The sequence below is a fragment of the Drosophila miranda genome, chromosome XL (genome assembly GCF_003369915.1).
Source record: "Drosophila miranda strain MSH22 chromosome XL, D.miranda_PacBio2.1, whole genome shotgun sequence".
Taxonomy (NCBI): domain Eukaryota; kingdom Metazoa; phylum Arthropoda; class Insecta; order Diptera; family Drosophilidae; genus Drosophila; species Drosophila miranda.
This window is the reverse complement of record NC_046673.1, coordinates 242137-314225: the sequence shown is the minus strand read 5'-3', so window position 1 is coordinate 314225 and position 72089 is coordinate 242137.

Genomic DNA, 72089 nt, shown 5'->3' with positions numbered 1-72089 from the left:
CACTATCTGGCTGGTAGGCAATATGGGATGTGATTCCAAACTGGAGAGTGAGCTGATAGCCGGAAGTACGTGACTTAATAGAGGTAGTCGTATGAGCCTTCAAACTAGTAAGGGAGTCTCCTATACTGCGAATTCCAATGTGGTGTTTTTCACGACGAAGGCGAAGTTTTTGTGCAAAGGTTTCGGTTACAAAATTAACCTGAGAACATGAATCAAGCAACGCTCTACCGAGTTTGTATTCACCTGTGGCATCCTTTACCAAAACCATAGCTGTTGCCAACCAAATTTGATCATCTGCTGCGATCTCCATGTGAGAGTGTGAAGCAGCTTGATGAGCCGTTTGCCAGGAGGGTTGCGCTGGTTGGAGTACCGGTTCAGTAGTTGAAGATTGTCCTGCTGATGATTGGGGTGGCTGTTGCGGCTGAGAGTGATGCAAAGATGAATGATGATTCCGATTACAGGATCGGCAACGATGAGTCGATGAACATTGCGCCACTCTATGACCGTTTCCAAGACAATTGATGCAGAGACCGAGGCGTTTTGCATTGTCGTACCGTTGGTTGCTGTTCATAGCCTTGAACTGAGCGCAATTAGAGATTTTATGGCCAGAACTAGAACAAAGTGTACAAGACGGATAGCAAACGACGAGTTTATTTGGTGATTAGAATGACGATTTGACTTATTGGATTCAGCCTTTCGTTGTGACGAAGTACCAGCCGAGTTTCCAGACGAATGGAGAAACTGACAGTGGCGTTCCAAAAGCTGTGTGCATGCTAGCCAGGTTGGCAGAGTTTTATAGTCCTGCGATTCCTTCCACTTGTTCCGAGTTTGCTGATCACACTTTTCCATAATAATATATATAACCATAGCGTGAACAATGTTCTCAGGTTTGCCGATGGACTCCAGCGAGCTTAATATAGCGGATGCCTTATCCACTAGGCTGTGAAGCTGCTGACTGTTTGACCTTTCCACAGGTTGTAGTGCAAACAATGCCTCAATACCTTCTAAAAATATAAGAGTAGGATTATCAAAACGGCTTTTGAGTTTTGCTAGGGCCTTCGGATAGTTTTCGCTTGTAACCTGGAATGCCTGAATTGTATCTAATGCCGGCCCCGTGAGGCAGGTCAGCAAATAATTAAACTTTTCTATATTAGACAATCCAGACTCACGCACAACAATTTGCTCGAAGGAGTGAATGAAATTCTTATAGTTTGCATATGTTCCGTCGAAAGTGGGCAGCGACAACCTTGGTAACGATGACTTCACTGGCGGTGGGTGGTAGTCCGGCGCAACAATGCTGGCGTTCAGATCTCGTCCCATTTTTTCCTTTATGGATAGCTTGATTGCTATGTATGTATCCTCCAAATCTGCCCGTCCTTCATCATTTGGACTAAGGTCTTCAATATTAGCTTGGACATTTAAAACATTCTTGAAATACGTTTCTAAGATGTTCAACCGATAGCGAAGCTCATCATTGCATATCGGGGTTTCCGATTTAGCATCTACCACAGATTTGATCCGAGTTATATTTCGTTTTATATTGCTCCGTTGGCGTTTTAAATCTTCCAGCGTCGTCATTTTGTTGCGTAGTGTAATTACGCTGATACAGAACTAGAGCTTCCAAAAATAACAACAACAAAAAAACGCAGCAAGCAGCAGCAGCTAGAGCACAAATCCAACGGTGAGAGCGAGGGCAGCAAAGATGAGCGCAGTTCCAAAGCGGAGAGTCTGCGAACGTTCTAGCAGTGGCAACGAAAGCAAAACGAAAGTGAAGCGGTGGAATTCCAATAGAAAGAATGCGTTGATCGATGGACCAAAGCAGGTAGCTGCAAAGCGAACGAACCGAGAATGCAAACGCCGTTGAATGCGTTGTGGGTGACAAGCGAATGATAAAATTAAGCGAGAACGGCGAGAGCAAGGCGCGGACAATGAACCCGCGATCGAGACGAACAATTCTGATACGGTTTTCGGAACTTTCGATTGCAGCTGCGAGACGAGCGAATGTTGTAATTGTTGCCTTTGTAGATTGCGATTAGTTTAATTGTTCACAGAAGAATTAACACACATGCCCCACGTTGGGCGCCAAAATGTTTATACACGGAGAGTTTTCCGCATTAATGTTAATTCACGGATTGGGGTGTGTTAGTTTTTTCTGCAAACGAATTAAAGTCTATATATGAAAGAGAAAAGTCGATCGATCCAGTTGAGCATTTGGAAATAACTATTTATTACAAATCTTAGTGCTTGAGCACTAAAATACAGTGAAAAAATACAGTGGTGAATTTAGTACAATAATGGTGAGAGTAAATACAAAAAGTGAGCGTAGGCTCTCTATTTTACGAGGGTCATTTGAGTACTTGTTCCTTAAAGGCGTGTGACCGCACAGATACCCCGATATGAGGTAGGATCGGTCCGGTCCTTATCGGGTCCCTTCAGGAGTGGAACCACCCTAGGATGCTTCCATTCCGTTGGGAAGTACTCTATGTCCAGGCAGCGGGAATATATCGCTGTCCTGTGCTGAGGGATGGCGCGCCACAATGCCTTGCATATGGCACCTGTGATGCCGTCCATGTCGGGAGAGCGTCTGCTTTTCAACTTGGCGACGCATGCATCAACAGCTTCGAGGGCCGGTGGAGCCTGTAGACGTGCCCCCATGAATCATCCCTGCTCTCTCCCACGAAGCGTCGCCAGTTGTCTTCATTCGTTCTCAGGATGAGCTTCTTGTACTGCGCTGAGGAGATCCTCAACGCGACCACAAGTTCCTCTGCTGCGTCGGTCTCGTGCCGACGAGCGTCCTGGAGCCTTCGCCTCAGTCTCCTGACCTCTCGGCGTTCGGAGTGTAGTTCGGCAGTCTACCAAACTACTTTTCTCGCAGCTCTCGGTGTGCTGCGTCCCAGCACTCTGTCGCACACACTGTGCACTACAGAGTGCAGTGCATACACTTGGTTGTCCAACAGCGATTCGGCGATGTCCTCCGGCAATTCGGCTGTCTCCCTTACCACTTCCTCTTCGAACAATCGCGGCCGTTGGACGTTGTGGCCGTTTTGTCCTCACCGGTGGCACACGTTCTCCTTTAGGCGACATTGCGACACCTTGTGGTCGAAGCCTGCACACCTGAGGCAAGCGTATGTTCGGATCAAGGAGCGGCAGCGGCATCTTAACCATTTGATGTAGACGCATTCGGGCAGCGCCTCCTGTGCCTTTGCGTCGACCTCTAGCGTCACGTTGATCGTGGCGCCGTTGGTGACCGACCAGGGTTTACTGCCCAGGTGAACCGACTTTTTAAACTCCGCGGCAGTCATGGTCTCCTCCAGGTTCTTCGTGAAGAGCTCCTCCATGAACCCTTCAGGTGTAATGGACGTGCCCACGTCATACACCACGAGCTGAGGCTTGGTCTCCGGCCTTTTCTTAACCTCCAGTCCCACTTCGGTAAATTTTCTGCTGGCCACTACCGTCCTCAGTTCGCTCACTGAAGGGGTGCGAATAATCGCCCCTCCGCTCTTCAGCTCGCGAACTTCGTGGACGCGGACTCCCAGTGTCGGCACCACGGTCTTCTTAACCCGCTCCACTAGCTCCTTGCTGGTCTCCTCCGGGGTCTTGCTCTTTATTAGAGCAGACCAGGTATCTCTAGGCTTTGGGATCGGTGCAGCGACGACGCTCGGTGGCAGCAGCAGCGGGTCTTGGTGGAGGCGGCATCCTTTCCCTCTCCTCCAGGCGCACCTTCGCCCCAGCCAGAGCCATGACCAGCTCGTCGTACCGGTTGGTAGCGATGAGGATTGCCATGGAGGCTTCTGGCGGCATCAGCCCCTTGAGCCCTGCTTCGTTTAGTGCCATCCTTATTGCAGATATTTCCGCAATGACGGCCGAGTAGCCTGCCGCGACAATGCCAGTTGCCGGGCATGTGGCAGCGGCAGCGGTGGTGACAGCGTTGGTGGCAGCAGTGGTGGCAGCGGCGGTGACAGCGGCAGAGGTAGTGGCAGCTTCGAACCGAAGCTTCGAACTCGAACTTGTTGACGAACTATTCGCACTTGTTGTCGAGCTAAAGTTCTAGACGTGGCTGTTTTTCGGCGTTTGTTTTGCAAAAATTAATTTGCCAATAGCTGCACTGTTTTTGCACCAAATTATCATCTCGCGGCAATTTCTGGACACTTTCCGCACGGGAAAATTACACTCTTTACTAAAGAAAAAGACGGCGAAGCGGAACGCTATAAAAACACGTCTGCTTTTGTTAGCAGTCAGAGAGCAACGAGAGTAGATAGGGACAGAATGAATCTGATCTCTCAGTTGTATTTTACGTGGCGGTTCCACAGGGAGGGATTTCAACCACGGCGTCTAATGTGTACGGCTTAGCCTCGATAAGTGCGATATATATACATATGTATATCACGCCATCACGCACCACCGCCACATACGCAGGAACCTGGTACGATGCGCCAGTTAACGCCCCGAAAAAGAAGCTATAGCTATGTACATAGCGACTTTTCCGGTACTAATCCTGGTCGGGCATACAATCCCCCTTGATGAGGGGCGAGGTGTATCTAACACGTCTTCCGATCTATGGGTCTCGGCACCCGGTTGAGAGCACAACTCCACGAGGAGGCTCTCCCCGCGTAATGTTTGGGTATCAACCACAGCCACCACGAAACTCCCACTAGGGGGCCGTCCTCCATGTGCAGCCTTGGAACTGCACAACCCGTGGTACCAATCTTAAGGACTCAGCTCGATCCTCCCTTTTAGCCCCGACTGGCCTGGATAGGGAATCCACCCAGCCCGTGCTGCGCTTGCACGTTCAGCAGCTGCTGTCGCCTGGAGAACGCTGCGCCGCATAAACATGCTGGCGTGTCGCTAAGGCATCTTCCATGCAGAAATGCATTGAGCGATCCGTGGCCCGTCAGCAGGAAGCAGCACGCAGCGTGAAGCCAAACCTTCTCTCGCTGTTGACGAAGCCTGCGCTCGGGATGAAGCGGTGCGTCCCCGACCTGGGGAGTCACCATCATCCCATCTGCGTTGCCACTCGCACAACAGGGATTCGTCTAGTCGCGCCATCTTCTGCTTCCAGCTCAGATTTGCCAAATCCTCGCCGTGTAGCCAAACGCTCTCCTCCAGCGGGTAGTCACGCTTTATCTTGAAGCTGATTGCCAGGCGTCTGGCAACCAGATCAAACGCGGGGGCTCCAGCTGGTACTTGCAGTGCCATGGTGGACACTGTTCGGCATACCGGTAGGCATCCAATCAAGATGATCCTTTGGCACGCAAGCAGAGGCACCTTTGGCAGGCACCAAATAGTGCACAGGGCACCATGAGTCCGGCATATATTGTCCGCTTTGCGCGGGGACTGAGTCCCCAGTCGACCCGCAGTACGCGCGACAATGCCCCTACGACTCCGGTCAGCTTATCACGCAAGCCCGTGATGTGCGGGAGAAAACTCAACCGCTCGCCGACCGTGATGCCTAGGTACCGATTCTTGTGCTTATATGGCAGGCTTGTTCCAGCGAATCGTACCACTGGCGGCCGTCTAAGTATGCCTTTGAGCAGCCGACTTCAACTCCCCAAGCGCCTACGATGGACATTAACTCACCTCCTTTTTATACCCGATACTCAAAATGAGTATTGGGGTATATTAGATTTGTGGTAAAAGTGGATGTGTGTAACGTCCAGAAGGAATCGTTTCCGACCCCATAAAGTATATATATGCTTGATCAGCATCAATAGCCGAGTCGATTGAGCCCTGTCTGTCTGTCCGTCCGTCCGTCTGTCCGTCTGTCCGTCTGTCCGTCCCCTTCAGCGCCTAGTGCTCAAAGACTATAAGAGCTAGAGCAACGATGTTTTGGATCCAGACTTCTGTGATATGTCACTGCTACAAAAATATTTCAAAACTTCGCCCCGCCCACTTCCGCCCCCACAAAGGACGAAAATCTGTGGCATCCACAATTTTAAAGATATGAGAAAACCAAAAACGTAGAATTGTAGAGAATGACCATATCTTTAAGACTGCGGAATCTGAATTGGATCGTATTATTATTAGAGTCAGCATCAAGAAAACAATTTCATTTTTTTTTGCCATGTCTCTCTCTAACACACACGTAGCATAGGCGGCCTTGCTTAGAGTAAAACATTAGCGCCTAGATCTCAGAGACTACAAAAGCTAGAGCAACCAAATTTGGTATCCACACTCCTAATATATCGGACCGAGACGAGTTTGTTTCAAAATTTCGCCACACCCCCTTCCGCCCCGCAAAGGATGAAAAACTGGGGATATTCAAAAATCTCAGAGACTATTAAGGCTAGAGTAACCAAATTTGGTATCCGCACTCCTGTTAGATCTCACTTTAAAACGTATATCTCAAAATTTTGCCCACCTCCTTCCGCCCCACAAAGGACGAAAATCTGTTGCATCCACAATATTGAGGATACGAGAAAACTAAAAACGCAGAATCATAGATAATGATCATATATATCAGATTGCTGAATCTGAATCAGATCAGATCATTTTTATAGCCAAAAGGAACAATTCAATTTGCATTGGCTACGCAGCCCCCGACGTCACGCTCAGACTGATTTTCTGTCTCTCTCGCACGCACTCTTTGTCGTGTCGTTCAATATTAGCGGCGTCTGCCGGAGGAGAGCCATACTGACTTAGTATCGGGTATAACCGTAGAGTTGCGGTGTCCGCAGCAACTCACAACGTTCCCCCTCGTTATTTATTTATTTATTTATTTATTATTCGCCAACGGAATCAAAAAATCCTTAACCGGCTAGTCTAACTTATTTCTATCTTAACAAATAACAAAAAATAACATTAATAAATTAATTATGTAGCAGGAAGAAATCCACAAGCAACCGTCTGACGGCTCCCTTCCGCTGGCAAAAGTCAAAGCGCATCCCAGCTGGCAGCGCATTGTGCTGCCGAAGCGCCCTACTGATGGGCTCATGAAAGCCATAATTGGTCCGGTGGAGATCAACTGCAAAGGGTGCATGGGTTCTGAGGCTCCTGGCGGGCGTAGTGAAGCTAATCCTACTAAGTAGGTCAGGGCAATCGATATTACCCACTAAAAGGTCAAAAATAAATATTTGAGCCGCAATGGTCCTACGATCCTCGAGAGAGGAGAGATGCACGAGGCGACATCTGCACTCATAGGACGGCATCGGAATGTAAAATGGCAGAGGCTGGAGTGCAAATTTCAGAAACTTTCTTTGGAGTCGTTCGATGCGCGAAATTTGGACGACCCCGGTGGGATTCCAGACCATGGAAGCGTACTCAAGGAGCGAGCGCACAAGGAATGCGTACAGACTGAGCCTTGTATATGGGTCCTTGAATTGGGATGAATTGCGCTTAACAAAGCCGAACATTGCATAGGCTTTTGGCAATATTAAATTCATATGCCCTGCAAACAGAAATCTAGAGCGTACTCAAGGAGCGAGCGCACAAGGAATGCGTACAGACTGAGCCTTGTATATGGGTCCTTGAATTGGGATGAATTGCGCTTAACAAAGCCGAACATTGCATAGGCTTTTGGCAATATTAAATTCATATGCCCTGCAAACAGAAATCTAGAGTCAAATAAGACCCCGAGGTCAAGTATCTCCGTCTGCTTTAAGAGAGGATGGCCATCTATTGAATATGAGGCCAGCACATTAAAGACACGCTTGCTAAAAGAAACATAGTAACATTTACTAATGTTGAGTGGGAGCGAATTAAGTCTGCACCAACGAGCAACTCTATCCAGGTCGCGCTGCAGCTTGCTCAGGTTGCAGGTTGCTCGAGCTCTGATCGGGCATTCCCTTCGATGAGGAGGAGCAAGTCGTCAGCATACGCGCTAAGCGCACCAACGGGCTCTAAGCGCTGGAGCAACACGTCCATCAAGATGTTCCATATAAATGGACCACTTATGGACCCCTGCGGGCAACCTCTTGTCACCTGAACAGTGGCTACTCCATGCCTACTGACGATGCTCGCACTCCGGCCGGAGAAGAAACTTCGCCACAAGCTTGCTTCTCGGCATCCTAGCTCAAGGAGGCGGCGTAGTGCAGCATTCCATTCGACGTTGTCGACGGCTCCCTTAAAGTCCACGAAGACTCCGAGCACGTATTTCGACCGGCTGGCCGAAACAGTGCTCATGGCGTGTTTCCAAGCATCGTCCACACAAAGTCCTTGGCAAAAGCCAAATCAAGCACTTTGCCCAGCACTGGCAACAGACAGATACCCCGATATGAGGTAGGATCGGTCCGGTCCTTATCGGGTCCCTTCAGGAGTGGAATCACCCTAGGATGCTTCCATTCCGTTGGGAAGTACCTTGTCTCCAGGCAGCGGGAAGACATCGCTGTCTTGTGCTGAGGGATGGCGCGCCACAATGCCTTGCAAATGACACCTGTGATGCCGTCCATGTCGGGAGAGCGTCTGCTCTTCAACCTGGCGACGCATGCATCAACCTCGAAAGCTTCGAGGGCCGGTGGAGCGTGTAGACGTGCCCCCATGGATCATCTCTGTTCTCTCCCACGAAGCGTCGCCAGTTGTCTTCCTTTGTTCTCAAGATGAGCTTCTTGTACTGCGCTGAGGAGATCCTCAACGCGACCACAAGTTCCTCTGTTGCGTCGGTCTCGTGCCGACGAGCGTCCTGGAGCCTTCGCCTCAGTCTCCTGACCTCTCGGCGTTTGGAGTGTAGTTCGGCAGTCTACCAAACTACTTTTCTTGCGGCTCTCGGTGTGCTGCGTCCCAGCACTCTGTCGCACACACTGTGCACTACAGAGCGCAGTGCAGACACTAGGATGTCCAACGGCGATTCGGCGATGTCCTCCTGCAATTCGGCTGTCTCCCTTACCACTTCCTCCTCGTACAATCGCCAGCGCGCATCGGAAAGCTTCCAGGACGGAACAGGAGCAATGGGCTCAACTGAGTCGTTCGGGCCAGTCGTCACCACAACATCGATCATGCTGTGATCGTGGTGTCCCATTCCTTCACTTCCCAATCGTATGTGGCCCACATAGTCGCAGCTTGGTTGACGATTGTCACATCGATATCGCTTTGGCGTCTACGGGTATCGAATGTAAACACCCGACTGACTTCATTGAGCACGCCGGCTCTCATCTCGGCTATCCACTCAGACAGCAGCTCACCCCGTGCATAGCTAGCTTGCCCCCGATTGTCTCCGGAGAGCTTGCTGAACCACGCTGGGGATGCTGCGTTCGCGTCGAGCCCAAGGATGACAGGAGTGCGGCTGCCCGGCAGAAGCACCGCATCTAAGTACCTGAGGTACGGCGCCAAGTCGGTGTCGAATTGGCAGTACACGGAGCATAGGAAGATTGAGCCGAATCTTCCCGTAACTCTGACGCATACTCCAAAATCCGTGGTAAGGGTCTCCATTGGCATGCAGATGGCATCCGGTTCGTCGAGGATAACAGCAGCTTTCCCTCGGCGGTCCTGGAATACTCGCATTCCAGAAGGAAGGCCGGTAATCCGCCCGGCTTCATCGACGTACGGCTCCTGGACCAGTGCGTACTGACGGCCAGAGCTGCGCATGATGGCTCCGAGCTCCGTCACAGCCGCTCGGCCACGGCCACAATTAGCTTGGATGAAGCTAAACAGCATGGAGTGTGCTGCAGGGTACCCCTTGAAGCGGCAGTTGCGGCAGTCCACGGGGTTGGGACACCGTGCAACGTTGTGGCCGTTCTGTCCACACCGGTGGCACACGTTCTCCTTTAGGCGACCTTGCGACACCTTGTGGTCGAAGCCTGCACACCTGTGGCAGGCGTATGTTCGGACCACGGAGCGGCAGCGGCATCTAAACCACTTGATGTAGACGGATTCGTGCAGCGCCTCCTGTGCCTTCGCGTCGACCTCTAGCGTCACGTTGATCGTGGCGCCGTCGGTGACTAACCAGGGTTTTTCTGCCCAGGTGAACCGACTTTTTAAACTCCGCGGCAGTCATGGTCTCCTCCAGGTTCTTCGTGAAGAGCTCCTCCATTAACTCTTCAGGTGTAATGGACGTGTCCACGTCATACACCACGACCTGAGGCTTGGTCTCCGGCCTCTTCTTAACCTCCAGTCCTGCTTCGGTAAATTTGCTGCTGGCCACTACCTTCCTCAGTTCGCTTACTGAAGGGGTGCGAATAATCGCTCCTCCGCTCTTCAGCTCGCGAACCTCGTGGACGCGGACTCCAAGTGTCGGCACCACGGTCTTCTTGACTCGCTCCACAAGCTCCTTGCTGGTCTCCTCCGGGTTCTTGCTCTTTTTTAGAGCAGACCAGGTATCCCTAGGTTTTGGGATCGGTGCAGCGACGGCGCTCGGTGCGGGCAGGCCTGGGAAGGCTGTCGCATACGCAGCGGTGGTGACGGCGGTGGTGCCCGTGTGGGCAGCAGCAGCGGGTCTTGGTGGAGGCGGCATACTTGCCCTCTCCTCCAGGCGCACCTTCTCCCCAGCCAGAGCCATGACCAGCTCGTCGTACAGGTTGGTAGCGACGAGGATTGCCATGGAGCCCATCAGCCCCTTGAGCACTGCTTCGTTTAGTGCAATCCTTATTACAGATAAGAGTTGGAAGAGTACGGCTACCCCATATGGTGAGGCGTCTTACTGTGAGGTGAGTGGCTCGTTTTGCCTTTTCCGTCAATCTAAATTTCCTTTTTCCCGACTTTTTCAGGGCGTCTGTAAGCGGAACGGCTATCTCAGCATAGTTCTTCATAAAGTGCTGATACCAGCCCGCAGTTCCTAGGAAGTTCTGCAATTATCGGACAGATAGCGGCTCGGGAATGCGTAAGATGGCCGACACACGATCCGGATCCATCTTCACCGGAGATTAACACAAGTGAGATTTACTCAGCCCTATCGTTAGGTTCGCTTTTCGTAGACGCTCGGAAACCTGTCGCAGAATCTTCACGTGCGTTTCGAAGTCCTCGGCTATAATCAACTAGTCTAGATACGCATAGACGTTTGAACGCATCTCTACCGGAATGACCTTGCCGACCAGTCCACATAGGCGTTGTGCAGCGTTGCAGAGGCCAAACGGCATCATACGGAACTGGTAAAGAGGCCGTCCCGGCACCGTGAATGCCGTATATGCTCGACTCTGCTCGTCTAGCTTGATTTGCCAAAAAGCGAATTTTAAATCGACGCTGGAGATGTATATCGTCTGATCGGGTTTCTAAATTATTTCTTAACCGCTCTTCATATGATAAGTTCCTTAATCTAGCATGCAAATTACGTCTATCTAATTCATTTTTCTTCTCTTCTACTCCTACACAGGCCTCCTCTGTGAGCGTGACTCGCCTGCTTGGATCGCACTCCTCTTCGCGCTTACCGCGCAATTCGGGTAGGTCGGGCAATTTGCATCGGGCTTTCCACAACGGTAGCAAAAAATTCACCTCTCCGATGCCATACAGTCTCTAAAGCCATGATTGGTCTGCCCGCAGTTCCAGCAAATCAACTTTTGCGGAACACGCCGTGTCAATTGCGCTTTCTTAGTGACCTTGCCTCTTCATCGCTAATCGACCGATCCTGCACGACCTCGCTGACGTTCGTATTCGCCCCGCGGCCATAGCTGGTGGCTTTGGGTGCTCCTCGACACGAAGATCTAGCCTTCCTCTTCAGGTGTGCCTCTATTTCCACGCATTCATCCCGTAGTTGGTCTAAGGAATAAACCCGTAAGCCGTAAACGAAACTCGCTATCTCATCTTTGAGCGCCTTTTTGACTATTTTTACCATCTCCCTTTCAGGTGGTGGCGTCTCCAACCGTCTTCCACACTCTCGATTGACCGCTGCATTCTTTCACGCAGTTCTCTCATATGGTCGAACTCGGACGCCGTGCTTCGGAAACGTGCAATTAGGTCGTCCCTAAGATCCTGCCAAACACCACCGCCATGATCGCGAATGTACTGCCAGTACCATTCCCGCGCGTTTCCTGTAACCAGGTGATAGAATCCCTTGAGAACCTCATCCCACGGGCAGCGACATTGGGATTGTAGGAATTCAATTCGGATCACAAAATCCTCGACCGTCATTTTGTTGCTGTCCCCGTCGAACGTCACATCCCATTTTTTGACTCGGCCCCACCGTGGCCAAGGTCTATAACCTGGCGGGTTTAAATGCGGATCTTCTCGAGGAATTTCACCAGCTCTCCTCTCGCCACGACCCTGACCTGAGTGTCTACGTGCTATCGGGTATCGCCAATCTCGCGCTTGATTCTCAGCTCGTTTATGCTGCTCACTGGATGCGGTCGCCCCTACTCCTAAAGACGGTTCCGGACCAATACCACCTCACCCCGAGCGAGCCAAAAATGGCCATTCTTCCTGGCCTGGACAGCTCCAAGTTCCTCCCGATCTTGATCGAATATCGCCCCGGACGCTTCTCCTATCGGGTCCACTGTTTCGTTTACGCGTGATTGCGTATGATACGGTCGACTACCTCCCTTCTTGTGGCATCTGCACTGAGCAACACCAATACTACAACAAAAAATTAACTCCTAAAAATCGCTCCTCAACTACGATTAATATATATATAAATAAATAGACACCAAAATAAATAACTAGCAATAAATAAACAGCAATACGCTTTGGACCAATAAATACTCAGATAAATAAATACTTAAATACCGATATAAATATTGCGCCAACTAGCGCCGTTAACGAGATATATACAATTAGATATTTGAATAAATAATAACATATATGTATATTCGGTCGACACCTAAGACGCAAAACCTAAGAACAAAATTTCCTAACAATACTTCTTCTTACAAGATTCATTAAGAGGGGGACACGTGACTAGCCGGGACCAGCAACCGCTCCAGTTTCTGCGCTCCACTTGACAGTCGCCCTACGGATATCTACAATTACGTACACCACTTGTGTGACCTGTCACCTACTCTAGTCATCGCTCTAAGCGATGGCCGATAAACGAGAAGCCTCACGGTGCATGAGCTCACTTCGCTTGGGATTTACTCCTGTCATCCATCATACCGAACTGTCAAGACAACAAATGCATCGCGGGTTGTCTTTACGACTCCCGTGCCACCTATTCCTCACCACATGTCGGCAGACCGACCACAGGTTCAAAACACGAAACCAAGGAACAACGGTATACAATTTCTAGTCAGTCTAATAGGAATCGTGAAGTTTATGCGGCTCAAGAGATCAGGGCTGTCTATGTCACCCCTGATCAAGTTGTGCATAAATATCACACCAAGCATTTTTCAACGGTTAACTAAGGATGGGAGGTTTACTAATAGTAGTCTACTAGAGTAAGATGGGAGTCTTACACCCGCATCCCAGTTAAGGCCCCGCAGAGCAAAGAGTAAAAAGTTTTTCTGTACTGATTCTATACGGTCCTGGTGTACTTTGTACTGAGGGCACCATACACAGGAGCCGTATTCTAAAATCGGACGAACATGCGAGGTATAGAGAGTCTTTGTTATATAGGGGTCGTCAAATTCCTTTGACCACCTCTTTATAAACCCAAGCACGCCCATGGCCTTATTTACCATGGTAGAAATGTGTTCGGAAAACTTTAACTTGGGGTCTAACATAACACCCAGATCATCCACCAGGGTAATTCTCTCAAGAGAACCACCAAATAGGGTGTAGGGAGCCAACAAAGGGCTAGAACGATGAAATGTCATAACTTTGCATTTCGAGGCATTAAGGTGTAACAAGTTTGCACAACACCATGACTGAAAGTTATTGAGATCGAATTGCAAGCGAGAATGAAATGAAATGTCCTTGTACTGGACACAGAGTTTAACATCATCCGCATACATAAGTACTCGAGAGTATGTTAATACTGAAGGTAAGTCATTAATAAAGAGTGTGAAGAGTAAGGGGCCTAGATGGCTGCCTTGTGGTACTCCCGAAGAAACCTTTACTGGTAAAGAGAGGGAGTTTTTGAAGAGGACTCTTTGAGACCTAGAACAAAGATAGCTAGAAATCCATCTCAGGAGGTTGGGCGGAAACCCTAAAAGGTCAAGTTTATGCGCTAAAAGGGAATGGTTTACAGAGTCGAATGCTTTACTAAAGTCGGTGTAAATAACATCCGTCTGTAAGTTACATTGAAAGCCTTTAATAATGAAAGAGGTAAACTCTAACAAGTTCGTGGTGGTCTATCGCCGCCTTATAAATCCATGCTGAGTTGGAGATATAAGTGACTTGCAGAGATGTTGCAAGTGCGGAGTTAAAACCTTCTCAAACATTTTAGGAATAGCGGATAAATGCTATACCTCTATAATTTTTTGCATCAGACTTGCTACCTTTTTTATGGAGAGGAATTATAAACGATTCCTTCCAGATCGGGGGGAAGCAAGAAGAATCAATGGACAGGTTGAATAGTTTAAGCAAAGGTCCACACAAAGCCTCGGCGCAGTACCTGAGTACACAACCTGGAACCCCGTCTGGACCCGGTGAAAACACCGGCTTAACTAGTCGAAGATCATGAAGTAGGGAACATTCATTTAACAAGGGACTGCAAATGCCGTTCGACCTCGGTAAACCGTATGGGTACGGATGACCAGAGTAGCTTTCCTCAGAATAGGTGGTTTGGAAGAATTGGGCAAAAAGATCGGCAATTGCCTGATCATTATTTGCCGACGTATTAAAAAATGATAGCGAGGATGGGTGTGCGGACGTTCTACGCTTACTGTTTACGAAGCTGTAAAACTGTTTAGGGTCCTGAGAAAAACGTATCCTGCATCGAGATAGGTAGTTCTTATAGCATTGAGCATTAAGAACTGAAAAGTTTGACCGAGCTAATACATAGCGAGAGTGAGAAGTAGGAGAACCCACTTCTTGAAATTTTTTATAAAGTCTTGATTTTAAGTTTTTTAGACCGGATAACTCTTTGGTAAACCAAGGGGGTTTTCCAGATCTAGTCGGACAAGAAAGCGGGACACAAGAATCGAAAAATGTGCCAAGAGCATTGTAAAAAATGTTTGGGCCTTTTATGATATCAGTGCACAAGTACAAAGCGGACCAATCAAAATCCCTAATGAGGTTATTAAGCTTCGCAAACTCGGCTTTACGAAAGCAGCGGACACGTTCGGGCAGCCTACTCGACCGATCCAATACAGTTGGTCCTATATCTAGCGACACCTCGAAAGTAGGGTGGTAGGCGTCTTCAGGTATAGTGAGCGGAAGGGCTCGGGTTAACAACACTATGGTCGGATCCAATTCAAAGCACAGATCAAGCAATCGACCCAAGGAATTTTTCACATGGTTGACTTGAGACAGGGATAGGTCAAGCAAGCCGTCAACAAAGTCATGTCGTGACATGGGCACTAGGATACTAGACTCGTTTACCGAAGACCAAACAGTTCCTGGCAAGTTGAAGTCACCAAGAACTATCATACGATCTTTATCAGATAGCGAGGAAGAAACAGCGGTTAAAGCGGACAAGTGCTGCTCATAAATTGAAATATCCGAAGAAGGTGGGATATACGAGCAAGTAATGAATATAGCGAAAGCGGGAAGAATCAGTTTTACACACAGGAATTCCAGTTCCTGTTGAACTTGGACTGTGAAGTGTTCCGACGTGAAGTAAGAGTCCACTGCAATTAGAACCCCCCTGCACGTCGAGACGAACGGTCCTTTCTAAAAGTTGTGTACCGACCTGCCAAAACCTCGGAACTAAGAATGTTCGGCTTTAAACAGGTTTCAGTAAACACAATAACGTGGGAAGCAAATGCAACACTATCCCGGAAAAGAATGCTGAGCTTACTACGCAAGCCTCTTACATTCTGATAGGTTACTAAAAGAGAAGTTAGTTTTTTGGAAAGGTGGAAGCAAGACGGGAAGTTGAGGAAGAGGAAGTTGAGGTTGAGGGTGGCACACTGAAAAGATTTGTAAGGGATATGGGGGGCCTATTCTTCTTCATAGCCTTAAACTCCTTCACCACCAAATTCTCCGGCCAAAATTTGGCGGAGCAAATGGTGTCAAATTGAGTTGGGGAGATGCTTATCTTAAACGAAACTATCTCCCTGGCATAAGAGAAGTTGAATTTCTCCACCGTTAAACCCACGGCTTTTATTTTGCTTTGAATAAAAGCAATTACATCATTAGATGTGAGGTCAGGGGCCAGCCGTGAAACAAAAACTTGTCGTTTTGGTGGGACTTTCACCAGTGGTTTGGGCACCACAGGCCTAGTACCTGTGGTGGCAATATCCGAAGGTCCGGAACGTCTATTTACTGGTGGGACCGGGATGGACGGGACAACTAGTGAGCTTGCGGACACTACGGACACGGACGCTGCAGACGTACTTGGCTGCACATTTTTCGAAGCGATGAATTCGGCAACCAAATCTGCATCGCCAGCAGCTGTCGTTGCCCTTGGGGTGGCAAACGAAATCAGCTGCTGTACACTTTGAGTAGTCGGAGTCCGACAACGAGCGGCTGAGCGACTATTGGCACTTGCAGATACCACGGAGTGACCTTTTTGCGCCTTGGAGACTCATTCAGCAGTTTTAAACCGCTAAACTGAGCCTCCATGGCTAGGAGCCGATCGTATTGGTTTTTAAAACCAACGGTCAGCTCCTTAAAGCCACTCCGCGTCTGCCTCATAAAACCACCATGGCTTTCTCCACCGCACGGCATGCCTCGCAACTGTAGTGCAAACCATTACGCTTTGAAATGTCATCACTCACAAGGCCAGAAAATCCAGCGCATTTTGCGTGCACTACGCTGTCGCAGAGCCAGCAGGGGATAATCGGCTGATCGTGGGTGATCTGCTTATTGCATAATTTTTTGGCACATACAACAGAAAACTTCATAATAAAAAATTTGAACAAAATTAAAATCGAATAATATTTCAAAACAAATGGCTATCAAATTAGTGTGCCAGACAAACGCTAATAGGAGGAGAGGAGAACAGTTGCAGCAGCAGCTAATGAGAGAGAGAGAGCTACTGAACAGAAAGTTACGAGAGCGAAAGGCATGCACTCGCGTAATAGAATAGGTTTCCAGATTGTTGGCTAGTTAGGAAGTTAATTAAAGTTTATTTAGGAAAACACCGGCTGTTTATTCAAAACAAAAGGAAACGAGGGGGAACGTTGTGAGTTGCTGCGGACACCGCAACTCTACGGTTATACCCGATACTAAGTCAGTATGGCTCTCCTCCGGCAGACGCCGCTAATATTAAACGACACGACAAAGAGTGCGTGCGAGAGAGACAGAAAATCAGTCTGAGCGTGACGTCGGGCGCTGCGTAGCCACTGCAAATTGATTTGTTCCTATTGGCTATAAAAATGATCTGATCTGATTCAGATTCAGCAATCTGATAGATATGGTTATTATCTATGATTGTGCGTTTTTAGTTTTCTCGAATGTGCAATATTGTGGATGCAACAGATTTTCGTCCTTTGTGTGGGCGGAAGGGGGTGGGGCGAAGTTTTGAAATATTTTTGTAGCAGTGACATATCACAGAAGTCTGGATCCAAAACATCGTTGCTCTAGCTCTTATAGTCTTTGAGCACTAGGCGCTGAAGGGGACGGACAGACGGACAGACGGACGGACGGACAGACGGACAGACAGACATGGCTTAATCGACTCGGCTATTGATGCTGATCAAGAATATATATACTTTATGGGGTCGGAAACGATTCCTTCTGGACGTTACACACATCCACTTTTACCACAAATCTAATATACCCCAATACTCATTTTGAGTATCGGGTATAAAAATACCACAGAATTAGAAGTAATCTTTATATATTATGTAAAAGAACATTTTAATATAACTAAAAATGTTTAAGAAAAATTATTAATGGCTGCATAAAATTTAAATATTAATATATCAGTAAAATCATTTTATTTTAAAATTTTAAAACCCACGGGCCTGTTAAGGGTTAATCAACATCAACATATACCGTCTCACTCACACTCACTATACTATGTGCCCTTCACTCGCACTTATTGCTAGCATACGTTAAGGGACTAACTTTTGCCGACGAGACCACCTTGTATAATTGCATCATGGTTGGACAGATGTCAAGGTTTCACATAACACAGCGCCGTTAACGGATAATCCTGAACCAGCACGTTCGTGGTTCACACTTAAATACATATGTAGATGGAAGAATGGTAGACTCGTTTAATATAGATAAAAGGGTTAAGCAATAAGAAGAATGTTCCATTAAAGAAATGTGCCAAGAAAAGTAGCTGCACAATTTCAATGGACAATTACGCGCAATGTGATTATTCCATCATGTGTTGCGAGGCACCGTACCAAATCTTGTAAAATTCTGCACATCGGCAAGTTCAGTATATTTAGTATTAAGTATTAGTATTAGTATTCAGTATTTATTTTTGTTTTCTATGATCGCATATTGTTGAGTTCGCATAGCTTTAGTTCAATATTAATGTATATTCTAACTTTCCCTATTTATATGCTCATCATTGCATTTTCCCGCTTAAGCAAAAGATAACAAACAAGATGCTTGTTTCCAAAAGATAACTGTAACGTTCTCACTCGTATAGCCAAAACCCGCAGCTGCACACGCATACATAGATGTGTACCGTTTTTCATTGGACCGTCGCATCGCATGATCTTTCAATTCCCTTTTGCTTGACTTCTTCTCGTGGAGTCGATTTTAGTAGAAAATTTGAGTCACAACCAACCGCCCGCATATCGCTGCACCGCCGCATATCGACCCCCGCTATTCATATTCAACCTACTATTACATAATTACTAGATACATATATCAAATAAAACATTTTAAAAATCATACTGTCCACTAATTCATAGCCATATATCGTTTTTTTTTTAGTTCTTTGACACTTTCTACACCCCACACTCAAAATGAGTATAGGGATGTATTAGATTTGTGGTGAACATGGAACGAAAATTAAAATGTATAACGTCCAGAAGGAAGCGTTTCCGACCCCATAAACTGTATATATTCTTGATCAGCATCAACAGCCAATTTTATGTTTTTTTAGATCGATAAAGTACTTTTAAAAGTCAATTTTATTATAAACTGTTATTTTTTTATTTAATTTTCAACTTCGCCTAATTACAAAAAAAAAAATTATTTTTATTCTGAGAGTTTGTTGAATTGTATTGTTGCTGTAAAATAATCCTCCACTTCCTGTTTAGTGGGAGGAATATCTAATAAACTTATCATTTCTGAAGAATAACTGCTTGCCGATTTATTTTGTGATCTGACATATCTAATGGATGAAATATATGGATATGAAGGGGGTGCCAACATGTTAAAATTATCTTGGTTTTGCTTAATTGATGATGATGTCTTGCACGTATTCATATTCCTGTAATTTTTGTTTCTCGTTTCCTGGGCTTCCTTTGACATCTCTTCAATTGGTAGGCTCTGATGTCAATAAAATTCTGGCACATGGTCAAGTTTTAATTTAAGCGTGGGAGTTAGCTTCTTCTCAGGATATTTTGCCAGTAACAGCTCTGCAGTCTTCGGGGCATATTCACAAAACTTGCGGGTATCTATTTGTTCTTTGCAGTTTAAAATATTCAAAATGACACCCAATCTTCTGTTAATGACAATATCCACCCCAGTTATTTCTGCAGTAATTTCGTTTTTCTTAAAGAATTTCCGTGATGAGTTTTCATCGTTTGTGTTTCCCAATTCTTGTTTGGGTAGTCCAGTTTCAGTGATTTATCTAAGAATTTTTCTTGAATAATTTTTTATCCTAGTCTGTTGTATTTCCTTGACTGGCGTGCTGTTGTCAAAATATTCTCCCCCTCGCGGAATGGTATATGCCAGTTTTAAAATGAACTCCATACATGCTTCATGCAAAACCTGGTCAAAAAGACAGGTAAAGGTAGAAATAAATATAATTGAGGTAGCGCGAAATGGAAAATTATTCTAATATTGTGTGTACCTGAGCATATGGACCAACTTGTCAAGGTCCGATAGTAACGATAGGATACGAAATTTGGTTGCTCTAGCTTTTATTCTCTCTGAGATCCTTGAACTCATATTTCGCAATAGGCAAAACCGACCATGAAACCTGTGTGTTAGAGAGAGACAGAGCGAGAAAGATTGAAATTGTTTTCTTGATTCTGGCTATAATCATTATACGATCTAATTCAGATTTTCCACTCTAGAAGACATAGTCATCTTCTACGATTCTGCGTTTTTGGTTTTATTGTATCTATAAAAATGTGGATGCCACAGATTTTCGTCATTTGTGGGGGCGGAAGTGGGCGGGGCGAAGTTTTGAAATATTTTTGTAGCAGTGACATATCACAGAAGTCTGGATCCAAAACATCGTTGCTCTAGCTCTTATAGTCTTTGAGCACTAGGCGCTGAAGGGGACGGACAGACGGACAGAAGGACGGACGGACAGACGGACAGACGGACAGACAGACATGGCTATATCGACTCGGCTATTGATGCTGATCAAGAAAATATATACTTTATGGGGTCGGAAACTCTTCCTTCTGGATGTTACACATATCCATTTTCACCACAAATCTAATATACCCCAATACTCATTTTGAGTATCGGGTATAAAAAGAAGCAAAAAGGTTTCCTATACCACTATATCCGCCCGGTACCACGTTTTTGAAGGCCCCCTAAATTTCGAGGAAGGCTTTTCGTGAGTACAGAGATTTCTCTACCGCTGAGATTACTTCATGAAGTGCAGTTTCCGTGGATTTTCCCTCGGTGCTTAGAAATGTGATCTTCTGGTAAGGCCGAATGCTTGCCCTGCGGACAGATGTCAAGGTTTCACATCACACAGCGCCGTTAACGGATAATCCTAAACCAGCACGTTCGTGGTTCACACTTAAATATGTAGATGGAAGAATGGTAGACTCGTTTAATATAGATAAAAGGGTTTAGCAATAAGAAGAATGTTCCATTAAAGAAATGTGCCAAGAAAAGTAGCTGCACAATTTCAATGGAGAATTACGCGCAATGTGATTATTCCATCATGTGTTGCGAGGCACCGTACCAAATCTTGTAAAATTCTGCACATCGGCAAGTTCAGTATATTTAGTATTCAGTATTTATTTTTGTTTTCTATAATCGCATATTGTTGAGAAATTAGCCGTTTAGCTTTAGTTCAATATTAATTTATATTCTAACTTTCCCTATTCATATGCTTATCATTGCATTTTCCCGCTTAAGCAACTATTTTTACGCGCATAGGTGTATTGTTATTGCTTGTTTCCAAAGATAACTGTAACGTTCTCACTTGTAAAGCCAAAACCCGCAGCTGAACACGCATACATAGATGTGTACCGTTTTTCATTGGACCGTCGCATCGCATGATCTTTCAATTCCCTTTTGCTTGACTTCTTCTCGTGGAGTCGATTTTAGTAGAAAATTTGAGTCACAACCAACCGCCCGCATATCGCTGCACCGCCGCATATCGACCCCCGCTATTCATATTCAACCTACTATTACATAATCACTAGATACATACATATATCAAATAAAACATTTTAAAAATCATACTGTCCACTAATTCATAGCCATATTTCTTTTTATACCCGATACTCAAAATGAATATATGTATGGGGTATACTAGATTTGTGGTAAAAGTGGATGTGTGTAACGTCCAGAAGGAATCGTTTCCGACCCCATAAAGTATATATATTCTTGATCAGCATCAATAGCCGAGTCGATTGAGCCATGTCTGTCTGTCCGTCTGTCCGTCTGTCTGTCCGTCCTTCTGTCCGTCTGTCCGTCCACTTCAGCGCCTAGTGCTCAAAGACTATAAGAGCTAGAGCAACGATGTTTTGGATCCAGACTTCTGTGATATGTCACTGCTACAAAAATATTTCAAAACTTCGCCCCGACCACTTCCGCCCCCACAAAGGACGAAAATCTGTGGCATCCACATTTTTATAGATACGATAAAACCAAAAACGCAGAATCGTAGAAGATGACTATGTCTTCTAGAGTGAAAAATCTGAACCAGATCGTATAATTATTATAGCCAGAATCAAGAAAACAATTTCATTCTTTCTCGCTCTGTCTCTCTCTAACACACAGGTTTCATGGTCGGTTTTGCCAATTGCAAAATATGAGTTCAAGGATCTCAGAACCTATAAGAGCCAGAGCAACCAAATTTGGTATCCACACTCCTGTGATATCGGACCTAGACCGTTTCGTGTCCAAATTTCGCCACACCCCCTTCCGCCCCCGCAAAGGACGAAAATCTGGGGCATCCACAAATCTCAGAGACTATTAAGGCTAGAGTAACCAAATTTGGTATCCGCACTTCCGTTAGATCTCACTATAAAACGTATATCTCAGAATTTCGCCCCACCCCCTTCCGCCCACACAAAGGACGAAAATCTGTTGCATCCACAATATTGCACATTCGAGAAAACTAAGAACGCAGAATCATAGATATCGACCATATCTATCAGGTTGCTGAATCTGGTTTAGATCAGATAATTTTTATAGCCAAATGGAACAAATCAATTTGAAGTGGCTACGCAGCGCCCGACGTCACGCTCAGACTGATTTTCTGTCTCTCTCGCACGCACTCTTTGTCGTGTCGCTTAATATTAGCGGCGTCTGCCGGAGGAGAGCCATACTGACTTAGTATCGGGTATAACTGTAGAGTTGCGGTGTCCGCAGCAACTCACAACGTTCCCCCTCGTTTTTTTTAGTACTATGACACTTTTTACACCCCACACTCAAAATTAGTATAGGGATGTATTAGATTTGTGGTGAACATGGACCGAAAACTGAAATGTATAACGTCCAGATGGAAGCGTTACCGACCCCATAAATTCTATGTATTCTTGATCAGCATCAGCCAATTTTATTTTTTTTTAGATTGATAAAGTACTTTTAATGGTCAATTTTATTATAAACTGTTATTTTTTTATTTAATTTTCAACTTCGCCTTATTAAACAAAATTTAAATTAAAAAAAAAAAAAATATTTTTATTCTGAGAGTTGGTTGAATTGTATTGTTTTTGTAAAATAGGGGGTGCCAACATGTTGAAATGATCTTGGTTTTGCTTAATTGATGATGATGTCTTGCACGTATTCATATTCCTGTTATTTTTATACCCGATACTCAAAATGAGTATTGGGGTATATTAGATTTGTGGTAAAAGTGGATGTGTGTAACGTCCAGAAGGAATCGTTTCCGTCCCCATAAAGTATATATATTCTTGATCAGCATCAATAGCCGAGTCGATTGAGCCATGTCTGTCTGTCCGTCTGTCCGTCCGTCCGTCTGTCCGTCTGTCCGTCTGTCCGTCCTGTGGGTTGCTGCTGCGACTGCAACTCTACATTTATACCCGATACATAGTCAGTATGGCTACATTGAGCGACAATGTGTGCGTGCGGGAGAGACAAGGAACGTGTCTGAACATGTCGTCGTGCGCCATTGCGTAGCCATTGAAAATAAATTTGCTCCTTTTGACTATAAAAATGATCCGATCTGATCCAGATTGAGCAATCTCACAGATACGGACATTCTCTATGATTGTGCGTTATCGGTCCTTATCGGGTCCCTTCAGAAACGGAACCACCCTAGGGATGCTTCCATTCCGTTGGGAAGTACCCTGTCTGCAGGCAGCGGGAATACATCGCTGTCATAATGCCTTGCAAATAGCACCTGTGATGCCGTCCATGCCGGGAGAGCGTCTGCTCTTCAACCTGGCGACGCATGCATCAACCTCGAAAGCTTCGAGGGCCGGTGGAGCCTCGATCGGGATGGCAATATGTGCATTCGACTCCGCAACAGGAAATAAGTTGCGAAGGGGCACACCCGCAAAGTCGCGCCATGTTGCGACCAGCCTACCATCTGTTCGAAGGCATCCAATCTCCGTGCTCTTTTTGCGGCCTCGGCAAATCCTGTAGACGTGCCCCCATGGATCATCTCTGTTCTCTCCCACGAAGCGTCGCCAGTTGTCTTCCTTCGTTCTCAGGATGAGCTTCTTGTACTGCGCTGAGGAGATCCTCAACGCGACCACAAGTTCCTCTGCTGCGTCGGTCTCGTGCCGACGAGCGTCCTGGAGCCTTCGCCTCAGTCTCCTGACCTCTCGGCGTTTGGAGTGTAGTTCGGCAGTCCTCCAAACTACTTTTCTCGCGGCTCTCGGTGTGCTGCGTCCCAGCACTCTGTCGCACACACTGTGCACTACAGAGCGCAGTGCATACACTTGGTTGTCCAACAGCGATTCGGCGATGTCCTCCGGCAATTCGGCTGTCTCCCTTACCACTTCCTCCTCGAACAGGAGCAATGGGCTCAACTGCGTCGTTCGGGTCAGTCGTCACCACAACATGAATCATGTTGTGATCGCTGGTGTCCCATTACTTCACTTCCCAATCGTATGTGGCCCACATAGTCGCAGCTTGGTTGACGATTGTCACATCGATTTCGCTTTGGCCTCTACGGTTATCGAATGTAAACACTTGACTGGCTTCATTGAGCACGCCGACTCTCATCTCGGTTATCCACTCAGACAGCAGCTCACCCCGTGCATAGCTAGCTTTCCCCCGATTGTCTCCGGAGAGCTTGCTGAACCACGCTGGGGATGCTGCGTTCGCGTCGAGCCCAAAGATGACAGGAGTGCGGCTGCCCGGCAGCAGCACCGCATCTAAGTACCTGAGGTACGGCGCCAGTACGAATTGAGGTACGAATTGGCAGTACACGGAGCATACGAAGATTGAGCCGGATCTTCCCGTAACTCTGACGCATACTCCCAAATCCGTGGTAAGGGTCTCCATTGGCATGCAGATGGCATCCGGTTCGTCGAGGATGACAGCAGCTTTCCCTGGGCGGTCCTGGAATACTCGCATTCCAGAAGGAAGTCCGGTAATCCGCCCTGCTCCATCGACGTACGGCTCCTGGACCAGTGCGAACTGACGGCCAGAGCTGCGCATGATGGCTCCGAGCTCCGTCACAGCCGCTCGGCCACGGCCACAATTAGCTTGGATGAAGCTAAACAGCATGGAGTGTGCTGCAGGGTACCCCTTGAAGCGGCAGTTGCGGCAGTCCACGGGGTTGGGACACCGTGCAACGTTGTGGCCGTTCTGTCCACACCGGTGGCACACGTTCTCCTTTAGGCGACCTTGCGGCACCTTGTGGTCGAAGCCTGCACACCTGTGGCAGGCGTATGTTCGGACCAAGGAGCGGCAGCGGCATCTAAACCACTTGATGTAGACGGATTCGTGCAGCGCCTCCTGTGCCTTCGCGTCGACCTCTAGCGTCACGTTGATCGTGGCGCCGTCGGTGACTGACCAGGGTTTTTCTGCCCAGGTGAACCGACTTTTTAAACTCCGCGGCAGTCATGGTCTCCTCCAGGTTCTTCGTGAAGAGCTCCTCCATGAACTCTTCAGGTATAATGGACGTGTCCACGTCATACACCACGACCTGAGGCTTTGTCTCCGGCCTCTTCTTAACCTCCAGTCCTGCTTCGGTAAATTTGCTGCTGGCCACTACCTTCCTCAGTTCGCTCACTGAAGGGGTGCGAATAATCGCTCCTCCGCTCTTCAGCTCGCGAACCTCGTGGACGCGGACTCCAAGTGTCGGCACCACGGTCTTGACTCGCTCCACAAGCTCCTTGCTGGTCTCCTCCGGGTTCTTGCTTTTTATTAGAGCAGACCAGATATCCCTAGGCTTTGGGATCGGTGCAGCGAAGGCGCTCGGTGCGGGCAGGCCTGGGAAGGCTGTCGCATACGGAGCGGTGGTGACGGCGGTGGTGCCCGTGTGGGCAGCAGCAGCGGGTCTTGGTGGAGGCGACATCCTTGCCCTCTCCTCCAGGCACACCTTCTCCCCAGCCAGAGCCATGACCAGCTCGTCGTACCGGATGGTAGCGACGAGGATTGCCATGGAGGCCTCTGGCGGCATCAGCCCCTTGAGCACTAGGTTAGGTTAGGTGGTTAGGTTGACCCGGACGGGGAGATTGAACCGTCGCGGCAGTGTTTAGGGGGTTTTGAAGTCCTCGAGGATCGAGGTATTTTTCGCATAGGCCAGAAGTTGCTGTGGCGTCCTCTTGGAGGCATCTTCCAGTGATGCCAGCACTGGCGCGCCCAGGTACTTCCTCCTTGCCCTTAAGAGAGCAGGACAGTTGCAGATGAGATGTTCTAGGGTTTCGGTTGGCCCAGGCTCGTCACATTTCCTACAACTGTCTTTGTTTGTGATGCCTAGCTTTGTTGCATGCGCCGCAGCCAGGCAATGGCCCGTTAATATTCCCACTAATAATCTGCAGTCCTTCCGTGGTAGGTGCAGCAGGTAGTGGCTGAGTGTGTCATTGCGGTCCTTGCACATGATTTTCGAGGTTCTGCAGGCGGTGGTACTCCTCCACCTACTTTCGGTTTGTGATCCGGCCTGCTTTTCTAGATCGCTTTGCAGCGTTCTAAGGGAGACAGGCACGTTCTCGGTTCTCGTATTCGCCAGCCCGACGCCTTCCTTAGCTAGTACGTCCGCCGTCTCGTTTCCTTCGATGCCCTGGTGGCTGGGAATCCAGTAGATCCGCACTGACTTTGTCGTGCTTAGGGTATCTAGTGCCTCCCTGCTTGCCAAGACATTTCTGGAACTGACTGCGGACGACTGCATGGATCTTATCGCCGCTTGGCTGTCGACGAATAGGTTGACCGCATCGTGTGCTCTTTCAGTGAGAAGAGCGACCTCTGCTGCTTTCCTGATGGCAAAAACCTCTGCCTGGAATATGCTACAATGGTCCGGTAGCTTATATGACAGCCTTATCTCAGGGTCTGTACAGTATAGGCACGCTCCTACTCTTCCGTCCATCTTGGAGCCGTCCGTATATATATTGAGGTGCTCCGTTTGGTCTCTTCCGATTTTCCAGTCTTCAGGTCCCAAAGATGCAGTTGTTTTTACGTCGAGGCATGTTTGGGGTCATGTAATCAGTTGATCTGGTCATTTCCATTCCAATTGAACTATGCCCGTATTCTTGTGGCGACATATTTCCTGAAGCGATGAGGCGTTGTGCTGCCTTTCCTGCAGTCAGACGGGCGTGGATGTCTAGGGGTTCGATTCCAAGTAGGGTTTCGAGTGCTTTTGTTGGGGTTGACCTCAGCGCCCCTGTAATACAGAGCAGAGCCTGTCGCTGAGTCCTTTCCATAAGCTTATGATACGTTTTCTTTCCAGTAGCTTGCCACCACACTAAGACTCCATACAGCAGAGTTGGTCGCACCACCGAGATGTAAATCCAATGCATCAGAGCCGGAGACAAACCCCATGTGCGTCTGAGCATCTTCTTGGATGCATAATGCGCAATGGTGGCCTTCTTCACCCTTTCCAATACATTGGGTTTCCATGCCAGTTTGCTATCCAGTACTGTGCCCAGGTATTTGACTTGTGTTTTTGGGGTTAGCCTAGTTTGATTGATCTTCGGGGGGGTCCATATCGGTACCTTGTACCTCTTGGTCCGTCTTGTCCGCGTTGATACTGAGTCCTACTTCTTCCGCCCACTCACGTATCTCCCTGAGTGTTCGTTCCATTAGTGAGCTGAGGGTCGATGGGCAAACACCCGTAATAAGTATGCTTATGTCGTCCGCATAAGCTGTTATTATTGGGGCCTTCCTTTCGTATCTCTTGATGAGGTCGTCGACCACCAGATTCCACAGGAGGGGCGACAGGACTCCACCCTGGGGTGTGCCTCTGTGTGCCTCTTTCACCATGGAAGCGGTGCCCCACTCTGATTGCAGCCGTCTGCAACCTAGGAGGTTCCTTATCCACCGGTTGATTGCTGGGTGTGTATTAGTCGCTACCAGGCAATTTGTTATTGCTTCCGTAGCCACGTTGTTGAATGCTCCGGAGATGTCCACGAATACTCCCAGTGCATACTTTTTATTGTGAAGGGCTTTCTCAATGGTAACTACTACCGAGTGTAGTGCGGTCTCCACCGATTTCCCTTTAGTATAGGCATGCTGGTTGGTTGACATCAGTCCCCCTACCTCATTCCTGATGTGTAAGTCCAGCAGCTTTTCTAGTGTTTTTAATATAAAGGAGGTAAGGCTTGTCGGTCTATAGTCCTTGGGACTCGCATGGCTGCACTTTCCTGCCTTTGGGAGGAAGACAACTCTCGAGGTTCTCCATTGGATAGGGATATAGCCAGTACTTATACAAGCTGTGAATATTGCGGAGAGCCATGGGGTAATCGCCTCTTTGGTCACCTGCATCATGGCTGGGAATACCCCGTCAAGTCCTGGTGCTTTTGTGCTCGCAAAGGAGTCTATTGCCCAGTGGATTCGCTTGGTGGTTAACAGATCTGTGTTGTTCCTCGGTTGCTAGGTCCTGGTGCTCTTTGGCATCAGCGACATCGGTGCGACCAGGGAAATGTTCCTCCATTAGTGCTGTTAGGGCTTCGTCACTGCCCTCTGTCCACTGTCCGTCATCTAGCTTTAATTGGCTTTGTATGGTAGGCTGCTTAGAGAGCAGCTTCCGTAGCCGTGCGGTTTCTGGTACTTTCTCGATGTTGGAGCAGAAGGTCCTCCACGAGTTCCGTTGTGCTTTACGTATTTCCTTCTTGTAGCTCCTGAGTTGGAGTCTGTAATCCTCATAGACGATCCCTTCGTTCGCTTGTTTGGCGATCTTAAAGAATTCCTTGAGGTTGTCCCTTTGAAGAGAGTGATCCCGGCTCCACCAGAGTGGCTTAACCCTCTTCTTCGTCCTCGAGGGCTTGCAAGATGTGTGGTAGGCGTCCAGTAACGCGTTGGATAGGGTCTCTAGAAACTTTGCTATGTCCTCCGCGGATTTCACTGTGCCCGGACTCGCGAGCTTCGAAGTAACTGTCTTTTTAAACTTTTCTCAGTTTGTATTCCGGGGGTTTCTATAGACTATGACCTTCGAAGAATGTTTGAAGTCGCACTTAAACTGAATGTACCTGTGATCTGAGAAGGAGGGTCTTTCAAGGACCCTCCAGCTAGATACCGTAGTACTGTTTCCCGTTGCAAGTGTTAGGTCTAGCACGTTGGATGAGGTCGGACCTACGAAGGTGTGCTCCTCCCCGACGTTTGCTATATATAGATTAGTTGCTAGTATAAAGTCTAAGAGAGACTCACCTCTATTATTGATGTCGGTGCTTCCCCACACATTGTGGTGGGCATTGGCATCCGTCCCGATGACGAGTTGATAGTTTTTGGTGCCGGCTTCTGTCACCAGGCTCCTGAGTTCGTCGGGTGGTGCGGGTCTGTCGTGAGCCATGTAGCAGGAAGCCACCAGAAGGCGCTTTTCCTCACTTTCCAGCATCACAACCGTCAGGTCATCCGTGCTGTAATGAGACATAAGGTAAGCATGGATTCCCTTTCGTACGAGTACGACGGTTCTGTTCCTGCTTACCGTTGTTGTGTAGAACAGGTTGTGATTTAAGGACTTTAGTCCCCCCACTGAATTGCCTGTCGCAATCCAGGGCTCCTGGACTAGAGCTATGGGGGGGGGGGGGGGATTGAACCGTCGCGGCAGTGTTTAGGGGGTTTTGAAGTCCTCGAGGATCGAGGTATTTTTCGCATAGGCCAGTAGCTGCTGTGGCGTCCTCTTGGAGGCATCTTCCAGTGATGCCAGCACTGGCGCGCCCAGGTACTTCCTCCTTGCCCTTAAGAGAGCAGGACAGTTGCAGATGAGATGTTCCAGGGCTTCGGTTGCCCCAGGTTCGTCACATTTCCTACAACTGTCTCTGTTTGTGATGCCTAGCTTTGTTGCATGCGCCGCAGCCAGGCAATGGCCCGTTAATATTCCCACTAATAATCTGCAGTCCTTCCGTGGTAGGTGCAGCAGGTAGTGGCTGAGTTTGTCATTGCGGTCCTTGCACATGATTTTCGAGGTTCTGCAGGCGGTGGTACTCCTCCACCTACTTTCGGTTTGTGATCCGGCCTGCTTTTCTAGATCGCTTTGCAGCGTTCTAAGGGAGACAGGCACGTTCTCGGTTCTCGTATTCGCCAGCCCGACGCCTTCCTTAGCTAGTACGTCCGCCGTCTCGTTTCCTTCGATGCCCTGGTGGCTGGGAATCCAGTAGATCCGCACTGACTTTGTCGTGCTTAGGGTATCTAGTGCCTCCCTGCTTGCCAAGACATTTCTAGAACTGACTGCGGACGACTGCATGGATCTTATCGCCGCTTGGCTGTCGACGAATAGGTTGACCGCATCGTGTGCTCTTTCAGTGAGAAGAGCGACCTTTGCTGCTTTCCTGATGGCAAAAACCTCTGCCTGGAATATGCTACAATGGTCCGGTAGCTTATATGACAGCCTTATCTCAGGGTCTGTACAGTATAGGCCCGCTCCTACTCCTCCGTCCATCTTGGAGCCGTCCGTATATATATTGAGGTGCTCCGTTTGGTCTCTTCCGATTTTCCAGTCTTCAGGTCCCAAAGATGCAGTTGTTTTTACGTCGAGGCATGTTTGGGGGGTCATGTAATCAGTTGATCTTTCCTGCAGTCAGACGGGCGTGGATGTCTAGGGGTTCGATTCCAAGTAGGGTTTCGAGTGCTTTTGTTGGGGTTGACCTCAGCGCCCCTGTAATACAGAGCAGAGCCTGTCGCTGAGTCCTTTCCATAAGCTTATGATACGTTTTCTTTCCATGAGCTTGCCACCACACTAAGACTCCATACAGCAGAGTTGGTCGCACCACCGAGATGTAAATCCAATGCATCAGAGCCGGAGACAAACCCCATGTGCGTCTGAGCATCTTCTTGGATGCATAATGCGCAATGGTGGCCTTCTTCACCCTTTCCAATACATTGGGTTTCCATGCCAGTTTGCTATCCAGTACTGTGCCCAGGTATTTGGCTTGTGTTTTTGGGGTTAGCCTAGTTTGATTGATCTTCGGGGGGGTCCATATCGGTACCTTGTACCTCTTGGTCCGTCTTGTCCGCGTTGATACTGAGTCCTACTTCTTCCGCCCACTCACGTATCTCCCTGAGTGTTCGTTCCATTAGTGAGCTGAGGGTCGATGGGCAAACACCCGTAATAAGTATGCTTATGTCGTCCGCATAAGCTGTTATTATTGGGGCCTTCCTTTCGTATCTCTTGATGAGGTCGTCGACCACCAGATTCCACAGGAGGGGCGACAGGACTCCACCCTGGGGTGTGCCTCTGTGTGCCTCTTTCACCATGGAAGCGGTGCCCCACTCTGATTGCAGCCGTCTGCAACCTAGGAGGTTCCTTATCCACCGGTTGATTGCTGGGTGTGTATTAGTCGCTACCAGGCAATTTGTTATTGCTTCCGTAGCCACGTTGTTGAATGCTCCGGAGATGTCCACGAATACTCCCAGTGCATACTTTTTATTGTGAAGGGCTTTCTCAATGGTAACTACTACCGAGTGTAGTGCGGTCTCCACCGATTTCCCTTTAGTATAGGCATGCTGGTTGGTTGACATCAGTCCCCCTACCTCATTCCTGATGTGTAAGTCCAGCAGCTTTTCTAGCGTTTTTAATATAAAGGAGGTAAGGCTTATCGGTCTATAGTCCTTGGGACTCGCATGGCTGCACTTTCCTGCCTTTGGGAGGAAGACAACTCTCGAGGTTCTCCATTGGATAGGGATATAGCCAGTACTTATACAAGCTGTGAATATTGCGGAGAGCCATGGGGTAATCGCCTCTTTGGTCACCTGCATCATGGCTGGGAATACCCCGTCAAGTCCTGGTGCTTTTGTGCCCGCAAAGGAGTCTATTGCCCAGTGGATTCGCTTGGTGGTTAACAGATCTGTGTTGTTCCTCGGTTGCTAGGTCCTGGTGCTCTTTGGCATCAGCGATATCGGTGCGACCAGGGAAATGTTCCTCCATTAGTGCTGTTAGGGCTTCGTCACTGCCCTCTGTCCACTGTCCGTCATCTAGCTTTAATTGGCTTTGTATGGTAGGCTGGTTAGAGAGCAGCTTCCGTAGCCGTGCGGTTTCTGGTACTTTCTCGATGTTGGAGCAGAAGGTCCTCCACGAGTTCCGTTGTGCTTTACGTATTTCCTTCTTGTAGCTCCTGAGTAGGAGTCTGTATTCCTCATAGACGATCCCTTCGTTCGCTTGTTTGGCGATCTTAAAGAATTCCTTGAGGTTGTCCCTTTGAAGAGAGAGATCCCGGCTCCACCAGAGTGGCTTGGACCTCTTCTTCGTCCTCGAGGGTTTGCAAGATGTGTGGTAGGCGTCCAGTAACGCGTTGGATAGGGTCTCTAGAGACTTCTCTATGTCCTCCGCGGATTTCACTGTGCCCGGACTCACGAGCTTCGAAGTAACTGTCTTTTTAAACTTTTCTCAGTTTGTATTCCGGGGGTTTCTATAGACTATGACCTTCGAAGAATGTTTGAAGTCGCACTTAAACTGAATGTACCTGTGATCTGAGAAGGAGGGTCTTTCAAGGACCCTCCAGCTAGATACCGTAGTACTGTTTCCCGTTGCAAGTGTTAGGTCTAGCACGTTGGATGAGGTCGGACCTACGAAGGTGTGCTCCTCCCCGACGTTTGCTATATATAGATTAGTTGCTAGTATAAAGTCTAAGAGAGACTCACCTCTATTATTGATGTCGGTGCTTCCCCACACATTGTGGTGGGCATTGGCATCCGTCCCGATGACGAGTTGATAGCTTTTGGTGCCGGCTTCTGTCACCAGGCTCCTGAGTTCGTCGGGTGGTGCGGGTCTGTCGTGAGCCATGTAGCAGGAAGCCACCAGAAGGCGCTTTTCCTCACTTTCCAGCATCACAACCGTCAGGTCATCCGTGCTGTAATGAGACATAAGGTAAGCATGGATTCCCTTTCGTACGAGTACGACGGTTCTGTTCCTGCTTACCGTTGTTGTGTAGAACAGGTTGTGATTTGAGGACTTTAGTCCCCCCACTGAATTGCCTGTCGCAATCCAGGGCTCCTGGACTAGAGCTATGTCGGCGAGCCCTTGCTCCATGGCAATGAGGAGCTCCACCGACGCAACCTTGCTTTTATGCAAGTTGAACTGCAGCACACTCAGCATGGGTGGCTGGCTCACTTGCATCCGACGGGTTGACTACTAACGTCAGGTCACCGTCTTCCTCGTCTTCGTCCTCAAGCGCAAGACCCTGGGCGGCCTCCACGATGGACTCCAGACCTAAGTCCTTTTCCATCTCGCCTACCTGCAGGGTATGCGCGTCCTTGTCCTCAGGGTGGCGCTTTTTGAGGCGCAGGTAGACGCTACCCATGCCCCACGCCATCTTCCCGAACGTGGGATACAGCAGATCCTCTGCCTCCTTGTTTATTTGGAGGATCACACATTGGCCCCCCTCGTTGGGTAATGGGCTACCAATGTGTAGGATCCTCCAATCGGTCGTTGGCACGTCCGCGTTTTGCCGCTGAAGGAGCTTCAGCGCTCGGTCCCCCTGGATTGTGATGGGGAAGAGTACCTTCGCCTTAGGCTTGGACGGGATAAGCTCCCAGTCCACAAGCTCCAGCTTGGCCCCCTCACACATCGCCTCCAGTTGGCACACCGTACGCGTCAGCCGCCTTAGGGTTGGATCGTCGTTGCACTTTAGGATCTTAACCCCATTTAGCCACCCAGCACCATCGAACGTGGGCATTGGGGCCGCGGGGTCTTCCTCCATGTGTGCAAACAGTGCGTCGACGAGACGCGCGTGCACCAGCTTCCACTGTGCCGCTGACATCTTGCCGTTTTCCTCGCTCCGGTCGATGAGTGCCACGATCAAATGTCGTTTGGTCACATCGCTGACCTTCGATGGCTTCTTGGCCATTTTCGGTGGAGGGGCTGCACTCTTGGGCCCGCGTTGCCGCTTGCTCGCCGGAGTGTCTTTAATGGCACTCTCAGTCGAGCGTTGCCTCTTGGTGGCCATCATCTCCTCCACCTTATTGGCATATTCGCCATTCGACGCCCTCATCTGTGGCATCTGAGCGTAATGTAGTCTGCCCTCCTCTACTCGCTGCTCGGCCCAGGCTAGCTTGACCTTCTCCTCCTGGGAGATGTCTGCTTTACCTTGCAGCCGGCTTTTGATATTGAGGGCCGCTTTGTATTGTGCCTTGGCCTTCATCCCCTCCTTGGAACGCTTCGGCCCTTCCCTACGCAGGGAGCTGGTGCCTTGTTCCGGCGAGCGGAGAAGGCTCTCTTCCTCCGTCCTGCTCAGAGAGAGCACGCTCTCCAGATCCGTGGCTGTGTCGACTGCGGCATCTGCGCGGTTGAACTTGCAGGCTGCGGAGTGAGTTGTTTTGGTTGTTGTTGTTGTGGCAGTAGCTTTACAACTGACTTGGCCTGCTCCCGCCAAGTCTGAGGTGTGACCGCTGGCGACACGCAAAGAGGATTGCTCCTCCCCGTGCCCGCCGGTGGTAGCAGTCACGCTTCCCACCGACGTTTGGGTTGACATCCCAACCCGTGCTTTATCCGTCTTCGCCTCCATATTTGGCCCGATGGTCCATACTGGTTAATATTTTTCGGGGGGACCACCCCCTAGCGTTTTAGGCCTGACCGCCAGGCACCTCTAGCCATGGCCCTGGTTCGGTTCCCCCGACTTTGAATCGGGAAGACGCCGGTCTAGCCTTAGCTAGACACTGCATTACCCCGAACAGAGCAAGCGACAGTGCATTACCCTTGTCCGGGGTAATGCAGTGTCCATTGCCCAGCCGGCAGCCTCGTGGAGGGTTCAGCTAGAGGATTTTCGCCAGCCCCTTGAGCACTGCTTTGCAAAAACTAATTTGCCAATAGCTGCACTGTTTTTGCACCAAATTATCATCTCGCGGCCGTTTCTGGACACTTTCCGCACGGGAAAATTACACTCTTTACTAAAGAAAAAGACGGCGAAGCGGAACGCTATAAAAAACACGTCTGCTTTCGTTAGCAGTCAGAGAGCAACGAGAGTAAATAGGGACAGAATGAATCTGATCTCTAAGTTTTATTTTACGTGGCGGTTCCACAGGGAGGGATTTCAACCACGGCGTCTAATATGTACGGCTTAGCCTCGACTAGAGCGATATATATACATAGATCACGCCATCACGCACCACCGCCACATACGCAGGAACCTGGTACGATGCGAAAGTTAACGTCCCGAAAAAGAAGCTATAGCTATGTACATAGCGACTCTCCGGTACCAGTTGAAAGTATCCTGGTCGGGCATACAATCCCCCTTGGTGAGGGGCGAGGTGTATCTAACACGTCTTCCGATCTATGGGTCTTGGCACCCGGTTGAGAGCGCAACTCCACGAGGAGGCTCTCCCCGCGTAGCGTTTGGGTATCAACCACAGCCACCACGATACTCCCACTAGGGGGCGGACCTCAATGTGCAGTCTTGGCACTGCACAACCCGTGGTACCGATCTTAAGGACTCAGCTCGATCCTCCCTTTTAGCCCCGAGCGGCCTGGATAGGGAATCCACCCAGCCCGTGCGCCGCTTGCACGTTCAACAGCTGCTGTCGCCTGGAGAACGCTAGTTCGGCGAACCTGTCGAGTATCCGCATTCTCTCCTGAGAAGCCATCATTTCGGAGAAGGTCCAGTCGCCATCCGTGTGCTGCACTCCAAGTCCATCGAGGTATCGCAAGTCTGCATAGAAGAGACAAGCACATAGGAAGTGCTGCCAATCCTCGCGTTCTGCGCCGTAAACATGCTGGCGTTTCGCTAAGGCCTCTTCCATGCAGAAATGCATTGAGCGATCCGTGGCCCGTCAGCAGGAACCCAGCACGCAGAGTGAAGCCAAACCTTCTCTCGCTGTTGACGAAGCCTGCGTTCGGGATGAAGCGGTGCGTCCCCGACCTGGGGAGTCACCATCATCCCATCTGCGTTGCCACTCGCACAACAGGCCTTCGTCTAGTCGCGCCATCTTCTGCTTCCAGCTCAGATTTGCCAAATCTTCGCCGTGTAGCCAATCGATCTCGTCCAGCGGGTAGTCACGCTTTATCTTGAAGCTGATTGCCAGGCGTCTGGCTACCAGATCAAACGGTGGGGCTCCAGCTAGTACTTGCAGTGCCATGGTGGACACTGTTTGGCATACCGGTAGGCATTCAATCAGGATGATCCTTTGGCACGCAAGCAGATGCACCTGTGGCAGGCACCAAATAGTGCACAGGGCACCATGAGTCCGGCATATATTGTCCGCTTTGCGCGGAGTGAGTCCCCAGTCGACCCGCAGTACGCGCGACAATACCCCTACGACTCCGGTCAGCTTATCACGCAAGCCCGTGATGTGCGGGAGAAAACTCAACCGCTCGCCGACCGTGATGCCTAGGTACCGATTCTTGTGCTTATATGGCAGGCTTGTTCCAGCAAACCGTACCACTGGCGGCCGGCGGTAGTGGAGATATGTCGCCGCTGCAGGGATGACTCAGCAACCAGCTCTGAACCGGCAGTGGACAGAAAGTTGGCCCAGACGCAGCGGAACGACCATCTAAACACAAATGTAGAGGGAGGTAGGAGGCAAGGTTGGAGCCCCGACCTGGCAGTGCTGCCAGAAAGCAGGAAACACCCCGCGACCCAAGCCGCTGAGGGCCGTGCCAGGGTCGCAAGACGCAACCCCCCAAAACTCGTAGGAGAACCCACAGTGGAGGATGTACAGCTGTCGGCGGTGGTGAGGACCACGGGCAGTGACTGGAAAGCCACGGTCGATACCGGGGCGACCAGCAGTTTTATCAGCTGCGTCGGCAAGTAGGCTGGGGGGGAGAGGGAGACAAAAGGGTCCCAATCACGCTTCTCGTGTTGCCAGGAGTGATTGATGCGCAGAGGAGACCTGTGCGGGGCACAGGGTTGTGGTCCCTGCGGGAGGCCACCGCAAAGGGCGGTTGGAGGAGAAATTGTCAGTGGCGGTCTTAACGTCCCCTGAAGGAGCCTCCGAGCCAGAGTCCGGCAGAGCGCGAGCGGAAGGATCGGTCGAGGAATTCTTGGCAAAAGAGTTGGAGGATTTCCGAAAACTGAATGGAGTGTCGAACATAGCCACACACACCATCACTATGAGCGATGCCCAGCCAATCAAACAACGCTACTACCCCAAGAATCCCAAGATGCAAGCCGAAATCAACCAACAAGTGGACGAACTGCTGGAAAGAGGGTGTATTGAACCATCAAGGAGCCCGTACAGTTCGCTTATCGTGATGGTCAAAAAGAAGACGGGAAAGTGGAGATTATGCGTGGACTTCCGACAGATAAACGCAAAATCCATCAAGGATGCATACCGCATGCCAAGAATTGATTACATTTTGGACCAGCTCAGGGAGGCGCGGTTCATCAGTAGCTTGCACTTGAAGGACGGGTATTGGCAGATACCATTGGAGGAAAGCAGTAGCAGTAGTTCACCGCGTTCACGGTGCCCGGCAAAGGGCTGCTCCAATGGAAAGTGATGCCGTTTGGACTCCACTCAGCGTCGGCTACGTTCCAGAGGGCGTTGGACCAGTTGATAGGCCCCGAAATGATGCCACACGCGTTCGCGAGGAGGAGAACCATGACACACCCGAGGCCGGCCACGCGGGGAGCAGGAGAACGATGGCAAGGGAACGATAGCCGCACGATACTACTGGACAGGAATGCACCGTGATGTAAGAGCATATGTGAGGAAGTGCGAAAGTTGCATACGATTCAAACCGAGCCAGCTGCAGGCGGCGGGGAAAATGCTGACACAAGTGCCAGAAGAACCATGGGCGACAGTGTGTGCCGACTTTGGGGGACCGATGCCAAGGTCCAAGCACGGGAACGCTATGCTACTGGTCCTAGTGGACAGGTTTTCAAAATGGACCGAATTGGTGCCTCTGAGGAAGGCCACTGCGGAAGCACTTACAAAAGCGTTCCGAGAACGCATCGTGTCTCGGTTCGGAGTGCCGAAGGTGGTGATCACGGATAATGGAGTCGAATTTACCAGTCGAGTTTGTAAGAAGTTTTTGGAGCATATGGGCGTACGGCATCAGTTCACGGCCCCGTACACGCCGGAAGAGAGCCCGGAACAGTAAAAATATGATAGCTCAGTTCACCGAAGGGGACCAGAGGAACTGGGATGGGAAATGGCCAGGATTAACGTTGGCAGTAAATTCGGGGGTGACCGAGTACACCGGGTACTCGCCGGCTTTTATTGTCCAAGGGAGAAAGCCGAGGCTACCAAAGGCCCTATACGATGAAGAAGTGTTCGGTACAGGGCAGGGCACGCTCACACCGGATGAGAACGTGGCTAAGTTGAGAGAATTATTTCAACTGGTGAGGCGGAATCTCGAAAGAGCGGCGCAGGACCAGGCGAGGTATTATAACCTGAGAAGGAGAGCGTGGAGACCCAGGATTGGAGACAAGGTATGGGCCAAGCAACACCATCTGTCCAACGCAGCCGAAGGGTTTGCCGCAAAACTGGCCCCAAAGTATGACGGTCCCTACACAATAATGGATTTCGTGTCCTCAGTCATCTGTAAATTGAGGAAAGACAGCGAGAAACGGACACGGACTGTATATATATGCGACCTGAAGCCACAGCCCGGTGAGGGAACCCCTAGGACAAGCCCTGGAACCGAAGTCGCGGCCAAAACACAAGGCGGGGTAACAGGCGAGGCAGACAAAGAAAGGTGGACGTGTCACGCAGGACAGAGCCCATCGACAGGGGCAGAAATGAGCGACTCAAGATGATGCCACGCATGACAAGGCCGTACAGGATACTCTTACAACTAAGGTTCAGTAAAACTAGGAACCACGCGTGTCACGCAGGACAGGAATCGTCGACAGGGGCAGGAACGAGTGTCCCAACTTAATGCCATGCAGAACAAGGCCACCCGGAATCCTCTTACAACAAAAATCGTTAAGTCTAAGAAGCTGTTAAAACTAAAGCAGCAGGTTGCGGCAAGGGGACGCATGAAGCCGGACCTACGGAGAAAAGAAGAAGAGTTAGCTCATCAACCGTTAGAAACTGGACAAAGGCAAAGAAAATAAGAGATACCCGGGTCGTCACTACCCCAGGGAGCGTGTTGCGAGGTGCGTTTACGGACGAGGTGGCCCGGAGGTGGGATTCCGAAGATGAGCCGAAGTTCGGGTCCGAGTTCAGGGCTTTGGAACCAGCTGCCAACGTCGGGGATGGCCGGACAAAGCGAATGCCACCCGTGCGCGGTCTACCGGCTGCCTGGGTCCGAGTCGCTGCACGGGGGTGACATCCACGTCCAAGCCAATCCGTGGACGGGAGGAGCTGGTCCCAAGGGGCGGGCCGATGTTTAGCAGCACGGGCGAAAGGTCGGACTGGGGCCAAAGGACGGGATAGAAGAGAAGGCAAGGTGAGATGAGGAACCCAAGAACTCGGGAGGCTTACCAGATTCAAGGCGAAGCCAAACAACACGACGTCGAGCGGAGGGATGTCCGCCAGACCTGGAAGTATAAATGGACATTACAATCAAACAAAAACGAGGGGGAACGTTGTGAGTTGCTGCGGACACCGCAACTCTACGGTTATACCCGATACTAAGTCAGTATGGCTCTCCTCCGGCAGACGCCGCTAATATTAAACGACACGACAAAGAGTGCGTGCGAGAGAGACAGAAAATCAGTCTGAGCGTGACGTCGGGCGCTGCGTAGCCACGGCAAATTGATTTGTTCCATTTGGCTATAAAAATGATCTGATCTGATCCAAATTCAGCAATCGGATAGATATGGTCGTTATCTATGATTCTGCGTTTTTAGTTTTCTCGAATGTGCAATATTGTGGATGCAACAGATTTTCGTCCATTGTGTGGGCGAAAGGGGTTGGGGCGAAATTTTGAGATATACCTTTTATAGTGAGATCTAACAGGAGTGCGGATACTAAATTTGGTTACTCTAGCGTAAATAGTCTCTGAGATTTGTGGATGCCCCAGATTTTCGTCCTTTGCGGGGAAGAAAGGGGGTGTGGCGAAATTTTGACACAAAATGGCCAAGGTCCGATATCACAGGAGTGTGGATACCAAATTTGGATGCTCTAGCTCTTATGGGTTCTGAGATCCTTGAACTCATATTTTGCAATTAGCAAAACCGACCATGAAACCTGTGTGTTAGAGAGAGACAGAGCGAGAAAGAATGAAATTGTTTTCTTGATTCTGGCTATAATAATTATACGATCTGGTTGAGATTTTACACTCTAGAAGATATAGTCATCTTTTAGGATTCTGCGTTTTTAGTTTTCTCGTATCGTCGAAATTGTGGATGCCACAGATTTTCGCCTTTTGTGGGGGCGGAAGTGGGCGAGGGAAAGTTTTGAAATATTCTTGTAGCAGTGACATATCACAGAAGTCTGGATCCAAAACATCGTTGCTCTAGCTCTTATAGTCTTTGAGCACTAGGCGCTGAAGGGGACGGACAGACGGACAGACGGACGGACGGACAGACGGACAGACAGACATGGCTCCATCGACTCGGCTATTGATGCTGATCAAGAATATATATACTTTATGGGGTCGGAAACGATTCCTTCTGGACGTTACACACATCCACTTTTACCACAAATCTAATATACCCCAATACTCATTTTGAGTATCGGGTATAAAAAGGAATAAGAGGAAAGCTAATAAAACCCCGGGGCACCCTAGGGTTAACGCGGCGAGAGGCGAGGATAATTTTCAAACGGGAACGAACTAGTGAGCCAACTGGAAGGCAAGAGAGAGCCGTCCAAAGGGCCCATTTAAAGCACCGTTATAGGGAACGGTGAGCACCGGCTCGAGCCCTTATAAAGGCAAGAGCAGCACACGATCAGGTCTTCTTAAAAAAAAAAACGTGACGTGAAGAGGTTAGAATGCAGCAAAATTTGATTCGATTTTTAACGGAGAAGCGGAAGCTGATGCGCCGAGGGTACTATGCCGCCGATTCGCAAAGTCGGCGACAGGCGTACCGGATCGAGCGCGAAGAGAGAAGGGCACGAAGGAATGGGTCTCCGGAACTGCAGCTCTTGGCCTCACAGCAAGCAGCGGAGCCGGTGGAGGCGGACGCGACGAACCCGACGACGGAGCCCCGGCCATACGAGAAGCGCGAGACGTGGGAGCGCGGACCGTGGGTGTAGCCCGCACCAGAGATGCTAATGACGACCGAGCGCCCGGCCTTGAAACGGCAGGCCTCATGTCCCAAGCCCCGAGCCCCAACGAAGCGGCCGGCCCTGCAGCGGCAGAGCTCGGCACCAGCGGTACAGTGGGTGCCGATCCGACGGGAGGTGTGGCCAGCGGTGGTGGCCCGCGCGCAAACCCAAATCCGGCTCGTGGGAAGAAGGGTGAAGAAGCTGATCAGCGAGCGGGGGACCCGGTTCCGCATTTCAATGTCGGCCGCGTGCACGGAGGTGTTCCGAAAAAGGCGAAACTAAGAAGAGGTAAAAAAAAAAACCAAAAAAAAAAAAACAATAAATAAACACGCTGAGGTCGATTTGCCGCATAACCAATAGCATCAACGCTGTCACACTCGACGAGAGCCCCGCTTGTGGTGGAAACCCAGAGTTAAGAGCCATTGTCATATCTAGACCTAAGTCTTAGTATAACGCAATATAAATAAAGCGCACTTATAATACCAAAGAAAGAGTTGTTGTTATTTGTCGTTGGGGCAACAATACAAATTCGTTGCATCGAGCCTGCTAACCGCTGAGCGAGCCCAGCTATCTCAAGCGGCCCAAAAAGAAGGTTCGTTACAACTGGCGCCCAACGTGGGGCCTACAGCGACAAATAACAAAAAAAAGGGAGGAGAGGTGTAGACGAAGGTATGGGAAAGGGACAATGGTTCAACCGGTTGAAAAAAGAGGAGCTAGTCCAGTGCGGCCACGCCTTCGGAGTGCGGCTGGAGGGCACATTGGACGAGATGAGGAGAACATTCAAGGAGTGGATTAAGGTACACGAGAAGCCAGAGTGGGCTGATCTGCTTGAGGTGTGGGAGTGTCGGGCGGACAGGGCCTCGCCGACACCCCGGGCAGACGACAAACAGGCCGCGTACGAACACCTGGCACCCCCGCCCAGCGCAGCCGCGGCGGCGCTATGGAGGTCCCTGGCCGAAATTCAACAAGAATTGATCGCGAGTCTGTCGGTGCCGGTATCGGATCGCTCGCACACGGCGACGCCTAGCAGGCCCCGCCTTTCGGGAAGGCTGGGTCGAGTCATACGGTCTGAATCCTGATCTAATCCCAAGGGCGATGACAGAGCTGCTGAAGGGAAACATCCGGCAGTGGAGAACGTGGAAAGAGTTCTCATCCAGCTTCCAGGCCTATTTTTTGCCGCGGGGTTACTTTTAGATGTTGCTGCAAGAAGTGAAGATGAGGAAGCAGGTATGGGAGAGCCCTTCAAAGAATACATGGTGTAGATGCAGATGCTTATGCGACCCCTGAAATGTCCCCAGGAGGAGCAAACGGAGCTGATCCGGGAGAATGGAAGCGCGAGTCCATACGTCGACACCGACAAATAGCAATATCGAAAATGGATACGTCAAGAATCCGGCCTAGGCATGCCGGAGGTGTGGGAGCGCGGAACATTGGAGCCGGGAGTGCAACGCCCGACCCCTCACCTACAGCTGGAGATGCGGAAAAGTGGGCATCTCGGCGTGGCAGTGCTGACGGGAAACGCCCCGCGACCAAGAGACTGTCCCTCAAGCATAGTCGGCAGGATGACCAGCGAAGAAGCGCAACTATCCGCAGTAGTGGAAGTTGCGGGCATGGAGCTGCGAGCCACGGTAGACACAGGGGCTAAAAGCAGTTTCGTGAGCCGCGAGCACACCATGAGCGATCTGCAACCGATTAAGCAAAGACACTACCCGAAGGACCCCAAAATGCAGGCAGAAATCAAGCAGAAAGTAGACGAATTATTAAAAATGGGATGCATAGAGCCGTCAAGAAGCCCATATATTTCGCTAATAGTGATGGTGAATAAGAAGAATGGCAAGTGGAGACTATGCGTGGATTTCCGCCAAATGAACGCGAAATCGATAAAGGACGCATATCCAATGCCAATTATCGACAACATACTCAATCAACTGCGGGAGGCAAGATTTATCAGCAGCCTGGATCTGAAGGATGGATATTGGCAGAGAGCAGCCGTCCGGCTGCCGGGATTATATCAATGGAAGGTAATGCCGTTTGGGTTACACTCGGCGTTGACCACATTTCAACGGGCGCTAGACCAAGTGACCGGGCCGAAAATGATGCCGCACGCGTTCGCATACCAGGATGACATAGTGGTCATCGGGCGAACGGAGGAAGAACACCGAAGAAACCTACAAGAGCTGCGGTATCTGGGGCACAAGGTGAAGGGCGAGGGGATATGCACAGACCCCGAGAAAGTCGCAGCCATAGCTGAGCTGAAACCGCCGAAGAACATCAAGGAGTTGAGGCAATACTTGGGAGTGGCCTCATGGTACAGGCGGTTCGTGCCCGATTTCGCCACCCTCGTACAGCCACACACCGTGCTGCTGAAGAAAAAGACAGAATGGGTCTGGACACAGGACCGACAGGAAGCGTTCGAAGAAGTAAAAGGCGACTAGTGGCGGATCCCGTGCTGGCGTGCCCCGATTTCTCGAGGAAATTCATCCTGCAGACGGATGCCAGCGATTATCCTCACGAAGGAGACGGAAAGGGGCGAGCGAGTGATATCTTATGCTAGCAGGACGCTAAACGGCGCCGAAAGGAATTATTCGGCGACCGAGAAAGAGTGTCTAGCCATTGTATGGGCCATCCGCCGGCTGAGGCCATACTTGGAAGAGTATCGCTTCAAGGTGGTCACGGACCACATGGCCCTGAAATGGCTAAATAGCATAGAGAGTCCGTCGGGGAGAGTGGCGAAATGGGCGTTGGAACTACAGCAGTACGACTGTGAATTCGCGTACAGGAAGGGACAGCTCAACGTGGTACCCGACGCACTCTCCAGACAATCGAAGGAGGAGCGATGCTGCCGGATAGGGCATGAGAAGGAAATCCTACCAATGGACGTGCCGCCCTGCAAGTGGGTAGAGGGCATGAAAGAGAAAATCAAAAAGTAATCCCAAAAGTACCCCGACTATGTAGAGAAGGGGGGAAGCTTGCATCGGCATATTCCTCACCGGGCAGGGAGCGAAGAGGTCGCCTCTTGGAAACTATGCGTGCCGACAAATGCCCGGGAAAGGGTTTTAAAGGAAAGCCACGATAAGTTTGAGGCAGGCCACGCCGACGGAAGAAAGACCGCGGCACGGGTGGCGCCAAGATATTAGCAAGCAAGATATCGCCATCCAGATGGAAGGCCAGTAATCCGCCCTGCTCCATCGACGTACGGCACCTGGACCAGTGCGAACTGAAGGCAAGAACTGCGCATGATGGCTCCGAGTTCCATCACAGTCACTCGGCCACGGCCACAGTTAGCTTGGATGAAACTAAACATTACTTTCTAGCTTGCACCCTCGCCAGTACCGCTGCGTGTATCGGGCACACCTCTGACAGCATGGAATGTGCTACCTGGTACCCCTTGAAGCGGCAGTCCACGGGGTTGGGACACCGGACACACCGGTGGCACACATTCTCCTTCAGGCGGCACTGGGACACCTTGTGGTCGAAGCCTGCACACCTGTGGCAGGCGTATGTTCGGACCAAGGAGCGGCAGCGGCATCTAAACCACTTGAAGTACACGCAGTCGCGTAATACCTCCTGTGCCTTCGCTTCAACTTCCAGCGGCACATTGATTGTGCCGCCGTCGGTGACCGACCAAGGTTTACTGCCCAGGTGAACCGACTTTTTGAACTCCGCGGCAGTCATAGTTTCCTCCAGGTTCTTCGTGAAGAGCTCCTCTATTAACTCTTCAGGTGTGATACACCACGACCTGAGGCTTGGTCTCCGGCCTCTTCTTGACCACCAATCCTGCTTCGGTGAACTTGCTGCTGGCCACTACCTTCGTCAGTTCGCTCACTAAAGGGGTGCGAATAGTCTCTCCTCCGCTCTTCAGCTCGCGAACCTCGTGGACGCGGACTCCCAGTGTCGGCACCATGGTCTTCTTGACTCGCTCCACAAGCTCCTTTCTGGTCTCCTCCGGGTTCTTGGTCTTAATTAGAGCAGACCAGATATCCCTAGGCTTTGGGATCGGTGCAGCGACGGCGCTCGGTGCGGGCAGGCCTGGGAAGGCTGTCGCATACGCAGCGGTGGTGACGGCGGTGGTGCCCGTGTGGGCAGCAGCAGCGGGTCTTGGTGGAGGCGACATCCTTGCCCTCTCCTCCAGGCGCACCTTCTCCCCAGCCAGAGCCATGACCAGCTCGTCGTACCGGTTGGTAGCGACGGGGATTGCCATGGAGGCCTCTGGCGGCATCAGCCCCTTGAGCACTGCTTCATGCACTGCCATCCTTATCGCGGACATCTCTGTGATGATGGCCGAGTAACCTGCCGCGACAATGCCAATTGGCAGGCATGTGGCAGCGGCAGTGGTGGCGGCAGTGGTGGCGGCAGTGGTGGTAGCAGCGGTGGTGGCAGCAGTGGTGGCGGCGGCGGTGGCAGCGGCAGAGGTAGTGGCAGCGGTGGCGACAGCGGTGGTGGCAGCGGTGGGGGCAGCGGTGGTAGTAGCCGTGCCTGGCCTCGCAACAGCCTCCTCAAAGGGGAGCGATAGTGGCGGCGATCTCTCGGCTGGGATCGGCTGCTCTCCGCTGAGCCCGATCTTCTTGGCTTCCTTTTTTGCGGCGGAGGACTTCGGCCGGCCACCGCTGCGGGCGGAAACGCTCGACGACGAACTCGCCCCAACACTTGCCAGGCTAGTGTCGCTGGCGTCGGCCTCCGTATCCTCTGGCAGCCCGGATCGCAGCACCTCAACAACACTCATCTTAGAGTCGTTCACTGGTGAGGCAACACCGGCGACTATTATTAGCGATCTGGCATCTTGATCTCTGACTTGACGCCAAACAAAGCTTGTGTAGAATCTATATAATTATTAACAATTAATAAAGAACATTAATAGAACTCAAGCGTACATTGGCCAATGCGCCAAAGTGGTGACCCCTACGTTAAAAAACAACCGCAAATGCAAGAACAGCAATATTTTTTGCGTTCCTCGATCAAAGACAAAACGGCAGAAGACGGTGAAAAATTTTACGACGCAACAAACATGGCGAACACGGAGGCCACACTAAATGAGTTAAGAGAGCAACTGCAGCTGCTTCAAGTAGCAGCCGCACAGCCAACAGCTCCAAACTCTCAACATTTAGCTCAGATCATCATTCCAAAATTCAATAAATCCAATCCGCAGCTTTGGTTCGCGCAACTGGAGCGTCTCCATAACTTCCACAATGTGGTGCGCGACGATCACAAATTTGACCTGGTGTCAATACAACTGGAGGGAGACGCCGTTCGTGCAATCGAAGATCTCATGACTCGCCCACCGCCTGTCAACAAGTACGACGCAATGATTCGTCGGCTGCTCGAAACCTTCGGCGAGTCAGAGGATTCAAAAATGAGACGGCTGCTCCGGGGTGGAGACATGACTGGGAAGAAGCCATCTGAAATCTTGCTTCACTTGCGTCGCTTGTCACCCGCTAGTGGATGCGAAGCCGTTATTCGAAACCTCTTCCTCACCGAGTTGCCTCCGTCGATTCGTCCGCTCATTTCGGTTTGGGAGGAGAATGATCTGGACAAGCTAGCAAAGATTGCCGACAAGATGATCGAAAATATTCTTGATCAGCATCAATAGCCGAGTCGATAGAGCCCTGTCTGTCTGTCCGTCTGTCCGTCTGTCCGTCCGTCCGTCCGTCCGTCCGTCCGTCCGTCCCCTTCAGCGCCTAGTGCTCAAAGACTATAAGAGCTATAGCAACGATGTTTTGGATCCAGACTTCTGTGATATGTCACTGCTACAAGAATATTTCAAAACTTCGCCCCGCCCACTTCCGCCGCCACAAAAGACGAAAATCTGTGGCATCCACATTTTTAAAGATACGATAAAACCAAAAACGCAGAATCGTAGTGGATGACTATGTGTTCTAGAGTAAAAAATCTCAACCAGATCGTATAATTATTATAGCCAGAATCAAGAAAACAATTTCATTCTTTCTCGCTCTGTCTCTCTCTAACACACAGGTTTCATGGTCGGTTTTGCCAATTGCAAAATATGAGTTCAAGGATCTCAGAACCCATAAGAGCTAGAGCAACCAAATTTGGTATCCACACCCCTGTGATATCGGACCTTGACCGTTTCATGTCCAAATTTCGCCACACCCCCTTCCGCCCCCGCAAAGGACGAAAATCTGGGGCATCCACAAATCTCAGAGACTATTAAGGCTAGAGTAACCAAATTTGGTATCCACACTTCCGTTAGATCTCACTATAAAACTTATATCTCAGAATTTCGCCCCACCCACTTCCGCCCCCACAAAGAACGAAAATCTGTTGCATCCACAATATTGCACATTCGAGAAAACTAAAAACGCAGAATCATAGATAATGACCATATCTATGAGATTGCTCAATCTGGATCAGATCAGATCATTTTTATAGCCAATAGGAACAAATCAATTTGCAGTGGCTACGCAGCCACCGACGTCACGCTCAGACTGATTTTCTGTCTCTCTCGCACGCACTCTTTGTCGTGTCGTTTAATATTAGCGGCGTCTGCTGGAGGAAAGCCATACTGACTAAGTATCGGGTATAAATGTAGAGTTGCGGTGTCCGCAGCAACTCACAACGTTCCCGCTCGTTTTATTTTCCAAATATGGACAAATTTAATTATTGCTATGTGCAAATTTTCATTTTAGTTTTGTTCAGACGCAGATCCCGACAATAGCAGTGAAGGAGAATCGCCTACTTTAAAAAGGCAGCGAATTGGCAAAGCGAAGGGCTGGCTTCATTTTGAGAGGTCCAAAGATGGCAAGACCGCCAGGTGCATATACTGTTCCAATGATTATAGAACAAGTGGCAACACGTCCAATTTATTCGACCACGTTAAAAGACTGCATCCCGGTATTTCATTTGACGAATCGCCAAAACAGCCGCAATTTTTGGAGGGCTATTACGATCCCTCTTCTGAACGAAAAAAAATGATTTACAGGGCTTTGCCCATACTTGTTTCGAGTTTGTAAATATCCTTGATCCTCGGTACAACCTGCCTTCATGAAAAACACTAAGAAACGTGCTTATGAGTGGCAAGTACAATGAATTGAAGACGAAATTGTGTGCACTTTTGAAAGTGCGCCATAACAACGGACTGTTGGACTTCGAGAGCTAACCAAGCATACATATATTACGGTTACATGCCACTTTATTACGAAGGATTTTGTTTTGCGCACAGCAGTATTGGCCACCAAAGCATTGCTTGATAGTTTAAATCAGTCAGCTCAAAACATAGCTGATTTCCTTAAGGGAATCTTTGACGAGTGGAATATTTTTAATAAAATATTAGCAGTTACAATTGATAGTGCCAATTCTATGAAGAAAGCTTGTGAACTGCTGAAAAAATAACGTCTAGCGTGCTTTGCACACACAATAAATTCAGTTGTGCTTAATATATGCTAACGGAAAGTGCAAACGGATTGTCACGTATTTTAAGTCTAGTCCAATTGCACATAGCAGCGCAATTTATATGATAGAGCATATAATTTTAACTAACTATAGTGCTATAGTGAACGTTGAATTTATTTATGTTAATTTAAAAATGATTAAAAAAATCCCAATACTATCGAGAGTATCGAATTTTTTGTTGAAAAACCTCGAGAATATCGAATGTCTCAACTATCGATGTTTTCCCAGCTCTACCTTGCACTACGGCTCAATGCAAACGAAGCGATGACAAACTGAAATTGTATGCCGCAAAGTCAATTACTGAGTACACCCAGCCACAAACGATTTGCGAATTAGGTCGTTTTCTCGGTATAGTTAACTATTACCGCCGCTGCACACCTCATGCATCAGAAATACAGGCGCCACTCAACGACTTGACACGTAACATGAAGGAGAACGACAAACGGCCAGCGCAGTGGACGCCATGCTCGATTAGAGCATTTGAAAAATGCAAAAATAGTATAGCTTACGCCGCAACCCTCGCTCACCCCAGTCTTGATGCAGAACTAAGTCTCACGTGTGACGCTTCCGATACTGCCATTGGAGCTGTGCTTGAACAAAACACAAAAGGAAATTGGGATCCTCTCGGTTTCTTCTCCAAAAAACTCAGTGCAACTGAAAGCATGTACAGCACATATGATAGAGAGCTGTTATCGATTTACGAGGCTATAAAGTACTTCAAGCACATGTTAGAGGCTAGGATCTTTGTGATCAAAACTGATCACAAGCCACTGATATATGCCTTCAACCAGAAGCCAGAAAAAGACAACGAAGAGACAACTGCGGCGGCTGGGTTTTATATTCCAACACTCCACTGCAATCGTGCACGTGAGTGGCACTGACAACGTAGTTGCCGATGCCCTCTCCAGGATTAACGCCGTCACCATGCCGACGACTCTGGATACTAAAGCTATTGAAACTGCTCAGGCAACGGACATCGAATTACCTGACATTTTAAGTGGAGACACGTCATTAAACCTACAAGCAATTCCAGTTGACGAGGACATCATCTATTGCGACATGGCAACGGGAACGGCTCGACCATATATTCCTCAATCTTTGCGATTCCATGTATTTTCAAACGTACACGGACTGTCTCACCCAAGTGGCAGGTCAACTCTCAACCAAATCTCTCGGAAGTACGTTTGGCCGTCAATGCGGAAAAGATCACCGGACCCGATGGCAGGTCACATACATCTAGACATTGTTGTGATGCTCTTGGTTGACGGATACAGATATTGTCTGACAATGATTGACCGTTTTTCCTGCTGGCCGGAGGCTGTGCCGCTGAAGGATATGCCTGCAGAGACCATATGTGAAGCAATATGGTCGCGATGGATATCGCGTTTTGGATGCCCATTGAGTATTACAACAGATCAGGGTACTCAATTCGAGTCTGCACTCTTTAAGTCTCTGGCGAATATGCTGGGAAGCGAGCACATTCACACGACGCCATACCACCCCCAGTCAAACGGCATGATCGAGCGTTGGCACAGGTCCATGAAAGCCTCCTTGATGTGCTAACCGGATATACCATGGATCAAGCTGCTTCCAATCGTCATGCTGGGCCTCCGCACATGCTTCAAGCAGGACATTTAGGCATCAGCAGCAGAGATGCTATATGGGTGTACGTTACGTCTTCCCAACGAATACTTTTAAGAAGTGGATATGCCGTCGGAACCTCTCGACTTTGCAGGCCAGTTCAGGAGAATAATGCAGGTGGTGAAGCCAAATCCAGCTTCGCATCACATCAAGCGTAAACTCTTCCTGCTTAAGGATATTCACAATTGTTCTCATGTCTTTGTTCGGACTGATGCTGTAAAAAAACCCTTGGAGCCGCCGTACACAGGACCATACCCGATAGCATCCAGGTCATCAGACCGGGTCTTCACCATACGCATTAATGGAAAAGAGATGGCTATTTCAGTCGAAAGGCTTAAGCCAGCATTTATGACGAATCCCGAGACCTGCGCTTCTGACGATCAGCCCTCAAATGCCCCATTACGGACATATTTATTTATTTATTTATTAAATTAACAAATTATCTGTTAATAATGGTACTTAGTTACTAAAGGCGGAAAAAGATAAGTTAAAAGTTAGCTAAATTTAAATGATTATAAATATTGCATGCAATTAGTTTAAGAGACAGTTCAGGGGATAGAGTTTGACAGAGGGAGTTATAATTATGGCATAAAACCCTAAAAGGTTCATGATCAGCATAATTAGACCTACATATGGGTTGACTGATAGGCCTAAAAGTACAGGTAGGTCTAGATGGAACGGCCAAGTCAATCTGACCCAAGAGAGTTTGAGAGTCAACAGTCCCAAGATGGAGCTTGTGCACGAACATTACGCCATTGCATATTCTGCGATGGTGCAACGACGGCAGGTCAATAAGATTTAGCCTAGACCGGTAGGGTGGCAAGATTCTACCCGAGTCCCAGTTAAAGTTCCGAAGGGCAAAAATTAAAAATTGCTTTTGCACGGATTCAATAACAGCCTGCTGCTCTTTATACTGCGGGCTCCACACACAAGAACAATACTCCAATATAGGACGTACTAACGAGATGTACAGTTGTTTCGTAACGTACGGGTCGTCAAACTCCTTGGACCAACGCTTGATGAACGCTTAAACACCCTTAGCTTTATTTACAGTTGCAGCTATATGGGTGTTAAAACACATCTTATGATCAAAAAGGACTCCGAGGTCATTTGAACTCGAAATTCGCTCAAGGACATGATTTCCTAAAACATATGGGACAAAATGAGGAGCGCGACGGTAAAATGTCATAAGTTTGCATTTGGAAAGGTTCAGAAAAGAAGATTAGTTGAACACCACAATAGTAGTTCACTTAGATCAAGTTGAAGGCGTGTGTGCAAATACCAATCAGAGTAAGAAAGACAGATTTTGACATCATCAGCATACATTAGTGTAGTAGAGTATGTTATAACTTGAGGAAGGTCATTCACAAATAAAATAAACAGAAGCGGGCCCAGATGACTTCCCTGTGGCACACCTAAAGAAACATTAACAGTATTTGACAACACGTTAGAAAACAAAACACGTTGAGTACGGTTAGAGAGATAGGACAAAATCCAATCTAGAAGATTCGATGGGAACCCTAATAAAGAGAGCTTTTGAATAAGCAGAGCATGGTTCACAGAATCGAATGCCTTGCTGAAGTCCGTAAAAACTACATCCGTCTGCAAACCAATTTGAAAACCACGGTGGATTAGGTTAGAAAACTCAAGAAGGTTAGTCGATGTTGAACGATGTCTGAAAAAACCGTGTTGCGACGGAGATATCAAACTGCAACAAAGATGTTGCAGTTGCCGGGTGACCAGGAACTCAAGAAGCTTCAGGATGGCGGAAAGCTTTGCGATACCACGATAGTTTTCAATGTTTGATCTTGAACCTTTTTTGTGAAGCGGAATGATGTAGGACTCATTCAGAATTACTGGGAGACAAGACTGTTCCAAGGAGAGGTTGAAGAGAAAGGTAAAGGGTTTGCAAAGGGACTGGGCACAGTGTTTTAAGATGCAACTTGGTACCTTATCTGGACCCGCAGAAAACGATATGTCCATAGATGACAAACCTTCCAGAACAACGCTTTCCTCGAAAAAGGGCAGAAAAATGCTGTTAGCTTGAGGTAGCTGGTAGGGATACGGAGTGGATGCGTTGTAAATATGAGACGAGTACGTTGTTTGGAAAAAGTTAGCGAATAAATTTGCAATACCAACAGCAGAAGCTTCTGTTTTGTTCTGGTAATGAAGGGACGGATGAAAAACGTTTGACTTGCGCTTAGAGTTAACGAACGAATAGAATTTTTTAGGATCACTACGAAAGTTACTACTACATTGTGAAAGGTAATGATTATAACACTGACTATTGACGGCAAGGAACAGAGAGCGAGCGGAGTAGTATAGAGCTAAGGCCAACGTGGAGCCCGACTTCTGGTACTTTTTATAGAGCCGGGATTTATTATTTTTTAAGTATGACAAATACTTGGAGAGCCAGGGAGGCTTGGACGATACAGGAACAGTGATATCTGGAACAAACGTATTAAGGGCGGATTAAATAGAACACTAAAACGAGTTAACAGTTGCATCTATGTTCGGTAATGAATAAAGAAACGACCAATCAACACGCGAGAGATGTAGATCTAAATCGATAAAGTTTGTTTTGCGAAAACACTTTATGTGACAAGGAGCCATGGAACTGTCAGCACCTCCAGATTGTGTACACTCCAGGGATATCAACAAAGTTGGATGGTAAGGATCTTCAGGGAGAGATATTGGGCTTGCTCTAGATACCGTAGCAAGAGAACCATCGTTAACAAAAACGAGGTCAAGAAGTCTGTCCCTAATGTTTTTAACGGCATTAATTTGGACAAGGGAAATATCCGTTAGACCATTGATAAAGTCATTATGGCAATTGGGAAACAACAGGCTAGCGTCATCACAAGGCAGCCAAGAAAGAAATGGGAGGTTAAAGTCCCCCATGACAATAATTCGATCATTGCACCCTAATGCAGAAACAACAGTATTAATTGCTGAGAGGTGGTGAAAGTAAAGCTCGTCATCAGACCTGGGAGGAATGTAAGAGCAGGTTAAATAGAAAAATGCGGAGCCAACACGAACTTTGACTGCAACAAATTCAATTCCATGAATGTTATTGAATGGGAATAGCTCAGATGAGAAAACAGATTTAGCTGCAATCAGAACCCCACCTGCAAAAGATGGGCGGTCCAATCTATAAATAGTGTAACTATCGATGAAAATTTCATGATCATTGACAGAGGAGTTAAGCCAGGTTTCGGTAAACGCGATGGCATCGAAATCAAAGGACGCGCTATTAGTATGAATTTGACGCAATTTGCATGGAAAAATGGTACATCAGTTTTTTGTAGCATGTTCGGTAATTCTTGGATTCGAGTTCGAATATTTGAGAAGGAACTCATGCATAATTGTATGCTCAGGCCATATTGACGGTTCTAGAGAACTGGATAGTAAAGAATCAGGGAGAAGAATTTTAAAGGATGATATGTTGCGCTTATATTTAAATGTAAATTTAGTCACAACTATATCAACAGGCGAAGTGTTAAGTTTAGAGGAAAGATGTTGTTTAACATCCTCCGTTGTAGCCTCAGGAATAAGACGAGAAACAAATATTGCTTTCCGAGGGACCACTGCTATAAGTTGGAGTCCCGAGCGAGATCGAGATGGTGGAGCCACTCCTAAAAGAGATCTCGGTCCAAGGGCAGAGGAATTGGCAGCAATGGCTGTAGCAGGAATTGGAGTAGGAATTGGAGCAGGAATTGGAGCAGGAATTGGCAAGACGTCGTCAGCAACCAGCACACCCGCACTAGGAGCACTCACCGCGTCAGAAGTGACGGCCGCAGAAACTGCAGGGATGGGATTGATGCTGTTGGGAAGTTGGATGCTCGAAGGAAGCACATTGCTCGGTGTAAAGGGCACCGGAGCCACCGTTGGCGGATTTACAGACAACGGCGTGGCATGACTACACGGAAATGCTTCCGATGGATGAAGGTGGGAGGCAGGCGTACCAATCGGATTAGGTTGCAAGAGATTGGTATCATTATGCGGAATTTTCCGTCTAGGCGATTCGCTCAAGAGTTTGAGCCCAAGAAACTGTGATTCAAGGGCAAGAAATTTCTCGTTGAGAGCCACAAATTGTTTCCGGACATCCAGAAACCCAGTTCGAGTCTGTCTCATAAATGTGCGCATTTCGGCCTCAATCTCCCAACAAGCCAGACATGACCAAGACAGGCCCATGCGTTTCGAGATCAGATCATTCAGCCGGCCAAAATTTCCACCACCAGCACATTTTATGTGGGCAAAATTGTCGCACAGCCAGCAGCTAAGAAATGAATCACCAATGATTACACCACCGAATTCACATTTCTTTGCACTACAAACGATTGCCATTATTGACAGCAGTAGAATCACTGTGCACGAATAATAAAAGAACGGAGTGAGATCGCAGGTAAAATAGGAGAGCAGACAGCAGAGCGAGCCAGACAATCAGCTGCAGCGGCAATAATTCAAAGCAGATGATCCAACGAAGTGCAGAAAACGAGCAGTAAACTCACCAAAGCAGAGACACAGAAGAAAAGTCCACAGAGAGGGAGAGTATAGGCAATCCAGAGAGAGTGAGAGCAACAATGCGAGCAGCCCGCTTATGCTCACGAGAGAGTGTCGCCCACAACGCCCACAATGCAAACGCTGATGCGCGAGAACAGTGCACACCGAAGAAGCGATAACGAAAAGCAGACTGGGCAAAAAACAATAACAAATTGCCTGCACGAGTCCGATGCGTTACGTTGCAATATTGAATTTATATTAAACACTTGTTTACAAACAAAACACTGGTGGTTAACACAAAGTAGAATCAAATTAAAGAGATGCGATAATATATCAAAACAAAGTCACAACAATGTTGTATGATATTTAGGCAAAGGGCGGAGAATGCGGGAGCAAGAAAAAAACACAACCGGCTTAAGCAAGAGCTAGAAGTATGAGGAGAGAAGAAGTATATGAGAAGAAAAGACAAAACTAAAGATTTGAAACTTTTCTAGGGAAAGTACTGTACGGATCGCAGCACCTCACCGGTGTGGCAACACCGGCGACTATTATTAGCGATCTGGCATCTTGATCTCTGACTTGACGCTAAACAAAGCTTGTGTAGGTTAGGTTAGGTTAAGGCGGTAGCCTGGAGGGGGGGGGATAAAAGCCTCCCGCCCCCCAAGCTCACTTCAACCTATGTTGCCGCATAGGCATGTGCCCCTTTCGTTGCCTGAACCGTGAGAGCATACTACTGCAGGCTAAGGCAGTCCCATCCGGAGGCTTCGATGAATCTGGACAAGGTCCCTGGTTTGATTTCGGACAGGTCCGAGATGTCCGTGAGGAAAGCGGGCCCGAGAATACGAAGACGACGATTTCCAAGGGCCGGGCAGTGGCAGAAGAAGTGGGGGACCGATTTTTCCTCTACCTCGTCGGGACAACTCCTGCAGAAGTCGTTATGAGGGATTGACAGTCTAGAGGCATGAGTGCCGATCTGCCAGTGTCCCGTAATGGCTCGAGTAACTGCAGAGCACTGTGCTCTGCTGAGTCTATCCAGCTCGGCTGAGCGCTTCTTCGATCGATATGGCCATATCAATCTTGAGATTTAACAGGAAACGGTTTGCTGCCATCTCCTATTGGCATTTTGCTCAAACAATTCGTGCGTTAGGAGCCTGCACGTAGCTAAGGGCATCGCTACTTGTTCCCTCTCCGATAGGAGAGGAGTCGTAGTACCCTGCCTGGCTAGCTCGTCGGCGGCGTCGTTCCCCTCGAAGTACCTGTGGCCGGGGACCCATATAAGGAAGAGATCTAACTGCTCTGCGATGTCGTGCGGAGACCTGCGGCAGTCATTCACAGTCGCTGAGTTCGACGATATTGAGCCTAGAGCTTTAATAGCTGCTTGGCTGTCCGAGAAAACGCTCACTAAGTGCGTGTCTAGAACTAGCTTGGAGACGATGGAAGTGGCCTCCTTGATGGCTACAACCTCCGCTTGGAACACACTGCAGTGGTCCGGGAGCCTGAAGCAATGACTGATGTTCAGCTCGCTGCAGTAGACTCCGCCTCCCACGCGGCCGTCTAACTTTGAGCCATCAGTGTAGAAGTGAACCGCATTTGCGGGTCCTGGTTCGCCCATCTTCCAGTCCTCCCTAGGTGGGATTGATACCTGGAAGGGCGTCGATGCTATATGGGTGTACGTTACGTCTTCCCAACGAATAATTTTAAGAAGTGGATATGCCGTCGGAACCTCTCGACTTTGCAGGCCAGTTCAGGAGAATAATGCAAGTGGTGAAGCCAAATCCAGCTTCGCATCACATCAAGCGTAAACTCTTCCTGCTTAAGGATATTCACAATTGTTCTCATGTCTTTGTTCGGACTGATGCTGTAAAAAAACCCTTGGAGCCGCCGTACACAGGACCATACCCGATAGCATCCAGGTCATCAGACCGGGTCTTCACCATACGCATTAATGGAAAAGAGATGGCTATTTCAGTCGAAAGGCTTAAGCCAGCATTTATGACGAATCCCGAGACCTGCGCTTCTGACGATCAGCCCTCAAATGCCCCATTACGGACATATTTATTTATTTATTTATTAAATTAACAAATTATCTGTTAATAATGGTACTTAGTTACTAAAGGCGGAAAAAGATAAGTTAAAAGTTAGCTAAATTTAAATGATTATAAATATTGCATGCAATTAGTTTAAGAGACAGTTCAGGGGATAGGGTTTGACAGAGGGAGTTATAATTATGGCATAAGACCCTAAAAGGTTCATGATCAGCATAATTAGACCTACATATGGGTTGACTGATAGGCCTAAAAGTACAGGTAGGTCTAGATGGAACGGCCAAGTCAATCTGACCCAAGAGAGTTTGGGAGTCAACAGTCCCAAGAAGGAGCTTGTGCACGAACATTACGCCATTGCATATTCTGCGATGGTGCAACGACGGCAGGTCAATAAGATTTAGCCTAGACCGGTAGGGTGGCAAGATTCTACCCGAGTCCCAGTTAAAGTTCCGAAGGGCAAAAATTAAAAATTGCTTTTGCACGGATTCAATAACAGCCTGCTGCTCTTTATACTGCGGGCTCCACACACAAGAACAATACTCCAATATAGGACGTACTAACGAGATGTACAGTTGTTTCGTAACGTACGGGTCGTCAAACTCCTTGGACCAACGCTTGATGAACGCTAAAACACCCTTAGCTTTATTTACAGTTGCAGCTATATGGGTGTTAAAACACATCTTATGATCAAAAAGGACTCCGAGGTCATTTGAACTCGAAATTCGCTCAAGGACATGATTTCCTAGAACATATGGGACAAAATGAGGAGCGCGACGGTAAAATGTCATAAGTTTGCATTTGGAAAGGTTCAGAAAAGAAGATTAGTTGAACACCACAATAGTAGTTCACTTAGATCAAGTTTAAGGCGTGTGTGCAAATACCAATCAGAGTAAGAAAGACAGATTTTGACATCATCAGCATACATTAGTGTAGTGGAGTATGTTTTAACTTGAGGAAGGTCATTCACAAATAAAATAAACAGAAGCGGGCCCAGATGACTTCCCTGTGGCACACCTGAAGTAACATTAACAGTATTTGACAACACGTTAGAAAACAAAACACGTTGAGTACGGTTAGAGAGATAGGACAAAATCCAATCTAGAAGATTCGTTGGGAGCCCTAATAAAGAGAGCTTGTGAATAAGCAGAGCATGGTTCACAGAATCGAATGCCTTGCTGAAGTCCGTAAAAACTACATCCGTCTGCAAACCAATTTGAAAACCACGGTGGATTAGGTTAGAAAACTCAAGAAGGTTAGTCGATGTTGAACGATGTCTGAAAAAACCGTGTTGCGACGGAGATATCAAACTGCAACAAAGATGTTGCAGTTGCCGGGTGACCAGGAACTCAAGAAGCTTCGGGATGGCGGAAAGCTTTGCGATACCACGATAGTTTTCAATGTTTGATCTTGAACCTTTTTTGTGAAGCGGAATGATGTAGGACTCATTCAGAATTACTGGGAGACAAGACTGTTCCAAGGAGAGGTTGAAGAGAAAGGTAAAGGGTTTGCAAAGGGACTGGGCACAGTGTTTTAAGATGCAACTTGGTACCTTATCTGGACCCGCAGAAAACGATATGTCCATAGATGACAAACCTTCCAGAACAACGCTTTCCTCGAAAAAGGGCAGAAAAATGCTGTTAGCTTGAGGTAGCTGGTAGGGATACGGAGTGGATGCGTTGTAAATATGAGACGAGTACGTTGTTTGGAAAAAGTTAGCGAATAAATTTGCAATACCAACAGCAGAAGCTTCTGTTTGTTCTGGTAATGAAGGGACGGAGGAAAAACGTTTGACTTGCGCTTAGAGTTAACGAACGAATAGAATTTTTTAGGATCACTACGAAAGTTACTACTACATTGTGAAAGGTAATGATTATAACACTGACTATTGACGGCAAGGAACAGAGAGCGAGCGGAGTAGTATAGAGCTAAGGCCAACGTGGAGCCCGACTTCTGGTACTTTTTATAGAGCCGGGATTTATTATTTTTTAAGTATGACAAATACTTGGAGAGCCAGGGAGGCTTGGACGATACAGGAACAGTGATATCTGGAACAAACGTATTAAGGGCGGATTAAATAGAACTATAAAACGAGTTAACAGTTGCATCTATGTTCGGTAATGAATAAAGAAACGACCAATCAACACGCGAGAGATGTAGTTCTAAATCGATAAAGTTTGTTTTGCGAAAACACTTTATGTGACAAGGAGCCATGGAACTGTCAGCACCTCCAGATTGTGTACACTCCAGGGATATCAACAAAGTTGGATGGTAAGGATATTCAGGGAGAGATATTGGGCTTGCTCTAGATACCGTAGCAAGAGAACCATCGTTAACAAAAACGAGGTCAAGAAGTCTGTCCCTAATGTTTTTAACGGCATTAATTTGGACAAGGGAAATATCCGTTAGACCATTGATAAAGTCATTATGGCAATTGGGAAACAACAGGCTAGCGTCATCACAAGGCAGCCAAGAAAGAAATGGGAGGTTAAAGTCCCCCATGACAATAATTCGATCATTGCACCCTAATGCAGAAACAACAGTATTAATTGCTGAGAGGTGGTGAAAGTAAAGCTCGTCATCAGACCTGGGAGGAATGTAAGAGCAGGTTAAATAGAAGAATGCGGAGCCAACACGAACTTTGACTGCAACAAATTCAATTCCATGAATGTTATTGAATGGGAATAACTCAGATGAGAAAACAGATTTAACTGCAATCAGAACCCCACCTGCAAAAGATGGGCGGTCCAATCTATAAATAGTGTAACTATCAATGAAAATTTCATGATCATTGACAGAGGAGTTAAGCCAGGTTTCGGTAAACGCGATGGCATCGAAATCAAAGGACGCGCTATTAGTATGAATTTGACGCAATTTTCCCAGCAAACTGCGAACGTTCTGATAGTGCATGGAAAAATGGTACATTAGTTTTTTGTAGCATGTTCGGTAATTCTTGGATTCGAGTTCGAATCTTTGAGAAGGAACTCATGCATAATTGTATGCTCAGGCCATATTGACGGTTCTAGAGAACTGGATAGTAAAGAATCAGGGAGAAGAATTTTAAAGGATGATATGTTGCGCTTATGTTTAAATGTAAATTTAGTCACAACTATATCAACAGGCGAAGTGTTAAGTTTAGAGGAAAGATGTTGTTTAACATCCTCCGTTGTAGCCTCAGGAATAAGACGAGAAACAAATATTGCTTTCCGAGGGACCACTGCTATAAGTTGAAGTCCCGAGCGAGATCGAGATGGTGGAGCCACTCCTAAAAGAGATCTCGGTCCAAGGGCAGAGGAATTGGCAGCAATGGCTGTAGCAGGAATTGGAGTAGGAATTGGAGCAGGAATTGGAGCAGGAATTGGAGCAGGAATTGGAGCAGGAATTGGCAAGACGTCGTCAGCAACCAGCACACCCGCACTAGGAGCACTCACCGCGTCAGAAGTGACGGCCGCAGAAACTGCAGGGATGGGATTGATGCTGTTGGGAAGCTGGATGCTCGAAGGAAGCACATTGCTCGGTGTAAAGAGCACCGGAGCCACCGTTGGCGGATTTACAGACAACGGCGTGGCATGACTACACGGAAATGCTTCCGATGGATGAAGGTGGGAGGCAGGCGTACCAATCGGATTAGGTTGCAAGAGATTGGTATCATTATGCGGAATTTTCCGTCTAGGCGATTCGCTCAAGAGTTTGAGCCCAAGAAACTGTGATTCAAGGGCAAGAAATTTCTCGTTGAGAGCCACAAATTGTTTCCGGACATCCAGAAACCCAGTTCGAGTCTGTCTCATAAATGTGCGCATTTCGGCCTCAATCTCCCAACAAGCCAGACATGACCAAGACAGGCCCATGCGTTTCGAGATCAGATCATTCAGCCGGCCAAAATTTCCACCACCAGCACATTTTATGTGGGCAAAATTGTCGCACAGCCAGCAGCTAAGAAATGAATCACCAATGATTACACCACCGAATTCACATTTCTTTGCACTACAAACGATTGCCATTATTGACAGCAGTAGAATCACTGTGCACGAATAATAAAAGAACGGAGTGAGATCGCAGGTAAAATAGGAGAGCAGACAGCAGAGCGAGCCAGACAATCAGCTGCAGCGGCAATAATTCAAAGCAGATGATCCAACGAAGTGCAGAAAACGAGCAGTAAACTCACCAAAGCAGAGACACAGAAGAAAAGTCCACAGAGAGGGAGAGTATAGGCAATCCAGAGAGAGTGAGAGCAACAATGCGAGCAGCCCGCTTATGCTCACGAGAGAGTGTGGGCGATGCAAACGCTGATGCGCGAGAACAGTGCACACCGAAGAAGCGATAACGAAAAGCAGACTGGGCAAAAAACAATAACAAATTGCCTGCACGAGTCCGATGCGGTACGTTGCAATATTGAATTTATATTAAACACTTGTTTACAAACAAAACACTGGTGGTTAACACAAAGTAGAATCAAATTAAAGAGATGCGATAATATATCAAAACAAAGTCACAACAATGTTGTATGATATTTAGGCAAAGGGCGGAGAATGCGGGAGCAAGAAAAAAACACAACCGGCTTAAGCAAGAGCTAGAAGTATGAGGAGAGAAGAAGTATATGAGAAGAAAAGACAAAACTAAAGATTTGAAACTTTTCTAGGGAAAGTACTGTACGGATCGCAGCACCTCACCGGTGTGGCAACACCGGCGACTATTATTAGCGATCTGGCATCTTGATCTCTGACTTGACGCTAAACAAAGCTTGTGTAGGTTAGGTTAGGTTAAGGCGGTAGCCTGGAGGGGGGGGATAAAAGCCTCCCGCCCACCAAGCTCACTTCAACCTATGTTGCCGCATGGGCATGTGCCCCTTTCGTTGCCTGAACCGTGAGAGCATACTACTGCAGGCTAAGGCAGTCCCATCCGGAGGCTTCGATGAATCTGGACAAGGTCCCTGGTTTGATTTCGGACAGGTCCGAGATGTCCGTGAGGAAAGCGGGCCCGAGAATACGAAGACGACGATTTCCAAGGGCCGGGCAGTGGCAGAAGAAGTGGGGGACCGATTTTTCCTCTACCTCGTCGGGACAACTCCTGCAGAAGTCGTTATGAGGGATTGACAGTCTAGAGGCATGAGTGCCGATCTGCCAGTGTCCCGCTTCTTTGGACGTTGACATACAATGACTGCATCTTTCAAGAGGCGATGCAGTTACTGCACCGTCAAGTGGCCCGTGTGACACCAGCAGAAGGCTGTTACGCGCGGATCCCAGGCAAAACGCAGCCCTCCTCCCGCCCAACCGACTGAGGGGCGCTGTCGCATGACGCGCGGTGCGTAGCCGAACCAAACGCGAACATGCAATAAATATAGCTATTAGACTAACATTCGAGGAAAATTAGTACTAAACTTGCTAAGAAACTAAGCATGCAATCAAAATACAAATACCACTACAGTTACTAATTAATAGAAAGGTGTGTAAGGATTAATAATTTAATAAGAGGAAGAGAATTAGTGGTGGATATAATATGGTAGAGGGAATTATAATCCGAGCATAAGACCCTAAACGGTTCATGCAAGGAATAATTCGATCTACAAAGTGGAAGGAACAACGGTATAAAATTTCTAGTCAGTCTAATAGGAATCGTGAAGTTTATGCGGCTCAACAGATCAGGGCTGTCTATGTCACCCCTGATCAAGTTGTGCATAAATATCACACCAAGCATTTTTCTACGGTTAACCAAGAATGGGAGGTTTACTAATAGTAGTCTACTAGAGTAAGATGGGAGTCTTGCACCCGCATCCCAGTTAAGGCCCCGCAGAGCAAAGAGTAAAAAGTTTTTCTGTACTGATTCTATACGGTCCTGGTGTACTTTGTACTGAGGGCACCATACACAGGAGCCGTATTCTAAGATCGGACGAACAAGCGAGGTATAGAGAGTCTTTGTTATATAGGGGTCGTCAAATTCCTTTGACCACCTCTTTATAAACCCAAGCACGCCCTTGGCCTTATTTACCATGGTAGAAATGTGTTCGGAAAACTTTAACTTGGGGTCTAACATAACACCCAGATCATCCACCAGGGTAATTCTCTCAAGAGAACCACCAAATAGGGTGTAGGGAGCCAACAAAGGGCTAGAACGATGAAATGTCATAACTTTGCATTTCGAGGCATTAAGGTGTAACAAGTTTGCACAACACCATGACTGAAAGTTATTGAGATCGAATTGCAAGCGAGAATGAAATGAAATGTCCTTGTACTGGACACAGAGTTTAACATCATCCGCATACATAAGTACTCGAGAGTATGTTAATACTGAAGGTAAGTCATTAATAAAGAGTGTGAAGAGTAAGGGGCCTAGATGGCTGCCTTGTGGTACTCCCGAAGAAACCTTTACTGGTAAAGAGAGGGAGTTTTTGAAGAGGACTCTTTGAGACCTAGAACAAAGATAGCTAGAAATCCATCTCAGGAGGTTGGGCGGAAACCCTAAAAGGTCAAGTTTATGCGCTAAAAGGGAATGGTTTACAGAGTCGAATGCTTTACTAAAGTCGGTGTAAATAACATCCGTCTGTAAGTTACATTGAAAGCCTTTAATAATGAAAGAGGTAAACTCTAACAAGTTCGTGGTGGTCTATCGCCGCCTTATAAATCCATGCTGAGTTGGAGATATAAGTGACTTGCAGAGATGTTGCAAGTGCGGAGTTAAAACCTTCTCAAACATTTTAGGAATAGCGGATAGCTTTGCAATACCTCTATAATTTTTTGCATCAGACTTACTACCTTTTTTATGGAGAGGAATTATAAACGATTCCTTCCAGATCGGGGGGAAGCAAGAAGAATCAATGGACAGGTTGAATAGTTTAAGCAAAGGTCCACACAAAGCCTCGGCGCAGTACCTGAGTACACAACCTGGAACCCCGTCTGGACCCGGTGAAAACACCGGCTTAACTAGTCGAAGATCATGAAGTAGGGAACATTCATTTAACAAGGGACTGAAAATGCCGTTCGACCTCGGTAAACCGTATGGGTACGGATGACCAGAGTAGCTTTCTTCAGAATAGGTGGTTTGGAAGAATTGGGCAAAAAGATCGGCAATTGCCTGATCATTATTTGCCGACGTATTAAAAAATGATAGCGAGGATGGGTGTGCGGACGTTCTACGCTTACTGTTTACGAAGCTGTAAAACTGTTTAGGGTCCTGAGAAAAACGTATCCTGCATCGAGATAGGTAGTTCTTATAGCATTGAGCATTAAGAACTGAAAAGTTTGACCGAGCTAATACATAGCGAGAGTGAGAAGTAGGAGAACCCACTTCTTGAAATTTTTTATAAAGTCTTGATTTTAAGTTTTTTAGACCGGATAACTCTTTGGTAAACCAAGGGGGTTTTCCAGATCTAGTCGGACAAGAAAGTGGGACACAAGAATCGAAAAATGTGCCAAGAGCATTGTAAAAAATGTTTGTGCCTTTTATGATATCAGTGCACAAGTACAAAGCGGACCAATCAAAATCTCTAATGAGGTTATTAAGCTTCGCAAACTCGGCTTTACGAAAGCAGCGGACACGTTCGGGCAGCCTACTCGACCGATCCAATACAGTTGGTCCTATATCTAGCGACACCTCGAAAGTAGGGTGGTAGGCGTCTTCAGGTATAGTGAGCGGAAGGGCTCGGGCTAACAACACTATGGTCGGATCCGACACAAAGCACAGATCAAGCAATCGACCCAAGGAATTTTTCACATGGTTGACTTGAGACAGGGATAGGTCAAGCAAGCCGTCAACAAAGTCATGTCGTGACATGGGCACTAGGATACTAGACTCGTTTACCGAAGACCAAACAGTTCCTGGCAAGTTGAAGTCACCAAGAACTATCATACGATCTTTATCAGATAGCGAGGAAGAAAAAGCGGTTAAAGCGGACAAGTGCTGCTCATAAACTGAAATATCCGAAGAAGGTGGGATATACGAGCGAGTAATGAATATAGCGAAAGCGGGAATAATCAGTTTTACACACAGGAATTCCTGTTCCTGTTGAACTTGGACTGTGAAGTGTTCTGACGTGAAGTAAGAGTCCACTGCAATTAGAACCCCCCCTGCACGTCGAGACGAACGGTCCTTTCTAAAAGTTGTGTACCGACCTGCCAAAACCTCGGAACTAAGAATGTCCGGCTTTAACCAGGTTTCAGTAAACACAATAACGTGGGAAGCAAATGCAACACTATCCCGGAAAAGAATGCTGAGCTTACTACGCAAGCCTCTTACATTCTGATAGGTTACTAAAAGAGAAGTTAGTTTTTTGGAAAGGTGGAAGCAAGACGGGAAGTTGAGGTTGAGGGTGGCACACTGGAAAGATTTGGAAGGGATATGGGGGGCCTATTCTTCTTCTTAGCCTTAAACTCCTTCACCACCAAATGCTCCGGCCAAAATTTGGCGGAGCAAATGGTGTCAAATTGAGTTGGGGAGATGCTTATCTTAAACGAGGCTATCTCCCTGGCATAAGAGAAGTTAAATTTCTCCACCTTTAAGCCCACGGCTTTTATTTTGCTTTGAATAAAAGCAATTACATCATTAGATGTGAGGTCAGGGGCCAGCCGTGAAACAAAAACTTGTCGTTTTGGTGGGACTCCCGCCAGTGGTTTAGTCACCACAGGCCTAGTACCTGTGGTGGCAATATCCGGAGGTCCGGAACGTCTATTTACTGGTGGGATCGGGATAGACGGGACAACTAGTGAGCTTGCGGACACCACGGACACGGACGCTGCAGACGTACTTGGCTGCACATTCTCCGAGGCGATGAATTCGGCTACCGAATCTGCATCGCCAGCAGCTGTCGTTGCCCTTGGAGTGGCAAACGAGATCAACTGCTGCACCCTTGGAGTGGTCGGAGTCAGTTTTTCGGCGGCGCACGGCTGAGTGACGGTTGGCAATTGCAGATCCCGCGGAGTGACCTTTTTGCGCCTCGGAGACTCATTCAGCAGTTTTAACCCGCTAAACTGAGCCTCCATGGCTAGGAGCCGATCGTATTGGTTTTTAAAACCAACGGTCAGCTCCTTAAAGCCACTCCGCGTCTGCCTCATGAAAGATACCATGTACTTCTCCACCGCACGGCATGCCTCGCAACTGTAATGCAAGCCATTACGTTTGGCTATAGCATCACTCACGAGGCCAGAAAATCCAGCGCATTTTGCGTGCACTACGCTGTCGCAGAGCCAGCAGGGGACATTCGGCTGATCGTGGGTGATCTGCTTCTTGCAGGTTTTTTTGGCACAGACCACAGCGTATGCCATTTTATTATTATTTATTTACAATTACCTGCAAAACAAACTGGTATCAGTCCAATGACACAATTACAATTTACAATTATTTGCAAAACAAATTGGTATCAGTCCAATGTGCCAGACAACGCTCAAAGCGGAATTGGTAAAAAAAAAAGAGAGCAGAGTGGAGAGCGGTTATAGCGAGAGCTACTAAACAGAGAGCGCTATTGCTCAGAAAGTTTAAAGAGCGAGAGAGAAAGAACAGTTATTGAAGTTGAGGTGATCGATATGGCCATATCAATCTTGGGATTTAACAGGAAACGGTTTGCTGCCATCTCCTATTGGCATTTTGCTCAAACAATTCGTGCGTTAGGAGCCTGCACGTAGCTAAGGGCATCGCTACTTGTTCCCTCTCCGATAGGAGAGGAGTCGTAGTACCCTGCCTGGCTAGCTCGTCGGCGGCGTCGTTCCCCTCGATGTACCTGTGGGCGGGGACCCATATAAGGAAGAGATCTAACTGCTCTGCGATGTCGTGCGGAGACCTGTGGCAGTCATTCACAGTCGCTGAGTTCGACGATATTGAGCCTAGAGCTTTAATAGCTGCTTGGCTGTCCGAGAAAACGCTCACTAAGTGCGTGTCTAGAACTAGCTTGGAGACGATGGAAGTGGCCTCCTTGATGGCTACAACCTCCGCTTGGAACACACTGCAGTGGTCCGGGAGCCTGAAGCAATGACTGATGTTCAGCTCGCTGCAGTAGACTCCGCCTCCCACGCGGCCGTCTAACTTTGAGCCATCAGTGTAGAAGTGAACCGCATTTGCGGGTCCTGGTTCGCCCATCTTCCAGTCCTCCCTAGGTGGGATTGATACCTGGAAGGGCGTCGAGAGGTGATCACTAGTAATACAGTAATCTGTCCTCTCTGGTAATTGCGGGAGTCTCATCAGGATTCCCGAGTGCCCAACCACGGATGCTTTCCACAGTTTGGCTTCTCTTATTCTAAGTGCAGAAAGTGTTCTTACCCATAAGATCTGCAGGGAGGAGGTTCAGCACGGTATCCAGGGCTTTCCCAGGAGTAGTGCGTAACCCGCCAGTTATGCATGGCGCTGCCATGCGTTGAACTCTACTGAGTCTGTTAAGACAATTACATTTGTCTAGGGCTGGCCACCATACTACCACTCCATAGAGCATGATTGGTCGTATATACGGGGTCATTCCCCATCTTAGTCCAATTGCTTTCCTGCATGTGTAAAGGGCCACTGTGGCCTTATTTACTCTATCGTCTATGCTCAGTGTCCAATATAGCTTTCTGTCGAGGATTGGGCCAAGATACTTGGCATTATTGCTAAAAACTAGCGCCTCCCCACAGAGTTTTGGGGGTGTCAGTACTGGAACTTTATACTTCCTAGTGAAAACGACATGTTCCGTTTTAGACGGATTAACTCCTAACCCGCATTTGTCTACCCATCTCGAAATTTTCGCGAGAGTACTTGTCATGCACTCACACAACGTCTGCGGAAATTTTCCGGAGAGTGCTATAGCAACATCGTCCGCATACGCCACCACACGGCAGCCACCCCCTCTATCTCCCGCAGCAGTGCCTTCACTGCCACGTTCCATAGGTGGGGCGAGAGGACTCCGCCCTGCGGTGTGCCTCTGCTGACAAATCTGGTGCACGTTGACGTCCCCAGTGATGCCTCAACCGTCCTGCATTGTAGCATCTGATCGATCAGGCTCACCGTCCTGGAGTCAACCCCCAGATCCATCAGTGCGCCCGTGATGGCGGTCGGAAGGATATTATTAAAGGCGCCTTCTATGTCGAGGAAGGCTACCAGGGTGTAGGAAAAATGCCGTCTGGCCCCGCGGACTTGTAAGGTTTAAAGCTTCTGATCGCCCAAGAAATGTTCTCCTGGCTTAGCAGGCTCAGGATGGCATTTGAGACGACAGAAGGAGGCGCAGCCAGTGAAGTGAGTATTTAGGAGAAGATTTAGCGATTCATCGCTGGACGTAGCCCACGACTGGTCAGTGTTCTTTAAGTAGCCCAGGGTGGGTGTTGTCTTCGAGGGAACTCTGCGCAAGCGCGAAGCTTCTGAGTTGTTCTCGATTTCGCTGCAGAACTTACGCCAGGAGGCGCGTTTGGCCTTCCTAAGTTCTTTGTTTTAGGTTGACAGACTGGCCTTGTATTCCCCAGTTTTGCTCAACGTTTTCAGCCTTAGCTTTATTTAAGAGTCTCCGGTAGGCTCTCCGGAGCTCCCCGAGTTTCGGATTCCACCATTCAGGCTTCCTCCGGCCTCTGTTCTTGCCAGAGGGGCAGGCTTTATCGAGCGCCTTATTGAAAGCGTCGGGAAAGATCTTAATAAGACGAGTCGTGGCCTCCGTGGAAAACTCCTCCTCAGGTGGGGGCTCAGGGAGAACACGACAGGGGTACTCAGAGTACCGAGTCCAGTTTGTCCGCTTGATGTTCCGGAATCGAACTGGCTTCGGTACTGAGAAAGAGAAAACAGTTTCCACGTACCTGTGGTCCGAGAGGGAGTTCTCTTCCAGGACCTTCCAGGATACAGTGTTACTTTGTATCTCATGAGAGGCAAACGTGAGGTCCAGGACCTCCTTGCGGTTTTTAATAATAAAGGTGGGGTCACTACCCCGGCTTAATAAGACCATCTGAGTGGTCAGTAAGTAACTGAAAACTGCATTGGCGTAGCACCCCACAATTAGGCCGATGTCCTTGGCCTAACAGTCTGTGATTAGAGCCCGAGAGGCGCGCGTGGAGAGGGATCTGGTTGATCATGCCCCATGTATGCGGAGCAGATCCTCAGTGAGCGCTCCTGGCCTTCGAGGCTCACTGCGGTGTGGTCTTCATTGCTGAAATTTGGGAGCAAAAACAAGTGCAACTCTCTTTTTGCAAGAATGCAGGTACGAATTTTACCTGCGGTTTCAGGGCTCCTGAATGAGGACTATGTCGGCTCCACCCTTGGACAGGTGGAGCAATAGAGCAGCGCATGCTGCCTTACAATGGTGGAGGCTTATCTGCAGGAGCGTCAATGACATTCCTGAGCCTCCACCATTGTTGCTTCTAGATCGCTGTCGGGGCACTCCGGCTCCTCCCCAACAACGATGTGGCTGAGACCTCTGGCTAGGTCGCTCTCATCGAACGCGTAGCCGTCTAGGATGTCGTCCGAGGCCCCCTCTTTCGGGATCTCCGGCAGTTCCGGGTCTGGCTCGACCTCCGCTTGCCTGCCCTTGCGATCGGACTTGTAGGTGGATATGATGACCTTTCTGTACCCGTAGGCTCTAGCGAATCCTCATTAAGGACGAGGATTATCTGGCGCCTCTTCCCCTGGATATCCTCCACCCTGGCCACCTTCCAATCGCCTGTGGGGAGGTGGGGGTTGCAGACCTGCAGTAGCCTGAGGATTTTCTCAGGTTCTGCAGGTTTAGCCGAGACCCATGGTCTGGCTCTCGGACGGCTGGGAACATCCTCCCATCTCACGGCCTCCAGTTTCGCCCCTGGATAGACCTCTTTGAGAGCGGCCAACGCCTTCATGTAGAGGGCCGCAGAGCGGGCGTCTTGGCAGGCGATGGCTTTCACCTTGCCTTGATGCCACCCTGCGTCCTCACACTTTGGCGGTGGTCCGCCGTTCTCCTCCAGTTCCTGTAGGAACCGGTCCTGGAGCTCGTTCTCCACCAGGTGCCACTTGTCGCGAGGGATATGGCCGTCCTCGGCGCCCTTGCCCCTCGCCACCTCAGCGAACGGTCGGTTCGTGAGGTGGGTCTTCACCCGCTTGGCTTGCTGGGCTTGGCCTGGCTGATTAGCGGGGTCCTCCGCTGAGCGTTGCCGCTTGTTGGGGGACTTGGCTGCGCTCTTTCCGGCTTTGCTGGCTGGAACAGTGGCAGGATTGAGGATGCCCACAGCCTCTGCTCCTTTCCTTCGGCTGACGACCTGTAGTTTGGGTCCTCGTTGGACAGGATAAAAGCCGCTTGTCTCCTGTCCTGGTACGACGGCTTTCCTCCCCGTGGTGCAGAGACGCTGCCCGCCGGGGCTCCCATGGGTTCCGCGGTCCCGGTGCGCTTACCAGCCGCGATTACGCTCTGCTTAGCAGCCACCCCGGTATCCGATTCGCCCTTGGAGCCACCCGACTTGGAAGGACCCGATTGGCTTTTCGGGCCCCCCTCGCTGCAGCTGCTGCCTGAAGACGGTGGACCGACTCATTCTTCTTCCCCGACTTCCTTGGACCTGGTTTCCCAGGTGTTGATTAAGAGGGATGCTCTGTCCCTCCGGTACTTTAAAAGGAGTACCGAGCTCCTTTGCGGTGTTGTTTTTTATATTTGAGTAGTTATCCATAGTTGTTCCCACGAGTAGGCGGGTAGGGGTTGGTCACCCGAGGCATAGCCCGCTTGGCCCGGGAAGCCTAGCTTAAACTGGAGGTCGGCAGGTATCCAAAGTCCGCATATTAGCGACCGGGCACCCCCCAGGCCATGCATCCCTCGGCATATAATAGTGTCACCTTGAATTGGTGACCGACTACCATTCGCCAGCAACCTGGCAGAGACATGACCGTGCCAGGACCTGTTTCCAGCCGCCCTCACGGGGAGAGTATAGTCGCACTTCCACCAGTGTGTACAGTTACGGCGGGTGACGGTTCGCTCGCAACCCTCTGTGTCCTAGAGTGTGTGGGACGCAGGCCGCACCGGGTATTCCTAACCGGAGTGGCTGCGCCTCAATTCCGAGCTAACAGTTGTGCGAGCCAACCCGTCATCCGTTTATCCCCTTGTAGCACCCGATGGCCGACGGCCAAGCTTGTGTAGAATCTAGATAATAATTAATAAAGAACATTAATAGAACTCAAGCCTACATTGCCCAACTCGCCAAAATCCTGTGGCAGCCCGGATCGCAGCCCCTCAGCAACACTGATCTTAGAGTCGTTCGCTGGTGTGGCAACACCGGCGACTCTGCCAAGCGGTCTGGCATCTTGATATCTGACTTCGACGCTAAGCACAATAAATGTAGTTTAAATAATAATTAATAAAGATTCATAATACGAACTCAAGCGTACATTGGCCAATGCGCCAAAGTGGTGACCCCTACGTTAAAAAACAACCGCAAATGCAAGAACAGCAATATTTTTTGCGTTCCTCGATCAAAGACAAAACGGCAGAAGACGGTGAAAAATTTTACGACGCAACAAACATGGCGAACACGGAGGCCACACTAAATGAGTTAAGAAAGCAACTGCAGCTGCTTCAAGTAGCAGCCGCACAGCCAACAGCTTCAAACTCTCAACATTTAGCTCAGATCATCATTCCAAAATTCAATAAATCCAATCCGCAGCTTTGGTTCGCGCAACTGGAGCGTCTCCATAACTTCCACAATGTGGTGCGCGACGATCTCAAATTTGACCTGGTGTCAATACAACTGGAGGGAGACGCCGTTCGTGCAATCGAAGATCTCATAACTCGCCCACCGCCTGTCAGCAAGTACGACGCAATGATGCGTCGGCTGCTCAAAACCTTCGGCGAGTCAGAGGATTCAAAAATGAGACGGCTGCTCCGGGGTGGAGACATGACTGGGAAGAAGCCATCTGAAATCTTGCTTCACTTGCGTCGCTTGGCACCCGCTAGTGGATGCGAAGCCGTTATTCGACACCTCTTCCTCACCGAGTTGCCTCCGTCGATTCGTCCGCTCATTTCGGTTTGGGAGGAGAATGATCTGGACAAGCTGGCAAAGATTGCAGACAAGATGATCGAAAATAGTGCCAACCCAATTCCGCTGACCATATTCAGCAGAGCGTCGCTGCGGTAAGTAGCAAAAGTCCGAATTTGAGAGACGTTGCTGCTGCTTTGCACATTCTTACACAGAAGGTTGATAAGCTACAACACAAAATCCCCAAAAAGCCCAAGGTTTCCCATGGCACGAACGTAGATGATAATGGCAACAAGGCATCCCTGTGTTACTACCACAGTACTTTTGGTGATCGCGCACGCAAGTGCCGGCCAGACTGCCGATATTATCAGCAGTTAAACTAAAGATGCTACCGCTAACTTAGCTGGTAGGCGGTAGCATCTCAACGACCAGCGACAAGTTATCTGTGAATCACGACCACCGACTGCACATCCAAGATAAAAAAACTAGTCGGATTTTTCTCATCGATTCCGGATCGGTGGTGTCAGTTATACCTTGCACTATGGCTCAACGCAAATTAAGCGATGACAAACTGAAATTGTATGCCGTAAACCAGACTACCATTCGAACCTTTGGAAATCAGGACCTCGAACTCGACCTTGGGCCTGGATCGTTCGTTTAAATAGTCATTTGTCATCGCTGATGTACAAACGGCAATTATTGGCGCTGACTTCCTAGCATAGTTCCATTTGCCTATTGACATCAAGAAACAACGTCTCACCAACTGCACAAGCATATCTGTAATCTCGCAGGATTTTGCTTCGCCAAA